This window comes from Camellia sinensis, chromosome 6 (assembly GCF_055761805.1).
Source record: "Camellia sinensis isolate YWXY chromosome 6, ASM5576180v1, whole genome shotgun sequence".
NCBI lineage: Eukaryota > Viridiplantae > Streptophyta > Magnoliopsida > Ericales > Theaceae > Camellia > Camellia sinensis.
Window position 1 is genome coordinate 131,101,457 of NC_138966.1, and position 72,089 is coordinate 131,173,545.

Below are 72,089 nucleotides of genomic sequence, written 5' to 3' on the forward strand. Positions count from 1 at the left end.
TCGTTGTGCCGATTTGTTATTAATTGTTTGATTGGGATTGTTATTCATGATTTAAAATTAAAACATAATCACAAATCCATATCTCAGGGTTTTTTTGTTTTTTCAATTTTTTTTTAATAATCTAGGTTTGGAAGCATTTTTGGGATGATTCTCTACAATTTTTCATATTTCTAATGATCTTTTTTTCATTCCAACCTGAAAATTTAGCATTGGTTCTTGTCTCGTAATTAGAGTTGCAAATGAATCAATCAGAGTTTTCAAGTGTTTGAACACTGTTTGTTAAATTATAGCGAAGCTTGATTTAAGCCAAACTCAATTCAAACTTAAAAAATTGAGTTCAAGCTTCGATTGCAAGTATTTGAGAAACTTATGAGCAGCTCCCGTTAATTCGATTATATAAATGAGCCGATTTCAAATTCAAACTTGAGACCGAAAAGAAAAATCAAACTGAAATAAAAATGAATATTAAGAGAGAAAAAAAAGAGTAAATTACTATAAAAGAATCATTATATTAATTGTTAATTATATTGTTTAATTTTGATGATGTCTAAAATATTATTTGAAAATTTGGATCTTTTAATACACATATTTGGATTTTTTAATACACATGTTTTGTATTATTTGACATAAAATTAAATCTGTTTAAACTATAGACTGTATTTTTTTTGTTATAAATATTATTTAAATGGAAATATTTTGAAAATATTACTATTCACGATTTTGAAAAGTTCGGCCGGTCGCTATTCACCCTTTGATGAAATTAATATTGATTAGTTGTATTAATTTGACAAATTTGATATTGATGGGTTATCTTCTTTTGACAAAATTTATATGGAGTGATAGGATATATTTAGTTTAAAATCTCTACAACATATACATTAATTTAAAGATGACATATATTTTCAGATCATTCATAAATATTATTTAAGGAGATTTTTTTGTGTATGCAAATATGTGATTTGAATATTATATATATATATATAATGCATTTAATACAAATAGCATACATCACAGGAGTAATTAGACTTTTTACACAAACATTAATTAATTGTACCATATATATTAGTATGTGGAAACATTATTAGTGGAAACATTATCATAGCATGTGAAAAGTCATCATTAATTTTTTTGCTTTATTGTACAATTTTGACTAATACCTAAAGATGTTCAAATTTGTAAGAGTACAAATTTTCTTCCATGTGATTCTCTTCTAAATTGATTCATTCAGCTGACGTCTTGAGGAGTGTTTGTCTCCTCCAACGGGTATATTTTTTAGAATAAATAGAAGTGTTGTGCATGGAGAAAAATCAAGAACTTGAAGAGAAAAATTTCTGTGTGGTCCAATATTCTGAGTATATTGTATTCTACTATTTCACTTTTCAGATTTAAGTGTAGCCTTTGTTCTTACACTTTCACATCTACTCTTTGTGAGAGAATTATTGTAAAAAAGGGTTTAAGTATCACTTATTTTTATTCATTATTTTTGTGAGAGATTTTGTAAGGGTAAGACATTTATTGTTGAGTGAGACTCAATAGATAAGAGTAAGTCCTATGCCAAATCCACAAGTTTGGTGGTGTATTTATTCAATTGATAGTAAATAAATTTTTAAGGAGGTTCCTTGGAGAGTGGACGTAGGCCTGACGTGCCGAACCACTATAAATCTCAGTGTTTGATTTACTCTTTCTATCTCTCTTACTTTTATATTGATAATTATTATTCTATTTTTTTTTATTTGTTAAAATTCTAAATATTGTGTTAATTTTAATATTGTAAAATTTTTAATAACTCAATTCACCCCCTTTTTGGGTTGCCTACCTGGGATAACAATTGGTGTCAGAGTCTAGACTCTAGTTTATGTGACTTAGCCGTCTTAGAGCAGATCTTGGCAACCCCTTGTTATTCCTTACCTGAGGGACAAGCATCTAATAGGCCACCACTATTTAGCGGCACAAATTTGAGCTATTAGAAAACTAGGATGATCATACATGTTCAATCTAATGATTATGAATACTGAAAAATTATTTGCAATGGTCTAAAAATTCCTACCAAAACCGTAGATGGACTTAGGGTACCAAAACCTGAAGATGAGTGGAATGAATCAGATACTAGAATGGCCCAAATTAATGTCAAAGCCACAAACATGTGGTACTGCACCTTAGATGCTAACGAGTTCAACAGAATTTCCACATGTAAAATCGCAAAAGAAATTTGGGACAAGCTTATAGTGACTCATAAGGGAACCGAACAAGTTAATTAGTCCATAATTATGAACTCTTTAAAATGAAACCTGATGAGACTATTCCTCAAATGTTTACTCGCTTTACTGAAATTATTAATGGTTTAACTTCTCTTGAAAAAATATACACTAATGCTGAAATTGTAAGAAAAGTGCTTAGGTCATTGCCAAAAAGTTGGGAGACAAAAGTCATTGCCATTACCGAAGCTAAGGATTTATCGAAGCTAAGTTTAGATGAGTTAATGAGATCTCTCTTAACTCATGAGCTCATAATGCGAGAATGAAAAGAAGAGGAGGACAACAAGAAGAATAAATGAATAGCCTTCAAATCCACCTCAAAACATTAAGAGGAAAATGATACAGATGATGATAAGGAAATAATATTCATCACTAGAAAGTTCAAAAAGTTTGTAAAAAAGAAACAAGGCGTATGAAATTTTTTTAGAAAAGATTTCAATAATAGGGATTTTCAAAGGGGAGAAAATCACAAAAAATCTGAAGTTACCTGCTACGAATGCAATAAACATGGACACTATAAATCAGAATGTCCAAAACTTAAGAAACAATTCAACGAAGACAAGAAAAAAAGCATGATTGCGGCATGGAGAGAAGATAGCGATGAAAGCGACTCAGAAACCAAAGTTTGCAAAAAATGAGGTTACTAACCTATGCTTAATGGCACTTGGAAACGAAGATGAGGTAAATGATGAATCTTTTACGTTTGATGAATTACAATCAGCTTTTGATGAATTACATGCTGAATTTAAGAAACTTAGCTTGAAAAGTAATTGTCAAAAGAAAGTGATTTCAAGTTTATCAAAAGAAAATGAATCTTTAATTTTCAAGATAAATACTTTAGAAAATGAAGCCATAAAATGAAAAAGGAAGATGAGATTTTAATTCGAAAAGAGTCTTTAACTTCTGAGAAAAGATTAGTTGTATTACACGAAGAAAATGAGTCTTTAAAAAAAAGAGCAAATTATTTTGAAAGAAAATATTGAAGACTTGAAAAATACTTTTTCAAAATTCACTTAAGGTAGAGAGACTTTAGATAAAATTCTTAAAAATCAAAATCGTACTTTTGGTAGAGCCGGAGTTAGATATAAACCTTTTTCAAAAGTAAAAATTGTCAAAAATTGTTTTGTACATGCTTCCTTTAGTCACTCTTATCTCACCTGCCATTTTTGTGGTACAAAATTTCATATGTTACCTTTCTGTCCTGTTAAAAGAAATCATTTTGTTAAAAATAAAAAAGATGTGGATTCCTAAAGACATTTCAAGAATGTCAAATTCTAACTTTTATGGACCCAAGAAAATATGGGTACCAATAGAAAAATCAAATTTTTGTAGGTATGTTTCAAGACAAAATCCAGTAACGATAGATAGTATCTCGACAGTGCATGTTCGAGATACATGACAGGAAATAAAATTATGTTCGCCACACTACAACCAAAGGATGTCGGATATGTGATTTTTGGCGACAATAGTAAGAGAAAAATCATTGGTGCAGGTAGTATTGGTAAAAATCATTTTTCTATTATTGAAAATGTTTTACTTGTTGAAGGTTTAAAACATAACTTGCTTAGCATTAGTCAACTATGTAATAAAGGCTATAGAGTTATTTTTGAGAAAACTCATTATACTATTGAGAACACTCTAGAAAACAAAAACTTATTTGTAGATTATAGACATGAGAATGTATATGTGTTTGATTTACATGATTTATCTTCTCCTGTTAACATTAAATGTTTATCTGCTATAAATGATAATGGTTGGCTTTGGCATAGAAGATTAGGACATACTCATTTTGATTTAATTTCTAAACTTTCAAAAAATGAGTTAGTCATAGGCTTACCAAAAATTGTTTTTGAAAATGACAAATTTTGTGATGCATGTCAATTTGAAAACAAACTAGAATTTTTTTTAAATCCAAAAATATCATTTCAACTACTAAACTGCTTCAACTCTTGTATATTGATTTATTCGGACCATCTAGAACATTAAGTTTAGGAGGAAAATCATATGCTCTTGTTTGTGTTGATGATTATATTAGATATACGTGGGTATTATTTTTAGCACACAAAAATGAAATTTTTCATAATTTCTCAAGACTTTATATAAGAATTCCAAATGAAAAAAATCTAATATTTGTAGTATTAGAAGTGATCATGGTAAAGAATTTAAAAATAATGATTTTATTATGTTTTGTGATGAATTTAGAATTAATCATAACTTTTCTGCCCCTAGAACTCCTCAACAAAATGATGTAGTTGAAAGAAAGAATAAAACTCTTGAAGAAATGGCCCGTACTATGCTTTGTGAAAATAATTTGCCTAAATATTTCTGGGCTAAAGCTGTTAACACTGTATGCTATGTTGTAAACCGAGCTATGATTAGACCTATTCTTAAGAAAACCCCTTATGAAATTTGGAAAGGTAGAAAACCTAATATTAGTCACTTGTGTGCATTTGGTTGTAAATGATTTGTATTGAATAACAATAAAGATAACTTAGGAAAATTTGATACTAAATCAGATGAAGCTATATTTCTTGGCTATTCTATTTCCAGTAAAGCCTATAGAGTATTCAATAAAATAACTCTACTTGTTGAAGAATTTGTGCATGTTGTTTTTGATGAATCTAACAACATTATTTCTAAGAATCTTGTAAGTAATGATATTGTAAAAAAACGACCAAGCATGGAGAACATTTATATAAAAGAAAATGAAGAAAATATATTACGCGAACATAAAGAAGAAATGATAATGAAAAAACTTCAAGAAATATATGCTCTTCTAGAAAATGACTTAAATTTACCAAAAGAATGGAAGTATGCTCGTGGCCATCCCAAAGACCTCATCATAGGTGATGCGGCGAAAGGTATAAAAACTCTTTCCTCTATTAGAAATGTTTGTGGTAACTTAGCGTTTGTTTCACAAATTGAACCAAAATCGTTTTTAGAAGCTGAAAATGATGAAAACTGGATTTTAGCAATGTAAGAAGAATTAAATCAATTTGAATGGAATGAAGTTTGATTTTTAACTCCTCGACCTAAGGATCATCCCGTTATTGGTACAAAATAGGTTTTTCGAAATAAAATGGATGAATCCGGAATTGTTATTAGAAATAAAGCTAGATTAGTAGCTCAATGTTATAATCAATAAGAGGGCATTGATTTTGACGAAACTTTTACACCAGTTGCTAGACTTGAAATTATTAGAATGTTACTTGCTTTTGTATGTTTTAAAGATTTTAAATTATATCAAATGGATGTTAAAAGTGCTTTTTTAAATTGGTACATTTTGGAGGAAGTTTATGTTGAACAACCTCTCGGTTTTGAAAATCATAAATACCCGGATTATGCTTTCAAACTTTCAAAAGCCTTATATGGCTTAAAACAAGCTCCTAGAGCTTGGTATGAAAGATTGAGTAATTTTCTACTTGACAAAGATTTTTGTAAAGTAAAAATTGATACAACACTTTTTATAAAAATAAAAAAGGAAGATATGCTAATTGTTCAAATTTATGTTGATGATATCATTTTTTGTGCTACTAATGAAAGTTTGTGCAAAGAGTTTGCTAAAGATATGCAAGGTGAATTTGAAATGAAGATGATATGGGAATTAAATTATTTTCATGGTTTACAAATTAAAAAAACTAATGATGGGATTCATTTAAATCAAACGAAATATATCAAGGATCTACTTAAAAAGTTTGAAATGGAATCATCAAAGCCTGCAGCAACTCCAATGAGCACATCAATAAAAATCGACAAAGATGAACAAGATAAACCTGTAGATGAAAAGAAATATCGAGGTATGATTGGTTCTCTACTCTATCTTACTGCAAGTAGACCCGATATAATGTTTAGTGTTTGTATGTGCACACGTTTTCAATCCACACTGAAAGAGTCATACATCACCGCAGTCAAACGTATTTTCAGATATCTTGTTGACACTCCAAATTTGGGATTATAGTACCCTAAGGAACCACTTTTGAACTTTTGGTTACTCAAATGCCGACTTTGCGGGATATAGACTTGACCGAAAAAGCACTAGTTGCACTTGTCATTTTCTTAGACACTTACTCACTTCTTGGTTTTGCAAAAAACAAAACTCAGTGGCTTTGTGAACTGCTGAAGCAGAATACATTGCCGTCGTTGGGTGTTGTGCACAATTGGTTTGGATGAAACGACAACTTCAAGATTTTGGATTTCACTATAATCATATTCCTATAAAATGTGACAACACAAGTGCTATTCAGCACTCATGCACTAAACACATTGAAACAAGATATCATTTTCTAAGAGATCATGTATTCAAAAGTGATATTGAACTCGAATTTGTGCCTGCAAATCTTCACAAATCGTCAATTAGCTGACATATTTACCAAGCCTCTAAATGAAGATCAATTTTGTTATATTAGAACTGAACTTAGTATGATGAATACTCCAATATAATGTTTATATTAAATTTTTTAAATAAATATAAAAAAATTAATAATAATAATAATAATAATAATAATAATAATAATAATAATAAATAAATTAATTAATTAATTAAATAAAATAACTATAGTAATAATAATTATTATTATAAAAAATAATAACAATAATAATACTAAAATTATACACACACACACATATATATATATATATATATAAATTCTCTCTCTCTCACCCGCTTCGTCTCTATCTCTCACCTACTCTCTCCCTTACTCTCTCTTTTTCTCTTTCTCTTGCTCTCTTGCTCTCCCCTTCTTCCTCTCATCCTCAGCCGACACCATCTTCATCTTCACCATCGTCTACAACCAGCTCTACCATTCACAAAATCATCCATCACTTTTATCACTACCATTATCCACCCAAATCCCTCACAAATCTAGCAAGCTCCATCACTTCTCTACCCAAAATCTGCATCACCATCTTTATCGATTCATCAAGTTCCATTACCGATCCATCAAGATCCGTGACTGATCCATCAAGAACCATTGTCAATCTACAAAAATTCGTCACCGATCTACATGATCTTCTCCATTTCTTCTGATCGTCAAGGTCATCACCGATCAACATGGTAAAATTCTTTTGCACTGTGTTATATTTTTTTACTTGTTATATGTGCTCCAATCTCTCTTGGATTTAATCATGGTTGCTTCTACCTTGTCTGTAGAAATTATTTTTATTTTTATTTTCTCCTTTTATGCTAGTGCACTTAGTATAGTTGTTTATGGCTGAATCTTAATGACCATTGGTATTATAGATTGGTAATTTGTTTCTTCAAATTTAAGTAAGTTTTAGTGCATTAATTTAAGGGGAGACTCATATATTTTGAGATTAACAATTATTATAAAAAAAATAATAATAAAAAAGGGCGTGTGTATATTCTATGTATAATTTTAAGGGGAGTATATATATAAATATATATATATATTTTCCTTATTTGCACCACCAATTTTTTTTTTTGCAAAGACATAATTTAAATTAAAAAGGGGAGGGGGGGAGGGGAAGGAGAAATGCTTGAAATTTTATTTCAGAATGGCAAAATATTACTCGATTACATGTTAGTTTTCAGAAGGCTTTGCAGATTTTTTCCGTTTCACTTCTCTCAACAATTTTTCATGAGCCTCTTTTATATGCCTCTCTCTATTTTCGACTTTTGTGAGTCTTGGCATCATAACTGTTGCATAATATTGCACCGCATTCTCTAACTGTGCATTTTTCCTTTTTATCTCTTTCTTCTCCTTACCCATATTAACCAATTCTTGTTTTAATAAGCATACCTTATTTCTCCATTACTGATTTTCTTGTACTCTTACTTGTAATCGTTGTGCCGTATTGGAAACTACAGTCATTGCCTATGTACTAGGAGTCATGGTGCTATTAATAGCATCGATATCATTTCAATTACCAATAACACTAGGATCCTCATTTACAGGAATAGCATGTGCCTAAACCACTGGTATCCTTTCATTTGCTTGCATTACAAGCACCTCATGCATGTCCAAACCATTGATTATTAAGGTAAGGAATGACATGTTTGCACGAGAAAGTAAAACAAAATTTTCTCTCCAACACTGACAATTTTGTATCTTAGCCTATCATCCTTGTCACTCTTTATACACTTTACTGATCCAATACTCGATGCATATCTGTTCAAATCTTTTGTTTGTCAACATTTCGGGCGCCAGAGATGCTCCAAAATCCTCGGAATGATCTCGACGAGACCTAAGGACCATTATTATATTTTGGCATCTCAGATATTTTATTTTGCTGATGTCAAAGGGGGAGAATATTTTGTGCATGCATGTGATTTAATATTGCAGAGTTATCAAATATTTTGTTGATTTTAGTTTTGTGTAAAAAACATACTTGTATTGCTATTATCAAAAAGAGGGAGATTGTTAATCATGTTGTTTAATTTTGATGATGTGTAAAATATTATTTAAAAATTTGGATCTTTTAATACACATATTTGGATTTTTTAATACATATGTTCTATATTATTTGACACAAAATTAAATCTGTTTAAACTATAGGTTGTATGTTATATTTGTTATGAATATTATTTAAATGGAAATATTTTGAAAATATTACTATTCACGATTTTGAAAAGTTCGGCCAATCACTATTCACCTTTTGACGAAATTAATATTGATTAGTTGTATTAATTTGACAAATTTGATATTGATGGGTTGTCTTTTTTTGAAAAAATTTATATGGAGTGATAGGATATATTTAGTTTAAAATCTCTACAACATATACATTAATTTAAAGAAGACATATATTTTGAGATCTATCATAAATATTATTTAAAGAGATTTTTTTGTGTATGCAAATATGTGATTTGAATATTATATATATATATATAAAATGCATTTAATACAAATAGCACACATCACGGGAGCAATTAGACTTTTTACACAAACAGTAATTGTATCATATATATTAGCATGTGGAAACATTATTAATGGAAACATTATCATAGCATGTGAAAAGTCATCATTAATTTTTTTGCTTTATTGTACAATTTTGACTAATACCTAAAGATGTTCAAATTTGCAAGAGTGCAAATTTTCTTCCACGTGATTCTCTTCCAAATTGATTCATTCAGTTGACGTCTTAAGGAGCGTCTGTCTCCTCCAACGGGTATATTTTTCAGTATAAATAGAAGTGTTGTGTATGGAGAAAAATCAAGAACTTGAAGAGAAAAATTTAAGTGTGCTCCAAAATTCTGAGTATATTGTATTCTGTTATTTCACTTTTCAGATTTAAGTGTAGCCTTTGTTCTTACACTTTCATATCTACTCTTTGTGAGAGAATTATTGTAAAAGAGGGTTTAAGTACCACTTATTTTTATTCATTATTTTTGTGAGATATTTTGTAAGGGTAAGACACTTATTGTTGAGTGAGACTCAATAGATAAGAGTAAGTCTTGTGCCAAATCCACAAGCTTGGTGGTGTATTTATTCAATTGATAGTAAAGAAATTTTTAAGGAGGTTGCTTGGGGAGTGGACGTAGGCCTGGCGTGCTGAACCACTATAAATCTCAGTGTTTAATTTACTCTCCCTATCTCTCTTACTTTTATATTGATAGTTATTATTCTGTTTTTTTATTTGTTAAAATTCTGAATATTGTGTTAATTTTAATATTGTAAAATTTTTAATAACTTAATTTACCCTCCTCTTGGGTTGCCTACCTGGGATAACATTAATAATAAATTTCATTGATAAAATATGTAAACTTACATAAATATATAAATAAATAAAAATATATGTGATATGTATTAAAAATTAATATTAATTTCTATTACTTGCATTCATGGGCTTTATCAAATTAAAATTAGGTTTGCTTGAACTTAACTCAATTAGCAAATAAATGAAAGGAATAAAGCTTTAGACCCCCAGTGGGGGTGCTGGGATCCCTTTCCATTGGTCAAAAAAATAATTTTTTTTTTGGCCAATCCCAAGCCGACACGTGACACTGGGGGGCCACTGGGGATCGGGGTATGTAGCATTACTGAAATGAAAGTGGGCAAAACTTTAAACAAGCCAAACACATTGTCTATTAACTATTCCAATCGTTTTGCATGCTTACTTTTCAATGTGATGTACCCAAAAAAAAACTACTTCAATTTCATTTCTGTATAAAAGAGCCTCAACCTCAATGGTCCAAAAGGACAATTAGATACATAAAACAAGATTTGATGTAACAAGTTAAGAATATGTATTAGTATTACATTAAGGCAACTAATGAAAATAAAAGGATAACAAAATAACATTTAAGGCGTGGGACAAGGTAGTTCTCAAGTTTTGGGGGGTTGTTCATTCATGTTTAGTTTAGTACTTATTTTAAAGTGCTGGGCAATTCTTAGGCTCCATTTGATAATCCTCTCAAAATATAATTCTATCCATTGATTTGAGTGTGTTATTTGTTTGAAGCTTTCAAATCATAATTTTACACCCATTTTTCAAAACTCAATTTAAAGCATAATCATTACTTTTCAAAACTCATAACCAAATACATAACTCAAAACTCTTTTCAAAACTCAATTCAAATCAATATTTTAATTTTTTAAATATTTTAATATTTAAATATGTTACGATTTTTTAAATTTTAAATTTTTTGAATATTTTTAAATATTTTAATTTCAAAATATTACGATTTTTAAAAATTTTAATTTTTTGAATATTTTTAAATATTTTAATTTCAAAATATTATGATTTTAATTTTTTAAATTTTAAAATATTTTATAAAAATAAATTCAAACTCTATTTTATAAAAATATTTTTAAATATTTTAATTTTTTTGTTATGTATTTGGTTACGATTTGAGTGTAGAATTGTGAAAGTAGTATAGAGTTTCGAATTATGTGTTTGGTTATGAGTTTTAAAAATAATTTCTTAATTGAGTTTTGTTTTATGTGTTTGGTTACGATTTGATTTGAGTGTAGAGTTTTTTTAAATTTAAAATATTAACATTTTAAATTTTTGAATATTTAAATTATTTAAATTTTTACGATTTAAATTTTTTGAATATTTATTTTAATTTTTTACTTATTAAATTTTTTAGATTATTTAAATTATTTAAATATTTATGATTTAAATTTTTTGAATATTTATTTTGAAAAAAAATTATTTCCTTTATAGTATTTTCAATTAAAAAATTGATTAATGTTATTTTCTGTTAATAATAATTTTTTTTAATTGAATTTTAAAAAGAATTTGATTATGAGTGTTGATCAAAATTTTCAATAGTGTGAAAGTAGTGTGTTTTGTTATGAGTTATAATAATTTGAATTAAGTTTTGAAAACTTTTTTCCAAAACTCATAACCAAACAAATTTTTTTACTTCACATGTCAAATTAAACTTTTAAAACTCAATTTCACACTTAATTCAACACTTTATTCAAAAACTATAACAAAATAAATTTTCTACACTCAAATCATAATTTCACAATTCAAAAATTCAAAATATAACTCATACTCTCAAATCACATTTATAAAACTCTACTAAATGCAACCTTAATGTTTTATGAATTTTTGGGAGAATTAGGCTTTGGTGGTTAGTTGGCAATGACAAGTGTCAGTCTGTCAGTCAACTTTCCCCAACTGAAGTTTTTCTCTTAAAATCAATCTTGCTACATACCTTTAATTAGAGGTCATTCCGTACAGCTCTAATGAGCTATTCGGGAATTAAAAAAAAAAAAAAAAAAATAGTGAAGTAAAAGACAAAAACAGGAGAAGAAAAAGACAAATTAGAAGTGCATTAGAAGTGTTTTTTTAGAGGTCCAAATCATTTTTCCTCTTAGAATATTCCTTCGATAATGTTGTCAATTTTTTTTAATTTTTTTTTTACATGTTAAAATACAAGGTTTTTTTTTTTTTTTTCTTCATAAGAGAGAAAAAACTGTACAGTGGTATAGTAAAAAAAAAAAAATACAAAATCATAAACAAATATAGCATTTTAATTATTAAAGTATATAAACTTTTTCACTGATTTATAATTTATTTTTTCTGAACTCACCGTCAAGTAATTCCTTACAAAAAAGAAAAAAAAAAAGAAAAGAAACATTGTTTGATGTATAAGTATATTTTAAAAATAAAAAATAAATATATTTAATGAGTAGGTTTAGTTAGTGGTGGAGGGGTGACAAGATAGAGTGACAATGTGCCGATTCTTCGAGTTGATAATTAAAGCGTTGCTAGAAGTTACAAAGTGGCCAGTGGCTCTGATGGGTGAGTAGATGATTATCAACGGCTAATAGCAATGGTGGCTAACAGTGAAAGGTAGCTGAAAATGTTACACTGCTGTTTAAGAACTTCATATTTTTTTGACAAACTCAAATTATGGCTTGTTTAGTACAAACTATTGCAAAATAAAAACAACAATACAAACTCATAGTTCAAAAATATTTTAGAGTAAATTACAAATATACTTTTTGAGATTTGTTTAAAATACGAATTATTTTTTGTGATTTGAAAAATTATAAATACCTCCCTGTTAGAATTTTTTATTTAACAGAATTAATTGAAAAAGTGAAAAGTGTTCACTTATACAATAATAATATTATTTGAATTATTAATTAAAATAAAGTTTTAACATTATTAAAAATTATTAATTAATTTGATTTATTAATAAAATGACCTATTTGTTATGAAATTAAAAACCATAGGAAGCATAATATAATTTCTAGAATCGCATGAGATAATTTGTAATTTAAGTAAATCTCATGAGGTATATTTATAATTTAGTCAATATTTTAATGCCATTTGGATATGGTATGACGGTTGTAGTAATAAGATAGGTTATAGTTGACAAATGTGATGATAACAGTAGTACAGTAATGACAACAAACAGTAGTAAAGTAACAAACATGATGATGGTGATAATGGTAATTACATTTTTGAAGGCCAAAATTAACTAAGAGATCTCTAAATTAAAATTTCAACTTATTTTTAAAAAAATATTTTCAATTTTATGTAATATGAGCTATAATTACCAAACTAATTTAATATATTTTCACAATTTTCTCTCTCATACGACCACTGGCTATAGCCGGTAAACAACTTACAACTGATATTTTTTTTTTTTACATTAGGGAAACCACATACTGGGGGACGGTCCTTTCCACTCTTTTTCTCTCTCTCTCACAAGGCCTCTCTCTCCCACTATATATACCAGCTCCCGCAGACATGCTCCTTTTTTCTCCTCCTCTTCTTATTTTCTCTCCTTTTTCCCTAGTCTTCTACCAGACCACTCTTCGGCGGCGTCGCGTCAGCTTCCGACCGTTCATCTCGCCGGAAAATCGCCATTCGAGCTCTCCAAGGTACTCCCTCTCTCACTCTCTCTCTACGCTTTGAATCTCGATTTCTCTTTTTATTTTTCTGCAATGAACCTGGGGATCTGCAACGAACTGGTTTATTTGATCGGTTTCTTCGTCAAAGCTCATGAATTTGTGGTTTTTTTTTTTATTTGAGATTTGATGCGTTTGTTTGACTTTATGCACAATACATGCATAGGTTAATGTCTTGAACTTTTCTTGACTGATGGATCTTGAGTTTACCTCATAATTTTCCCTGTTCTTATGATGAATTAACAATATAGTGCATATTCTATGTTAACCTGGCACATAATGAAGTGATTTTTTTTTAATTTTTTGTGACTAGATTATATAATGCTTATTTATTTATCTATTGTAACTAACTCCAAAATTTTTTGTATTTGGTAATTATTTGCTTTTAATATCTTTTGATGAATGTCCAAATTTTTTATTTTACCTTTTTAATTCTGTATACATTTATTAATTTGATTGGATAATAATATTTCAATTTGGTAGTCAACTGTAAATTAAGCACATTTAGTTGTTATGTTATTTATCTCATAAATTTGTATATTTTGTATGGATAAAGAAAAAAAGTACCTTTCTTTTTTGGTAGTTTTTAATTTGAATTTGGATAAGAATGTACTGTTGTAAAACTTCATTATTTTTCATGTTTTTTCTTGTTTGTATATTCTGTTGTTGACTGTTATATTTCTGTTTCTGTTCCATATTTATAGACTTTTTATTTTTGGGTGTTTTTATATATATGGTTTTTCTTTTATATCTTTTCACTCTAACAGTCCACTTGGATCATAAATGTACATCTCTTGTTGATGCAGAATATCTTTGACCTGAAGAGTTCAGAACTATGGATGGCACTAAGGAGTATGGACTTAGAAAGGTGAGTTCTCATTGTTCCATCTCTGAAATGGACGATTATGATCTCTCAAAGCTTCTTGACAAGCCAAGGATCAACATCGAGAGGCAGCGATCGTTCGATGAGAGGTCAGTTAGTGAGTTATCGATTGGCTTAGCAAGAGGCCTAGATAACTTTGAGAGCACATACTCGCCTATAGGACGGTCAACATGTGATACCCCAGCTTCATCGGCTAGGAACTCTTTTGATCCTCATCCAATGGTTGCTGATGCCTGGGAAGCTCTTCGCAGATCTTTGGTGTTCTTCCGGGGCCAACCGGTTGGCACAATTGCTGCTTATGACCATGCTTCAGAGGAGGTTCTTAATTATGATCAGGTAAAAGGTTTTAACTAAACACTTCAAATGCATTGAGCTTTGGAAGATGTTGGTCTTGAAAATTTCACAACTGATGAAATAAGACTGCCAATTGCAAGGGTGATTTTTTTGATGAAATGCGACTAAGGTGGAGTTTGGTAACATTGAAAATTAAAAATTGAAAATTAAGTATTCAAAATTGAATGTTGAATTTTTTTAATCTAAAAAGGTTTTTTGTAGTTACTGAAATTTAATTGCTGAATTTAATCAAATTGTTTGATATGTAAAAGAAGTTGGAATTTGAAATTTATTAATTTTTCTCTTACACTCTTTATGATTGTTGTGGTGGGCTGGTAACCACATGGTGGTGGTAGTGTGGTGGTGTTGGTGGCAGCAACAATGGTTGTATGGTGGTAAAATTATGGTGGTGATGACTGTGGTGGTGGTGGTAGTAATGACATTAGTGATTGTAATAGAGTAGCAATAGTGGACGTAGAGGGGTGGTGGTGGTGGTGGTGGACATAGAGGGGTAGGGGTGGTGTGGCGATGGTGGTGGTAGTGGAGTTATTAGTGGTGGCAGTATTGTGGAAGCAGTGGTGGCATAGCAGTGTTGTGTGGTGACAGTGGTGGTATACGTCAACAGTGTAATAATCATAAGAGGTTAAAAATTCATCTTTCAACATTAAGAATTAAGTAAGAAGCCTATAACTTAAAACTTTAGCCTATTTTTAAGAGATTAAGTGATAAAAATTGTAGTTATCAAATGGACTTTTATTTGCACATAATACAATTTAGCATGAAGTGTTGAATTGGGTGTTTTTTTGGGATAAATCAGTGTTGAATTGGGTTGTCAAACACCACCTAATTAATATTTGGAAGATTTTCTTAATGAAATTAACATAAAAGTAGAAATAGTATAATTGGCTCAAAGTTCAACCTTAGACTAACAGCTATTAAAAGTTAGGCTGATTTTGACAACGGAATTTTCATGAATTTGAATTTTTTTCCTTTACTGTGTAGGTTTTTGTTCGAGATTTTGTACCCAGTGCTCTGGCTTTTCTAATGAATGGTGAGCCTGATATAGTTAAGAACTTTCTACTGAGGACCCTACAGCTTCAGGGGTGGGAAAAGAGAATAGACAGATTCAAGCTTGGGGAAGGAGCAATGCCAGCTAGTTTCAAAGTTCTTCATGATCCAGTTCGTAAAACAGATACTATAGTAGCAGATTTTGGTGAGAGTGCAATTGGAAGAGTTGCTCCAGTTGACTCTGGATTCTGGTGGATTATTCTTCTGCGTGCATATACAAAGTCTACTGGAGATTTAACTCTGGCTGAAACTCCTGAGTGCCAAAAGGGAATGAGGCTTATACTGTCCCTGTGTCTGTCAGAGGGATTTGATACATTTCCAACTCTGCTGTGTGCTGATGGATGCTCAATGATTGATCGAAGAATGGTAAGATACCTTGTGATCTTGTTTTAATAATATTATTGAAGTTCTTATGAAAATGAATTATGCTGTTTGTGATGCTTAGCTCTTCCAAGACCCAAAGTTCTTATACACATTGTTGTCAAATCGTGAATCGAATCAAGAATCGTTTTTGTAAAATAGTGAATTGTGAATCGCAAGTTTCATTTGATTTAATATAATGTATGTTTTTTTATTTATTTATGTATTGACATAAAAAAATACATGCATTATTCAAAATAAAATAAATTATCAATATAGCTAAATTGTATATTGTATACACATATAAAATCAGATATATCAATACAACTAATTAATCTATTTATAAATATGAATTAAACTGTTTGTGATGCTTCTCTCTTCCAAAAAGTATTGTGGGTGAGTTGAATTTGTAATAAGGCAATAAGGTTGAATATTGAGAGATAATAGAGACAGAAAAGAGAAAAGAAAGAATACAAAATTTTAACGTGGTTCGGCCAATATTGGCCTACATCCATACACACAAAGCCGTAGGGGGCTACATCTTTCATTCCCACAACTTGTACTTTTGTTTACATGATACATCATGTATGTAGAGTGAAAAATACAATCAAATCTCTTAAGTTTATGAATTGAAATAAATCAAAGATACAAAAGAATCATAATGTGCACAAATCATGAGATTTTTATATGTTTTGATATCTTTCATATTTTCTGATATCTTTGATAATATAATCTTATTTTCAACAGTCCCCCTCAAGTTGGAACATGGATTGGTTGAAGTGAAGTGTCCAACTTGAACTCGAAAATAGGATAATCATTACAAACAACTACAATGCACGTGTCGAAAGAAAACAATAATTGTAATAACTCATTTCAATGACAACTTCAAAGAACATATGCAAAGAATCAACATTTTGCAACAGAGAAACGTGCATGGAATCAGTCATGATGGCTGCAAGAGAAACCAACCGAGAGAGAGAAAGAAACAAAGCCAAAGCAATGGCAAATCACCACAAACAGAAAGGCCGGAAAAACAGCATCTCACAAAGAATACTACCGAACACACCCGGTAGCCTCAAAACAAAAATAACCAAATATGTGCTTCCCACATTAGCATAGAGATGTTAAAAAGGTAGAGAAGTAGTTGGAAAACTTGGCATATCACAAAATAATGTTACCAAACACACCGTCAGTTCCCGAACAAGTAATCACAAAGTTTACTTAGTACATCAGCAAACTATTGGTCAACTCAAGAAAGAGGGAAAAACACCTTGATAACAAAAAAATGTGGAGTAAGAAAGCACTCTAGAGAGAAACAAGCCTAGGGTTTAGTGGGCTTTGATACCGAGTTGAATTTGTAATAAGGCAATAAGGTTGAATATGGAGAGATAATAGAGACAGAAAAGAGAAAAGAAAGAGTACAAAAGTTTAATGTGGCTCGGCCAATATTGGTCTACATCCACACACATACAAAGCCTTAGGGGGCTACGTCTTTCATTCGCACAACTTGATACTCTTGTTTACATGATACACCATATATATAAAGTGGGAGATACGATCAAATCTCTTATAAGTTGAGGAATTGAAATAAATCAAAGATATAAAAGAATCATAATATGCACAAATTATGGGATCCTCACATATTTTGATATCTTCCATATCTTCTGATATCTTTGACAATATAATCTTATTTTCAACAGATTTTGTAGTGGCTCTCTACGAATGTTTATTTACTTGTGATCTTGTTTTAATAATATCATCAAAGTTCTTGTACGCGTGAATTAAAATGTATGTTGTGCTTATTAGCTCTTCCAAGACCCAAGGTTCATATACAGACCCTCTTCCAAGACAATCTAAGTATTTCGGACAATTTTGGTATGGCTTTCTAGTTTTCTATAGATTACTTGTGATCTAGTTTTAATAATATCGTCAAATTTCTTATACACATGAATTGAAAAGTTTGTGGTGCTTTGCCCTTCCAAGACCCAAAATTCTTATACATATTAACTAAATCTTCTGTGATGCTTGGTGCTTTGCTCTTCCAAAACCAATCTATAGTATTGCAGGCAATTTTGTAGTGGCTTTCTACAGAATGTTTATTTACCTGTGATCTTATTTTAATGATATCACCAAAATTCTTATACACATGAATTAAAATGTTTGTGGTGCTTAGCTCTTCCAAGACCCAAATTTCTTATACATAAGAATTAAAATGTTTGTGATGCTTCGCTCTTCCAAGACCAATAAATGTTGCCATCAATTTTTAGTGGCATTCTATAGAATGTTTATGCTTGGATTTCATTCGGATGGAGAGGCCCTATATCCTATATAAAGGAGGTATAAAGGAAAAAGAAGAGGAAGACAAAAGGATCAGATAAGATGCGTCCACCAAAAAAAATGCTAATTTATTGTTCTTAAATCTATATTTATTGTCTGTGTCTGTGTCTAGTTGTTCTTACATCAATTTTGATTCTCAACTCCCTATACAATAGGGCTGAGAAGCTCGGACACTTCTATGGTAGTGTGTCTGAGTTGGCGTGTCCATTAATAAATAAATAAAACCACTCTATCTTCACTCTTTTTCTCATCTATAAACACTGAAGCTCTTTAAGAGCTTTGTCTTCTCATCCAGAAACTCTATAGTGGCATATCCTAATGGGTTGCTTTCATTTTTCAGGGTATTTATGGTTATCCTATTGAGATTCAAGCACTTTTCTTTATGTCATTGAGATGTGCTTTGGCAATGCTGAAACATGATGCAGAGGGGAAAGAGTTTGTCGAGAGAATAGTAAAGCGTTTGCATGCTTTGAGTTATCACATGCGAAGTTATTTCTGGCTTGACTTCCAACAATTAAATGACATATACCGCTATAAAACAGAGGAGTATTCTCACACTGCAGTAAATAAGTTTAATGTTATGCCTGATTCAATCCCAGAATGGGTGTTTGATTTTATGCCAACGCGCGGTGGGTACTTTGTTGGCAATGTCAGCCCTGCCAGGATGGATTTTCGATGGTTTGCTTTAGGTAACTGTATAGCTATATTAGCTTCTTTGGCAACTCCTGAACAATCTGCTGCCATTATGGATCTTATTGAAGAACGCTGGGAGGAGCTGGTTGGAGAAATGCCTTTGAAGATATGCTATCCTGCAATAGAAAGTCATGAATGGCGAATTGTAACTGGTTGTGATCCGAAGAATACCAGATGGAGTTATCACAATGGAGGATCTTGGCCAGGTTCTTCCACAGTTCTCCTGTCATTCTTTATGAATTTAATCCTTTTTATTGTGTATTAATTAGTATTAATTTTGGTGCTCAAGTTTGACAACAGAACGTAGCTAGGATGAAATTAAATTTAGCTGGTAGACTCTTTTTGTGATGACCAAAGTGCATATCATTATCACATTCTTAACCATCTGACCTAGTCAAAGCTACTTTAGGGAAGACCTACAGAACTTTCATTAATTAGTGTTACATGTAGGCAAGACTTGTATGTCCAATGGGAAGTCCATGAGAATAATTTATGAACTCTCTATGTTTACTGAATGGATCTGAGAAGCACTTATTATTTATTCAGATTGCCTTTGCCCTGAAGTCCACTGCAAGAAAATGCTTCAGTTTAACCTAGTTTTGTTAAGGCTCTAAGAGAATGTAGGATAATGTGATTAAGGTAATTAATTATGTTATTGTTTTTGCTTTTAGTTTTATTTATTCGTTTATTTTCTAGGAAAAGAAAGAACAGACTAGTACACCTGAACTGCTATGCCCAGGAACTGAGGGCGGGCAGACTTTCCTAAAGATAAGAAACAATTAGACTCACTAGACAAATTTGATTGAGCCGGAGTGTACTCCATCCTCTAGATATCAAAGCCCTTTTCCATTTCTCCAATCTTTTCCCAATCTTTTCTCTAGTTGGATTCCGAAGATATTCACATCTAGGATTTCTTCCCAAAGGTAACCTTAAATACTTAAAACGCAAGGACTCAATGTGACAAGCTGACAACCAGCCATCCTATTTAGCCTGGTGGAAAATTAATACCTACAATGGAACTTAATCATATTCACCCCTAGTCTGGAAAACAACTAAAAAAATCCTTGGGATAGACAACAAATTAACCATTTTATTCTTTTCTCCCAAAGAGAGAAATGGCATCATCTACTGACTATAAATGAGACACAAATACTACGTTTCCTAGTCAAAAAAAAAAAAAAAAAATCCTTAGCCATATCAACCATTCTAGCCAAAACACCCACCACTAAGGTAAACAAGAAGAGAGATAAAGAATCACTCTATCTAAGGCCTCTCTAGAGGCCTTGAAATGTAGCGCCCACCATTCAATTAACTATAATTGCAAGAGGGCAAACAATATTGAATTCACTTTCTCTACCTAATCCCAAAACATTTCTATTTATTTGGTCTCTCAATCATTTTTCAAGAACTAATAAGCCCCACTCTACATGATCATAGGCTTTCTCAAACAAACCAGCCTTAAAAATGACACCCTCCTTTATTTATCCAAAAAATAAATAAATAAATAAATAAAAAACAACCTCCTTACTACATCAACTATATTACTCCACCACCTCATTTGCAATGGAAAGCGCATCCAAAAGTCTAATGTCCTTCAACAAAGGAGCCTTGAGAAAGAAAGATGGTATCCCCTAAAACTGTTTTTAATCTCCTAGAAAGGTCTTTTTCCAAAATTCTGTAAAGTGACGCAACAAGACTGATTGGCCTAAAATTCCCAAGCCTCAAATAATTATCTTTCTTAGGTATCAAACAAATAAATGAAGCATTTGCAAGTGTCCACTACACTATTCTTCAAAAAATTAGAAAATACTTTCACCAAATTCCTCTTAATCACCACATCTTCACAAATCTTGAAAGACAGTCAGGGTGGAAGCACCAACCCGGGAAGCATTAAGCTTATCACACTTAAAAACTGCCAATCTATTCTCCTCATCAAAATGTCTTTCCAACTAATTTGATTACTGAGCTGGACTGGAGAGCACTCGTTCAAACACTCAATGCTTGCTCTATCCAATCCCACTTGAAGTATACAACATGCAGTAAATGGAAAAAATTTAATTAGTTGTATGATCTTCCCTCTCTTCAACCCTTTTAGAATCAATATTCAACCTCTTAATTAACTTTTTCCTCTTCTCATTTGTCTTCTTATGAAATAACATGGAAGGTGTTTCTCACTTGTAAAAGAGCTAGAGTTTCTTCGTAGGAGATGAGGGGAATGGTTTCCTGATTTGGCTTTGTTGCTGGAGTTTTATGCATTTCTGGGATCAAATAACTGCCGTGGTGTGCTTGCATAGATGCTCCATGAGAGAGAGAGAGAGAGAGAGACCTATAGTATTTATTGCCGTAGGGATGTTTTTGGATCTCTGAGAACATCATAAATTTATTTTATTTTCAGTAAATATTTCTAGAAATCCTGCAAGAAATCCCTCAAAAGTATTCACTGTGTTTGGTTTGAGTTTTCTGGATTAAGTTTTTTGAAAACTGACTTTTTTGGTTTTTGTGTTTTTTTGTTTTTAGTGAATATTTTTTAAATTTTAAACATTTTTTTTTTTAGATGCACCTCACTTAGATGTATCTAAAAAGTAAAAAATTTGTGAAAAAATATTTTAAAAAATTAATAAATACATAAAAATACAAAAAATGTACTGAATTCTTGTATTTTTTTTTTTTTGTATTTTTGGTATTTAATGAATTTTTAAAAGATTTTTTTTACAATTTTTTTACTTTTTAGGTGTATTTATGTTAGGTGTGTCTAAAAAGTAAAAAAATTACTTAAAATATTAAAAAAATTCAATAAAAACAAAAAAAACACGGAAAATAAGAGAGTAGAATTTTCTGAAAAGTGTTTTGGAAAACTCGAAACCAAGCAAGGTGATTATTATTTCTAAGTACTCTACACTGAATTTTTACCTCTTAACTTTTAGTTTCCTGCACACAAGGGCTTGTGTATGTTGACCTTGTACCCCAATTCATTATTCCTTCTGGGTTCTAGGTTGAGAGTTTAGAAAATAGAGTTACTTATTGTTTTTAATTCTGTGGTTGAAATTTCTCCCATTAATGTTGCTTATCAAAAATAAAAAAATAAAATTCTCCAGTCAATGTTAGTGAACTAACATGTTTTCCCATTACCACATTTATTTTTTGGTTTTTTCCCCCCCTATCTTGAATGCACAGTGCTTTTGTGGTTGCTAACGGCTGCCTGCATCAAAACGGGACGGCCCCAAATTGCAAGACGAGTAATTGATCTTGCTGAGAGCCGACTGCTGAAAGACAGCTGGCCAGAATATTATGACGGTAAACTCGGGAAATACATCGGTAAACAAGCAAGGAAATATCAGACATGGTCAATAGCCGGATATTTGGTGGCGAAGATGATGTTGGAGGATCCATCACAGTTGGGGATGATCTCCCTCGAAGAGGACAAGCAAATGAAGCCTGTGATTAAAAGATCCTTCTCCTGGACATGCTGAAAAAAGCTCGAGCTGAGCAGTAGAACATAGCACAAAAGCAAAAGAGTAGAGAGAGATAAACAAAAGGTGAGAGATCGTGTTATCATAACAGAGAAAAAAAAAACACCTATTCTTTGGAAATTTCTATTGTAGGTTTGATTTAAAGTTGTGTTTTGTGTACATCAGCACCTGCGAGACTATCATCTTTTGTTTGTCAAATAATAGATAGATTTTGATCTGTGCTTTGCTTTGTATGTTCAAAGGCATTTTGGAATTGAACTGTGGAATTTGTTTCCAAGCTATATATATATATATATATATGAACTTTCTGAGTTCAAAATTTTATTTTCTGAGTTTCCAATCACTATGTTTGCAGTCCACTTTGGAGATTGTGGATCCCATAGCTGTGTTTGGATATTAGATTTATGCAGAGATTTGGTGAAGAAAAAGAAAGTGTATGAATTTTTTTTTTCTTTTTTTCTTCTCTCCTCAAATCCAATGTCCAAAAATACCTGAGTTCCCATGTGTGGACGCCCAGACTCTCTTACCGCACTCGTGGCCAAACACTGAACAACCTGTTGCCACTCTCTGCACAAACCATTGTGAGGCTTGGCAAATGTGTTTTTAGTAATTTAAAAAAAAAAATTAAGAATAAATAATTGTTAAAAAAGTTGACTTGCTAAGATTTTTTTTTTACAAAATTTACTTTTTGTTAATGAAAAGATATTTATTGATTTTTTCTTTTATCAGCTACATAGCTATTGCCAAATGGGAAAATTTTTTTTAGCTGAAACTGCCAAGAAGTAGGTTACTTTTAGAGAGATTTTATAAATCTCTTTTAGTAGATTTGTGACCTAATAAACCCACAAAATTTTCTTGTGTTCCATTTTAATCCCTCGGTTTTGAAGAATTTCACCATATGTTTTTAGCTGACTCTTGAAATCGTTATGCTACGATGGTGGTCGAAATATATTGTGATTGGTGAAAATATAATAGTTCATCCTTCTATACTGGGAATTGAGGAGACAATAGAACGACATTTGACATGGTGTTTGTTTTTGCAGCATGAAGCACCAAATAATTTTTCCTTACAATTCTCACTTTTCATTTTGAGACTTGTGTACATATAGTAGGTAATTCGATCAAATTAATATTTCTCCAATGACCCCAAAGAAACACAACTCACTGCTATACAATAATTACCCATGCCATGTAGAACAATGGCATGTTCTTCTAATTTTCTTGAAATCTTGATTATTCATATCACGGAATCTTGATATCACGGAAAATAACACACCTCTATCAGCATTTTGGAATCTTGATTATTCATATCACGGAAAATACAGTTTTCATATTCAAATTTTCTTGAAAGAAGATTTTAAGTTGTCGATTCTTCTTTTCACTCAGCCATCAACAGACAGAATTAACTAATAATATGGGGAGAAGTAATAATGCTCAAAAACAAATCATTCATCCAATTCTGAAAATGGATCTAATTTCTGCGCATGAGAGACAAACTGAACTCTGAGAACCAGAGAACATTATTATGAATTAATGCAGTATTAAACAGCTAATCCCAGGTTGGAGCAGCAGAGAAAGCAAAAACATAACAGATCCAAAGCAATGACACAGAAAACCAATCAAATCCATACCTATAGTCTACTACCAAGGCATTCCAAAACAGTATCTATTATTGCAGCGAAGGTTTGATCCGATAGGGGCCATTATCCAGAAGCGGTTTTCCTTTGCTGGAAGATGACGGCATAAATGGGTACTGCAACGCCAATGCTGAAGGCAGTGAAGACACCAAGGGTCATCTTCAGCTTCTGATTCGTCATCCTGTCCAAGTTGTACATGTGCTTTGCATGAAGGTAGTAAGGTTCATCGTGGCCATGTCCTCCTCCCATCCTCTTCACTCCTGTTGAATGGAACCCTCTGTTGGCTGTTTCCAAAAACAAAAACACAAAGTTGCCATTGTTATAGCAAGTTACCAATTGAACAAGCTGCATAGAACAACGGTTCTTAAAATTGGGATCTTACATGGGATTGGCAAGAGGGTTTTGTGGATTGGATCGTAGGATCATAAGATTATATATATATATATATAAAGAAGCAAAACTACCAACAAAGATCCCAGCTGCAACCCTACCATGATGCTACATGATCCCACAAGATCTTACAGGATTCTACTTGTGATCTTGCTATAATATCGATTTTACAATGATTCGGATTATTTTGGCATTTTAGAAATGATTTCTTCAATTGCATAAATTAAAACTCGAAACTTGAGAAGAGCAACAACAAAAAAGTTGGAATTTTTTTTTCCCTCAAATAATAGATTAAGAACAAACCTGACAAATATCTTCACTATTTATATTGTGGCAACTATATGTCAGAACCGTTACAAGCAAAGAAAGCATATTACTGGTCCATGAAATATCATATGTAAGGAGGATTAACTACTTTAAAATGAAAAGTGTTTTCTAAAGTTAAAATTATAGTGATGAGTTGATAGATAAATAAAGAAAATTTTCGTCCCCTTCCAGGGGCTAATTCTTTTGCCTACTAATCCAAGAAAATTGCTCAAATGGCTGTATTTGAAATATAATTTATCGAGCAAAAAGGATCCTAATGCTATTTGCAATAGGAGACCAAGTTTGATATAAGCAAGAAATTCTTACAAAATATTAGTGAGGTGAATATGAGCAGAATATAAACAAAGTGGATGGATGGATTTTTTGGCAAGCTCAGAGGACACTACCAAATGTTAAACCCTTTCTGTTTTTCCCCGGTAAACAAAATTATATTAAGAGAAGGTTCAAAAGAGATGCCACCCAAATACAAAGGAAGAATGAGCAAAACTAAGGGGCTCTACAATGTATATATATAAACTGCTTTCATAACATGTATTCTGAAAAACATTAAAAACTAATTTGATAAAAAAAATAATAATAATAATCATGAAAAATTGAAAAAGCACTCGTCATTTTCATATGACTATCTTTTGGAGTAATTTTTAAAAAACTAGTTTCTAGTATTTTTCAGAAAACAGATTTTAAAAACAAAACCAAACACTAAACTAGGTTTTAGTCTTCTGAATAGATTCAAGTATACATTGTATTCAAGTATTAAATTCATGTATAAATTAAATAAAAATCTATTCTTCAACTTGAAACTCAGCTCCTCTATAACCTCAAAAGATCTACAATTCAGCTCACGATCCATGTAAATTCAAAAACACGCATTAGAGCACAATCAGCCTATGCCCAAATTCATCCAATGACTTCACATATCATACTACAATTCAAGAAAAAATCCAAAAGCGGACATAAAAACATGTACATATCTACAATTAAAAACGCAAACCCATTAAATAGATCTAACGAAATCAATCAGGATTTGCAGCACAGACTCAATCAGTAATAGAAAATCCACGATTAAGATAGGTTTTGCATTTTCCCAGTTGCCAAACAGAGCAGTAGTAGAAAAAAAAAAAAAAAAAAAAACCCTAGAGCGATACAACCGGAAGGAATCGGATTACTGACCTGATTTGGGAAGAAATGAATTGGAGGAAGATAGAAGCTTTGATGCGCACGATCTCAATCCGTAGTTCAACGCCATGATATTGGCTCTTGTTTTTGCGGAGAGATGTGTGATATAGCTCCTGTTAGATAATCAAGGGAATGTGTATTACTCGGTCTCGATTGTTTTGTTTCGTTTTGGGATAGAATTAGGGTTTATTATATCAATAATCCCTCATCAATAATCCCTCAACTATTGCCCAATCTCAATTTATTCATTTATTTTAGTTGACCCCTATAATGCATGAAAATTTATTTTAAAATAAAAAATTAATTTTGAATTTTAATATTTTATATATAGGAAATTTTAATAATTAAAAATTAAATACAAACAAATTTATCAATGGTTGATGAAAATTTTTGCCATTATACATGTGATTCTATCAAAAATCACATATATCAAAATTCTTCATTTATGTTAATCAAATTCATCAAAAATCATGAATTTCACTTATATCAAAATATTTTTCTAAAAAAAATAAAAATAAAGAAAATTCTATAATATATAAATTATGACTTGGTTATAATTTATGGTGTATTATTTTAGTTATTAATCGAAAAAGTCTTTACTAATTTCTTATATTTTTGGTTATGTCTAAACCAGTGCATGGAGTGTTTATTATATTTCAAGTGATGTTTGATTATGATTTACTTATAATACCTTTATATAACAATATTTAAGTATTTTATTATACAAAAAAGTATTTAAGGTCTATTGACTCAAAGATAGGATTTATACTTATATCAATAAAATTGTAAGAGTTATTCACATTGATGCATAAAAAATTACAAATTAAAATCATAAACAGTGTCTTTGAGGGGAATCAAGTACAAAATCTATAAACCTAATAATTTTAGTTCTCAAAAGAGTTATGATTAATTATGTGACACATTATAATAATCGCAAATTTTTTATTTCAGCCAAAATATTTTTGCATATCTTTTCTGGCAGAACTCATTAAAGTGCATTATCAGTAATACTATAAATTCAAAATTTTTATTTAAAAATTATTCAAGAATCATCAATAGGACCCTTAAATATACACAATTATTTTCAATGAATCATTATTCTTTAAAATAATACTCCATATTATTTAACATTTGACATTTTTCAATTTATCTTCTAAAAACTTAACAAAAAAGTATTGAGTTCTATTATTTTAATCAATTAATATCATATTGGACGCTGAACGTGTATGTAAATCACTTCTAGAAATATGATATCTGCCATAAAATCACAATGAAATTAACTTTAATTAATGTAATGATATCTTATGTTATGATATGTGTTGCAAAAGAATAATATTAATTTTAATTTAAAATAAAATTTTAATTTAAATTATATATTTTAATAATCTTAACTTTATCATTTTATAAAAATGTTATTTGAATGCTTATATATAATAAATTTAGTTAAATTATTTATTTATTTTGATAATTTTAGTTATATTGTGTTATAAAAGTGTAATTATTATATAGTGATTTTATATGATATATATTAAATTATAACATAATAAAATGAACACTCATTTTGATATTAAAAATAATAGTTAAATTAGAAAAAAGAATTAGTAATATAAAATTTAAAGTTATTCTAATCACTTAATTTTATTTTTATTTTTATAAAAATAAAAATATGTAGAAATAGAACTACACATAATTTATTTAAAATATTAAATATAAAAAAATTGTGATTGGATTAAGAAAAAAATACATAAATTAATTATATAGAGTATTGATTTTTTAATATTATTTTTAAATTATTCATACGTATTGTATATAGATATATAAAATTTAAATTAAATATAAATGTTATGTAATATATAATTTCATGTTAAATAAAAAATTAAATATAAATTAATATTAAGACATTAATAAGATAGACGAAAAATAAAAATATAAAAAAAATTAATTTGATCCGGACAATGCACGTAATTAAGCACATTCTGTTTTATTTATTTATATATCGAGATATTTTTTTTAAATATCATAATAATAAAATTATAATTATATATATGGAAAATAAGCAAATAGAATTCATATAAAATTAGTTATTATATTTGAAATTGAATTTGTAGAACTTTATATGTAAATGAAAAAGGCATATTGATGTGATTTTTTTTTTAAAAAAAAGTAAACATTTGGAATGTACCACATAAGAAAAAGAAAAATAATATATATATATATATATATATATAATTCTTATATTTTAACTCATTCAATTAGAGAATTCTATTATACACACTCCATACCTTATGCGCCTTTAATTACATTATTATTTTTTTTTGGTTATGAAATTATTTTGAGATTTTAGTTATGAAATTTTTTTTTATGACTTATTATTATTATTGTTTTTAGTTATGACTTAAAAACTATGAAATTAGCCATTTTTTCCCCCTGTATAAGATGCAATTTCTATCAGTCTTTCCCCCTTCAATTATAAAAAAACATACTGAACTCAATTTTCTGGTAATTGAGTTTTTGTTTTCTTTTGTTTTGTTTTTAATGATTTTTTTTAGTATTTTAAGAAGTTTTTATTTATTTATTTCATTTATTTTTTAGATGCACATAATTTAAATATACCTATAAAGTAAAATATTTGTAAAAAAATATTTTAAAAAATCAATAAATGCATAAGAATACAAAATGTATTGAATTTTTATTTTTTTTCTTCATATTTTTGGTATTTAGTGAATTTTTTTTTAAAAAAAATTTCACAAATATTACACTTTTTAATTGTATTTATATTAAGTGTATCTAAAAAATAATTTTTTAAAAAAATATTAAAAAAATTCACTAAAATCAAAAAAAAATTAAGAAAAATAAAAAACTCAATTTAAAAAAAAATTGAATTCATAAAATTGGAATCAAACAAAATTGACTATCTTCATAAAGGATACATTTGTATGATTTTTATAATTCAAGGACTAATATGTACAGATTAAAAAATGAAGAAAGTAAAATGATATTTGATAATAATTGAGAGGATCTTGATATAATTATACTATTTACGATTCACTTCACAATTCTTTTTGGGATTCATTTGTGATGTGATTCAAATTTATTTATTGCTATTTTAGTAAGATAAACATAATTTAAATTCAACATTATGAGTCAAGTTGGTTAAATACAATCAGTGTTTTTAGTTTCAGTTTTCTGAATTCAGATTTCTGAAAATTAAGTTTTTTGATTTTTGTATTCTTTTGTTTTTAGTGAATATTTTTGAAATTTTAAGTAATTTTTTTTTTACTTTTTTAAATGCACCTTACTTAGATGTATCTAAAATAGTAAAATATTTGTGAAAAAATATTTTAAAAAATTAATAAATTCACAAAAATACAAAAATGTACTGATTTTTATTTTTTTATTTTTTTGGTATTTAGTGTATTTTTAAAGATTTTTTTCCAGAAATATTATACTTTTTAAGTATATTTATGTTAGGTGTGTCTAAAAAAAAAGTGCTTAAAATATTTTAAAAATTCATTGAAAACATTAAAATACGAAAAATAAAAAAGTAAAATTTTTTGAAAAATATTTTCTAAAAACAGGAACCAAACAAGCTGATAGTTTTACATTTTTTTTTAAAACTTTCCTTGAACAATAAACATACAAAATCTTTATGGTAATACCAAGGATAAATTACCTTTTGCCCTCTTTTATGTTTGGCCACTTTTTTATTTTGGTCCTTAAAGTTTTTATTTATCTTTTTTTTTTAATTTTTTAATTTTGGCCTTTTATATTTCAAGTTTTTTCTAGTTTATTCCTATAGCTAATTTGTGTTCAAAATTAGACAGAAAATGTAATAATAACTGTCATATAAAATAAAAAGTGTATTAGTATTATATTAGATTTTAAGTGTATGTTAGAGATGTGAGTTGTATATAATAAAACATTTTTATACTACATGACTATTAATGTATCATTTTCTTTCTAATTTTCAATAGAAATTAACTTAGGAGTAAACTAGCAAAAATTTGAAACATGAAAGGTCAAAATAAAGTGAGAAAGTGGTCAAACATAAAATGGTAATGTATAATTTACTCGTAATACTAACCATTTGTGAGTTTGATTATCACAAATGACATAAGTAAATGTGTATCACAAATGTGTATCAGTTATACTATAAGAGTCATAACTAACAAAAATAAGTTATCATCAAATATCACATGAGTTATAACCAAACAACTCTTTTATCATAACTAAAAGAATGTCATAACTAATAAGACAAGAAGTTATAACTAAAGACATAAAAGTCATAATCAAAAGTGCATATGGTACAAACCCATAAAATTTTCCAAAATTTTAAAGTGTTTAAAATTTTAAAATAAAAAATTTATTTAATTTTTTATTCTTATCATATTCTATATATGGCTTTTAGAACTATTTTTTGAATGTCAAGTGAGATTATATATTGCTTTTTGAATAATTTTATGTTTGGTGGGATTTGGACTTGAATTTATATTATGCTTTTGAGTTAGATAGTACTGTGCCCTTAAATTTATTGGGTAAATTATATTTTCTATCTTTCAAATTATCATTCGAATTTTATTTTAGTCATTTATCTTTTACTTACTAATTAAGATTTTAAACTTCAACCATTAAGATTTTATTTTAGTCATTTATATTTTCTATCTTTCAAACTTCAACCATTAAGGGAAACAAATACGAAAAAAATTAGACATTAAATCTATAACTTTGACTCAAATTTCACCTCGGCTATTCATATTTCAATTTTTACTCAAATTTTAAATAATGAGATGACGGAATGACTTTGTTAAAACTCGGATTGAAATCTGAGAGTTTAATTGTTACAATTAAAAAGTTGATGAACCAAAATAAAATTAAGGTAAAAGTTGAAGGGTGGAAACAGTAAATTATCCAAGTTTTTATTTTATTTTTGGAACCTTATTAGTAAATACTTGAATATCAAACAAGCAAAGAAGGTTGATCTCCAAATTTCAATTTTGAACGACAATTTAACAATGACTAAAGAGTAAAATCTATATAGACATGCAATTTCAAGCAAAAGACATACAACAAAATGATAATTTTAAAGGGATACAGACAGTAATTCTAGTCATACAATCTTAGCTGGGGACATTTCAAATGAACACATTTTTATATAATGCAATCTAACCAAAGGAGAAAAAGTGACAGTTTTTTATTCAAGCAATAGATTAAAGATTGCTGATATGAAGATACTGAAGCCACCGCTTGTAGTCTTGTAGAGTAAACCATTATTGGAAGTAACCTGAGCAGCAAAAGGAAAAACATGCTTCGGTTCACTTACTCAAAAAAAAAGGGACAGGAAAAGTACTCTAGTAGAGTAACAGTGTATATAAACAAAAATTTTAGTAAATTTTCTTACCACTAGATACAAAGTCAATGGAGTCTACATTACTCTATGTATTTGTGTTTAGTAATAAAAAAACCATTATTGCATTATTGTATAGCATTTTCCATTTTGATATGCATATGCATAGCTCAAGCGGGTAAGATACACACCTTAAGGTTTTCATGTTGCAAAATCTCTTCCTACTTTCCAGTCTTGGTTCAACCCTTCATTCAAGTAAGTATTTTTGATGTTATGCAATTCACTAATAACACTTCCCATTCCCACTCGATCTCTTGGTGATTCCATTGAACATGCAACCCCAATTCTTAGAATGGAAACCATGCAGTCTTTAATCCACCTTGTTTTATGCTCCAATAGGATGTAGGGATCCACAATCTCCATCACTCGTTCCGGCAAAGCATTCTTAACGAATATATGTAGATTTAAATGATCCTTAAACATATCATCAGTTGGTTTCTTACCTGTAAACATCTCTAGTAAAAGAATCCCAAAGCTGTATACATCTCCTAGTGTGGAAGTCATGTCACCCATGCCATACTCTGCAAAATGTTTCTAATGTTAGTGTGAAAGTGAATCTAGTTAGTTGGCATAATTGTAATCCCAATAAAAAAAAATATTTATTAATTTTTTAAGACGGTTTTAATGTTGTATGATGGCCTTAATTTCAAGTTTTTTGGTTGGTGCGTGCGTGACTGAGTGAGATCATTGTTAAGAACAACATAGTTTAATTATATTTTTCATTGAAGCAAACGGATATTAGTCTTGCATTGGAGAGGTATATCAAAATCAACTATACAAGTTTCCAAGATTTGAGTAAGATTTTGCAAGATGCTTTGGTTGCAAAGTATTATAATAATTCTTTCCACTAGTAGATACCATGGACTATTTTGGTAAGACTAAACTTTCAAACTAGAATTACATAAAGAAGATTTTTTTTTTTTTCTATACAAAAAAAAAAGAGAAGCAGAGGAGGAGGCATAGAGGATTAACTCAAGCTTGCTAACAGTAAGGAGGTGGAAGTACACATTGGGAGCATCAAGAAATGACATAGAATATGTATAAAAAAATTGTTAAAAAATATGCAGGCGCACACTATTTTGTAGAAAGCCATGGTTTTTTGTATGGTTGTTTATGCTGAAATTATTCTACCATGCAATGTGCATATATATGTATGTGTGTGTATATATATAACTTTCCCTATTGCAAGTTTAGGTTTTCTACACCATGGAACTTGAAAAGATTTTGTACCTGGAGCAACATAGCCTATGGTTCCCCTTATTGCAACTGAATTGCTTTGACCTTGTGCCACATCACTTGAAACGGTAGAAATAATTTTTGCTAACCCGAAATCTCCAATATGGGCTGTCATCTCATCATCCAAAAGAACATTACTCGGCTTTAGATCACCATGAATAATTGTAGGCTCACAACCACAATGAAGATAGTCAAGTGCAGAAGCGACATCAATGGAAATGTCCAATCTTTGAATTAGTTTTAGATTTCTGTGTTTTTCTGGCTGCTCATGGTCTCCCATTCCAACTTGATGCAACCATTTATCCAAGTTTCCATTGGCCATAAATTCATATACTAAAGCTTTGAATTCATCACCATTGAAATCCACACTGGAACAAATGCTCAAAATTTTTAATAGATTTCGGTGCCTTATGGCTCTTAGTGCCTTGCATTCTAACATGAAGCTCTTAGAAGCTCCTGTGGTCTGAAGATTGAGCACTTTCACTGCCACAACCTTCTGAACTTGATCAAGAATCCCTCTGTAAACTGAAGCATAGCTCCCAACACCAATTAGATTAGCCTCTGAGAATCCATTGGTGGCTTTGAGAAGCTCTGCATAAGAAACCCTCAAAAATTGATGCATGATTTGGGACGTGCTAGAGGTCTTCTGTTTTGAAACATGACACCGTCGAAAAAATATAAAGAAGCTAACAAACAAAGATAAAAGTATCACAAGAACAACCACCACTAGGATCACTTTCATCCCGTGAGATAGCTTATTCTTGCTTGATTTGGAGGATGGACAAGGAGGAAGGTCTAATTCTTCAATGCCTCCACATAGATCATTATTTCCAACAATTGAAATTGCACTAGAATTTCCGAACACTCCTTGCATGGGAACTGGTCCATGTAACATATTAAAAGACAAATTCAACATATCTAATTGAAGCTCACCTAGATGACTTGGGATCATCCCCGACAAATTGTTGCGCGAAAGATCCAATACTCTTAAGCCCCTCAGCGTGCTCAAACTTTGAGGTATCTCTCCTTCAAATGAATTCGCCTTCAACAGCAGCCATTCCAGACTCAAACAACTGCTCAGAGTGTTTGGTATGAATCCTGATAATCTATTATAGGACAAATCCATGATTGCAAGATTTTTCAAAGACCCAACTTCTAATGGAAGAGAACCAGTCAGTGTATTGTGATATAACAAGAGGCGTATTGAAATGGAGGAGAGATTCATAATTTTAGGGGGTATTGAACCATTAAGATTATTTTTACAAAGGTCTAATTCCAACAAGCTATGACAATTGCCCAAACTCGGAGGTATGCTTCCACGGATGTTGTTTTCTCCCAAGTTTAGAGTAATCAACGAAGTCAAATTACCAAGCGAAGATGGAAGTTCTGTGAATTTGTTCTGGTCTAAGTACAGACCATGCAGCTTTTGAAGTCTTCCAATGGAGGACGGAATAGGGCCAGCAAGATTATTTGCTGACATAGATAAGACAGTGAGGTTGAGGAGGTTCCCGATGCCTGAAGGAATGATTCCGTGTATCTGATTTTTCTGCAAATCTATGCTGCTAAGATATGTGGAGAGATTAGCTATGGAGTCAGGCAATGAACCTCTAAAAAGATTGTGAGCCGCTTCAATAAATTGTAAACTGGTGCAATTTTTTAGAGACGAAATAAAAGTGAGGTCATCCTGCAACCGATTTTGAGAAACACTTATCCATCGAAGACTCAGAAGTTTTCCAAGATCTCTCGGCATTGTCCCGCTGAAATAATTTTCACCAAATTGTATCGATTCGAGCTTCGAAGCGTGTGACAATGAAGTAGGAATTGTTCCAGTAAATAAATTGCTGACAAGATTAAGAAACTTGAGATTACGAAGTGTGGAGCCTATATCAGGAGGAATATTTCCTTCAAGTTGGTTGAAAGCTACTGATAACGAAATGATGGTAGAGATATTGTAAAGGCCAGATGGAACCTTGCCGGATAAGTTATTCCCATATAACACGACAAATCTCAGGCGTCGAAGCCTAGTAATTTCCGCAGGAATCTCCCCATGCAAATTACATTCCGATAAATAGATTTGAAAAAGAGATGAGAGGTTTCCAATGAAAGAAGAGATGGTTCCTGAAAGCTTGTTTTTATTCAAGGCTAAAGTTCGAAGCCTTGACAAAGAGCCCAACTCAGCTGGGATGTTTCCGGTTAGATTGTTGTTGACCAAGTCCAGCCATTCAAGTTTTGAGCAACGAGAAAGGTTGTTTGGTATTCCACCTCGAAACGAATTGTTGCCGAATTCTATTATTTGAAGCCGAGACAAGCGACCCATCTCCTGTGGAATTGGGCCGTGGAAGCTATTGTTTGGAAGACGGATTCTTTCGAGGAAGGAGAGGTTTCCCACATGAGATGAGAGCGATCCAACCAGTCCTTGGGACCTTAGAGTTATCCCAATGACTCTATCAGGATGTCGGCGACTACACAAAATGCCGTTCCAGAGACAGAAGTGGAGTGAATTATTCCAGGAAGAGAGGGCACCGAATGGGTCTTGAACAATTGCAGCCTTGAAGGCCTCCAATGCTGCTCTATCTGTCTCATTATTTGCCATGATGCATTTTGCTGCAGGGATGCTGAACAAGTAGCACCACAACACAAGGGCAGTGTAGAGCACAATAACCAATTTTGCCATGTTTTTTTTTTTTTAATGATGAATCGATTATTTTATCAGGGTGGCTGGTATATATATAATATTCTAATCTGAAATTTCTTAGCTCTTTAAAGTGTGCACCATTAAAAATAAATAAATAAATTTTGTTGAGACAGAGTGAAGGTTGCAAGAGGGAATATGATTGAAGGTGATGGTGATGGTGGTGGACCAAGAAAGACCAGTGCATCCCTCTCTTTTAAAAAATTATAAATATCTTATTATCATAATTTTTTATATAACATAATTAACAGAAATAAGGTTAATTGTTATTCGATTAGAAATTTGAAAGCGTGAAATATAATTTGCAGAATCATAAAAGACAATCTGTATATTAGGAAAACTTCAAGGGATGTATTCATAATTTATCAAAAAAAAATAAAAATAAAAATTGCTAGGTACCATCATTGATTCAATATTCTAGGTGTTTGGCTCTTGATTTACAGTCCGTCTGTTTTTGCAAAATTTTTATTTTTAATATTTTATGGTATTTGGTACAATGAAAAACAAAAATTAGCAAAAAAATATGAGAAAAGTTAGGGGTCATGAAATTTTTTTCATGAAAATGATTACTGTGTGGTGCTTTATTCTAATCCAAGGGTCACAAAACTTTCATAATTATTTTCATGAAAGGTTTTTCATGATACCTAGCATTGTTGAAAAAATATTTTTCATAATTTGTGGAAAGCAAGCTTATTGGGTAGGAAAATATTTTCTACTTTTAAAAGATAAAAAAATATTTTTCATACTAAAATCTTACTAATGTTATCACTAGTAATCAAAATTGGACAGGTTTCTCTGGTTGGTTTTTCCAACTAGAGGGTGTTGTTGGTACTTTGTGGGCTTACCATAGAGCCCACACTGATTATTTGAATTTTTAATGTGTAGGGTTCGTCAAGTATTTTACCTCTGAAAAAAATCAAGTTTATCAAATATAGATTGTGATTGTATCGGATTACATTTGTGTTAATAATTTATTTTTAAAATCATATTGACCGTTGATACAAATGTGATTTGATCAAGTGACAATTGAAATCCAATAAACCTGATTTTTTACAGCGATGAAATACTCGATGATCCCAACACATTGATGGTTCGAATTATCGATATGAGCTCTATGGTAGGTCCATGCATAATCCGATTTAAGCTGAAGAGAAAAAAAATAGTTTTATTATTAACAAAGTCACTGATTATATTAGTTTTAAAGTCACAATAAAATATAAAAAAATATTTTGTTAAAAAAATTCGCCACTCCAATTTATTAGATTGAAGAGAAGAAAATATTCTCACTATTAACTAAGCCTCTAGTAATATTTGTTTCACAATAAAACATAAAATAATATTTAGTTAAAAAATAAATAAATTATGTAAATGTCTCTGTAGTTTACACAATATATTAATTTAGTCTCTATTATTTTAATTTGTTTAATTTTGCCCTTTAACTTAACCGATTGTGGCATATTATTTCAATAAATAACGACTGTTAGGTTTGGTGGACGAAAAGTTATCATGTGCTCAAATGATATGTCAATTTGGTTATTTTAGTTTACACAATGTATCAATTTAGTTTCTATCACATATTATTTAAAGGGACTAAATTGATACATCGTTTGAGTTTCCGTCAACCAAACCTAACGCCAATTATTTATTGGATCAATATGACACAATCCGTTAAATTAATAAACGGAATCGAACAAATTAAAATAACAAAAGTTTAATTGATATATCATGTAAATTACAACCACCATGTGCATAATTTACGCCAAAAAAATTCTGTCAAGACTAACAAAACGTGATTTCAACTTTCAAAGCAATCAATTCAACGGAACAGAACCTCCATGGAAAAGAAGTCAAGAAGGTGGAGTTATTCGGAAAAATTACCTCAAAGCGACAGACCATATTACGTAGAGGACTGGGTTCTTCTCTAATCAGTAAACAAAACGTGATTTCAACTTACACAGCAATCTATTCAACGGAACAGAACTTCCATGGAAAAGAAGTCAAGAAGGTGGAGTTATTCGGAAAAGATGGTCTTGTTAAAACAGATGTATAGAAAATTGTATTATTGAATAATGTATGCTTGTTGTATATCTGCATTACAAATGAGGGGTTCCTTATATAGATGTAGGTGTAGGGAGTAGGTGGTGGTAGGTGAGTGTAGTAGGTGAGTGTAGTAGGTGAGTGTGTGGTAGGTGATGGTAAGGGTGTGGTAGTTTACATTTTACAATTTACATTTTACATTAACAGCCCCCCTCAAACTCAAGGAGGATAGGTACTAGCCAACTTGAGTTTGGAGAGAGTAACAAAACAGAAAAATAGGCTGACAATTAAAAATGGGATAGGAGACACTGTATGGTCGTGTCGGACCGTTGTAGCAGACAGTTTACGGGGTCATGTCGGACCGTTGTAGCAGACACTGTGTGGTCGTGTCAGACCGATGTAGAAGACAGTTTATGGGGTCATGTCGGACCGTTGTAGCAGGACAGTTTACGGGGTCATGTCGGACCGTTGGAGAAGACAGTTTATGGGGTCATGTCGGACCGATGTAGAAGCTGACCGGAATCAATGTCAGGACAGTTTATGGGGTCATGTCGGACCGATGTAGAAGCTGACCGGAATCAATGTCGGGACAGTTTATGGGGTCATGTCGGACCGTTGTAGAAGACAGTTTACGGGGTCATGTCGGACCGATGTAGTAGGACAGTTTACGGGGTCATGTCGGACCGTTGAAGCAGGACAGTTTACGGGGTCATGTCGGACCGATGTAGAAACTGTGGTGGTGCACCGTGGAGGCGACTTAGGGAGTGCGCCATGAGCGACTTATACATGATACTGGTATAACCCCCCCTCAAACTCAAATAGGTGTGAAGATAGAAACCTATTTGAGGTTGAAACAAAGGGATTGATAAAGCTGACCGGTGTAGAAGACACTGTATGAGTGTGTATATAGGCTGCCCAAAAAATATACATGGATGTAGATATCGAGCCCTCAAAAGTCGTGCCCTCAAAAGGTGTGCCCGCATATCGAGCCCTCAAAAGTCGTGCCCTCAAAAGGTGTGCCATCAAAAGACGTGCCCGAATGCATCAAAAGGCGTGCCATGAAAAGGCGTGCCAGTTTGTCGGCGAGAAGAGGCGCGCGATGCGCGTGGCTGTCTCTGTGTCATGGTCTTTATAAACCGAAGCGGAGGAGGCAGAAACTGAGACAGAAAAACTGAGAGAAACCTCTGAAAAATTCTTCATTTTGCTGAGAAAGAGAGGTCGTTTTGCTGAGAGAGATAGTCTGTAACACTCTGTTGCTGTTGCCCAGAAAATGGCTTCGTCGTCCCGTGGGCTGCTTACCCTCTTTCCCGACCTCAATGAGTCCACAGGAGAGAGAACTGGTGCGGTGGCCAGTGAACCTCAACCAAACACTGCTGGGTTTGCTCCGCTGAACTTTCCGATGCGGACGGTGGAGCAAAAAATGGCTGTGCAGTCGGATGTGAAGGCCAATCAGTATACTCTGAAGGCATGTGTGGAAAGCATGACGGCGGTCACAAACTTGTCGAACCGGCTGCAGAGTAGGACAAATGAGGTGCAGCATTTAAACTCCCAGCTGGCTCTGCTCCAACGCATGTATAAGGATGCGCGAGCAGAGATAAGCGTGCTAAGGGCAGAAAACAAGGAGCTGAAGCGGAAGGCCACCGTGATGTTCCGATTTGGAGGGCCGCCATATGCTGCAGTGGAGGAGCAGGGAGTACTGATCATGCCCAGTGGAGTGGGAAACACGGAGGCAACACCGGCAAGGGTCGGCCAGGACGGAGGCAAAAAAAAGAGACCTGCAGCAGAGTAGAGAAGGGAAAAGAAAAATCCCACTGTGGGTGTGGTTGTTTTTTTTTTTTTTGTTTTTTTTTTTTTTTTTTTTTGTTTTTGTGTGTGTAAAATGGTGATCGGGGTGAGGCCCGATATGAATAAAATGAGTTTGCAGTTCGTCTTCGTCCTCTTTGTTTGTCTGTTTTTTTTTTGTTTTTTTTTTTTTTTTTTTTTTTTTATAAATAAAATAAATACATAAATAAATAAAAGAAAAGAAAAGAAAAGAAAAGAAAGAATGTGGAGCAACGGGTGAGGCGCAAAAGGTGATGATAATGTTTGGTGAGTGGAGAATAAAGAAAAGAAAAGAAAGGAGTTGTGTGGTGTGGGTTATGATGACAAAAGATTAGAATAAACATATATGTGCGTTGGGTGTGCCTGAGAGAGAGAGATTAAAGTGCATTGGGTCTGGGTGGTGCTGGTGGAGCTGTAAAAAAAAAAAAAAAAAAAAAAAAAAAAAAAAATAATAATAAAATGTTGGCATTAGAAATCCCGTGGGTGTGTGTGAGTGTGGGTCACAAGAAAAAAAGAGGGATAGAGAGAGAGAAGCATTCAAGAATGTCAGGAGTTGGTCCGAGCGCACAAGACTGGGAGCCGGTGGTGTACATTTTGGGTGGTGACTCGGTGGCGAGGAGGGTGTTGTGGTGGTGGCTCCGCCGGGTTTAGGGAGGAGAGAGAGCTTGCGGGCTCGAGCGACCTGGTCGAGGATGGATCGCCATGAGCCACGGGAAGCGAGGTCTTGGAGGGAGGAGAGCTCGTAGCAGAGGTCGTTGAGGGTGGCGAACTGGCGCGTCAGTGGGTCGTCGAAGCGGCGGACGACGGACCAGACGGTGGAGACGGGAGCGGCGATGTGGTGGAGCAGCACTGGTTGGGACCCACGGCGTGAGTGTGGTAGCGCGCGACGGAGTCCGGCACCGGAGTGGCGCACGTGAGAGGGGTAGAGAGAGAATAGCCAAACCAACTTCCATGAAGGGAGTCACAGGACGTGCTTGAAGCACAAGATCGATTTACTTGATGTGGAGAACTAGGAGTGCAAGTACACTTTGATTGAAGGTGAAGCATTGAGCGGCAAGCTTGAATCTCTCTCTGATGAGGTCAAGTGTGAGACTATTGATGGCGGAAGTAAGGTGACAAGCACAAGCTACTATCTCGCCAAAGGCGACATGGAACTCACCGAAGAGGAAATGGCAGGTTTGTGTAAGTGATATGTGGTGAAAAACTCCCGCGGGCAGCGAAGGCAAGGTTGCCGGCCGGCTGCCCGCCGGAAAAAAAAAAATATAGGCCTAAATCTTATAGCTCTGATACCATGTTAAAACAGATGTATAGAAAATTGTATTATTGAATAATGTATGCTTGTTGTATATCTGCATTACAAATGAGGGGTTCCTTATATAGATGTAGGTGTAGGGAGTAGGTGGTGGTAGGTGAGTGTAGTAGGTGAGTGTAGTAGGTGAGTGTGTGGTAGGTGATGGTAAGGGTGTGGTAGTTTACATTTTACAATTTACATTTTACATTAACAGGTCTATTTTAAAAAATACATTCGTTATTTATGTTTTAGTGACAAATTTAATAAATTGAATAAGTTACAGATATCGGATCCATTTAGTTTTTATTTTTATTTTTATTTTTTATGTATGACTTGACAAAATGAACAATTTACTAAGATCCGCCGAATATATTATTAATGAAATAAATTAGTTGGATGTAATTTGTTGACAATTCTGGGTGTGAAATCAAAGAATTTGAGAAAGCCGGGGGAGAAGGGTATTACAGGTGTCGCGGAGCTAAAAACAAAACAACTATACAGAGAGTCAAACGCCTTCCCACCTACGCCAACCCCCTCACTGTCAAAAATAAAAAATAATAAAAATAAAATAATTTCATTTGATTCCCTTAATTATCGCCATTTTTTTCTATTAGTTTTATTTTATTCTTATTGCAATTTTTAAGTTTTTAACTTCAACTAATATGAATTGAAAAAGATTATCTAAATCAATAACAGTTAAAATCTAATTTAATAATAAAAAAGGTCAAAATAAATCAACGGTTCTCTAAGTTTTATTTGTGGTATATTTTGTTTGATTTTTTGGGATATCATATAAATTTTTACAGTGTTTATTGTTATTTCTGATTTGTGTTTAGTATGATTTTTAGTGTACTGCAAACCAATATGTTATGCCACCAGATTTAATTTAAATTTTGATTACATTACCAATGATTTGAAAATCCTATCAGGAAAATAACCAAACACAAACCTGCATCCAAATCATTGGCAATATAATCAAATTAAATTAAATCTCATGTCTTAATTAAGTGAGATCGATGACATGAATAGAAAGAAAAAAAAAATTATAAAAAATTATAGAAAAAATTCAGAGTTTGATAATTCAAACAAAATAAATCTTGAATTTCTAATTTTATCAATTCAAACCCTAATTTTTTGATTTGTTTTTAATCTAAAATATTTGCATATTTATGTTGAGTAAAATAAAAAAATAGAATTTTAGCCATTAAATTCAATGTAAGTTGTACATATAATATGTTTTACTATTTTTGTTTTTAGTTTCAATTAGCCAAGTTTTAAGTATTTGGAATTAATCAAAAACTAATTCATAAAATGATTATTATACAAGCATTAAACCAAGATTAGAGCTATAAACAAACCAGACTTCTTGCGTTCAACTCATTAAAAGCTCGTTTGAAATTGTCTCATTACGTAAGCAAGCCAAGTTCAAATATATTTTAAAACTCATTAAGATTTTAAGTCAAACTTAAACCACCTATTACTTAATTTAATTTGGTTATATGAATTATAAAGACTGGTGCTACATTCTCTAATTTTGTCTCTCCAATTTCACCTCTAATGCCGTGACCCACTCCCATGTGAAGTGGTTCCACATTCCTCTCCCTCTCATCTTTAGTTTCTCTAATTCTTCATCATTAGAGGTGGACTTGAGAGAGTAAAATTAGGGAGATGAATCATTATTCTTATATAAACCAAATTACCCATGATTAGCTTGATTAAAACTCGCTTAAGATAAATTCAAATGCTATGTAAGTCACACTAAAATTCATCAAAATTTTAAATCAAACCTAAATAACCTATTAATTGGCTTGACTCAATTTATTTAACCAATTCAGTTTTTCTTCTTATTTGGGCAGGTCTGAGGATTTGAAAGTCACATGTTTCTTAAAAATCTCAAGAATCCATCTTCCTTCATTTTCTAATACTATGGAAACTTTTTCAACAGTAAGAATGTTGCTTTATTTTACTTTTTATTTATTTATTTGTATATGGATAAATTATTGTTGTAAACTTATTCATTATGTTCAAAAATTGCTTTCAAGGCTCTTAAAACAACACTTTAAGAAAGCTTCTACTGATTTGAACTGTTACATATTTGTTGTTAGTTTATGTAAAAATCAACCATTTAGAACCCAAATAATATTTTAGTAACTTTACTCATTTTGGGGCTCTTTTTCCACTAACGTGATTATGGGTTAAATGTCAACAAAGAAAAAGCTTTTTCTTAAGACTTTTTTGGACCCATAATCACGTTAGTGGAAAAAGAGCCCCAAAGACTTTTTTTTATTTTATTTTTTGGGACCCATAATCACGTTAGTGGAAAGAGAGTCCCAAAAACTTTTTATTTTTTATTTATTTATTTTTTAAATCAGCAAAGAAAAAAATTTTATTAGAGAAAAGGAGATCAATACAAAGAAGGAAAGGGCCGCAGGACAAACTGCATTTTTACCAAGAATGAAGTTGGCATCAGGCCAATCACGTGCACTCAGCAGCGAAGGAACAGCAACACCAAAAAAACAGAGGAAAAAAACAAGTTGGATTGGAGAGATTCCAATACAACACACCCAGCATCCTTTTGTTAGACTAAATTTAATTATTTAGTTATTTTGGTGATCCATATAATATGGTAATATGAATTATAGATTTAATAAGATTATAATTTCATATATTAAACCATAAGTTATTATCTAATTGGTCAATAAATGGAGTAATTTCCAAGTCTCCCACCTACTTTGATAGACAAGTGGAGTTACAGTTATATTAGGAAACTGGTTATCTGCCTATGTATAAAAGTACATTTAGATCACCCATCAATTATTCTCAATATAACATAGTCTAAAGAGGGTCAAGAGAGAGAAACTTTTTTCTACCAATGTTGTTATTATGTTTATGTTCAATCAATTTTAGATCAGTCGAAAGTATCGTATAACTGATCCGAGTATGTTATTTCTTTTCCGCATTATATTATTATTTGTGTAAATCATGATAGTTCACAATTTTGGATTATAAAGGTTGTTATATGCATAACACCATAAAATTATTTATATGTGATATCAGAACACTGGTTAGAGAATATCATGATTTTTCATTAAATAAAATTAATGATTTTTAATTTATGTCCGTCGTTGATTGTTTGTATATTATTATTAGTTGTGAGACATGATTTGAACGGATTACGATTTAGGAATTGTGCTCAAGTTTGATTATGCTTTTATTGTGTGTGTATATATATCTTTTATGAATAATATTTATGAATCTACAATGTACACTTTATGATTACACCTATTATTTCGATGAAGTTATATTCTCCATTGGTTTGTGGAATACTTTTGATTGATGACTCATCCATGATCATCTATATTGGTGGTAAAGATTATGTTGAATTATTATTTTCAAATAAATCAAATAATGTGACGATCGGGTCTTTGTTTCCCCCTCTCTTTTCCTTTTTCTCCTTCACTCTGTTATTTTGCTCTCGTTAAGTTTGAAAATGTCAAAAAATTTGTTTCAAATGAAGTTCTTATTCTTGTTTTTGTTCGGTGATTGAATTTCACCCGTTTCAGAGAGGGCGCGGTCGAGTCCGGGGTGCCCGGGGGCCGAACCAAAGAATTTTGGTCTACTGGGCTAGGGCTGCACGTGCGGTGCCCTTGGCCGCACGTCCAGGATGGGAGCCGTACGTGCGGGAGGCCAAGCCGCACGTGCAGGGAGAGGGTATTTTCAGTGGGTTGCATACTGCTAGAAATGCACGTGCGTGAGGAAGTGCGGGGAGGTGCCGCACGTGCGGGAGGCACATGCCGCACGTGCGGGAATGGGCTCCTCACGTGCGGGAAAGGCCCAGGTCCGATGCTCTATTTTTATTTCTCTTTTTGGCCGAATTGAATCTCATTTTTGGGTCTCTCTCTCTCTCTAACTAAGCCCTATTTTCTCCTCATTCTATCTAGAAATCCTCACCAAAACACCAAAACTCCTTGATTCTTGCAATCTTTGGGCCAAGATCCTCATCATCTTCCTCTAAATGTTGAAGATCAAGAACTAGGGCTTCACTTGGTGTGGTGGTAGTCCAAGATCCTCTCATCCTTTGACTCTAGGGTTTCATCCTCCTCTTCATCAAACTTTGAGGTAGGGTTTCTTTTGAGTTATATATATGTTTATGTAAGTTTTAAATTGATTTTGTGAGTTTCTTTTGCAATTTCAAAAATGGGTTTGGTGTTTCAAAAGAAAAGTTGATGGTTTTTATGAAATAAACACTACCTTGTGTTCTTTTAAAGATTTTCTTGAGTTATTGGACAATATGAGTGAGGATTCAAGAGTAAGGTGAGACTTTATGAAAGAGATGATCAATGTTAGGGTTTTTTTTTTTTTTGTTGTTGTTGTTGTTGTTGTTGTTGTTAAAACCTAGAATATTGGGGCTTTTTGAAAACATGGGGAAATCCATAGAATAAATTTCTTTTCTTGAGTAAATATGGGTGAGGGAGTGTGGAGTTCACATTTTTGGAAAGAAATGTGGAAATCTCCTTGACATAAGAAAATGGAGGAGTTACTTTTAAATTGTTATTAGATGCATGAAAAATATTAAATTGAGAGATGATAATTGTTAAAGTCGTAGATTGTTTGTCCAAAATTGTATTACAACCTTGAGATGATGAAATGATGGAAGTGAATGAAATTGGAAACATGTCATTATGTTATTGATAGATTGTAGTCAGTTTTGGTTAATTGTGGAATGACATTGAAAGAAAGATGGAAGTTTTATTTATTTTATAATATTGGATGAAGCCTTGCTGAAAGTGGAGAAATATGTCAACTATGATAATTGTTGCATCGATCCTTTCTAAAACCTTGCATATCATGAACATTGGTTTGAGAATTTGGCTCTCTTTGAGAATGTAATATTGTGAATGAAACCATGGAGGAATGCTATGAGATATCATGTATTGCATCATATTCTCATTTAATTTATCATCTTTATTGCACTTCTTGAAATGAATTGGAAAACGTTTACTTGAGAAAGATCCTGTTGTGATGAGAACTATGGAATTGGTTATGGGGTAAATACGTTGGTAAGCCCGGCTAGGTGGTGTAGATGAATTTGATAAGTTGGCCTGAGTGTCCATGGTGGAAGACCGGAAACCCACGCGGATAGGTATCGAGCCTTCCAGCTAATACAGGTAAAAATGACAGTTTGGTAGTACTTGTAGAGTCTACTTGCAGACACCAGTCTAGGGATTACTAGAGTCGTATTTACCGCCCCTTATGATTAAAACTGGATGTTTGGAAATTGATGAGATTGAAATTATGTTAATGAAACATGGTGATCTTCAAGAAAAGCATGGTATGTGATAATTTTGAAATGGTATTGCACGATATTGCATTTGCATTTAACATTGGTTATATTACATAAATATATATACTTTGTTAAGAAATTCTCTACTGGGTTTTATACTTACCCCTATGGGACTTTGGTGTAGGTAAAGATGTGGTGATCCCGCCGAACTGAGGGCGTGGATATTTTTGTGAAGAGTAAATGTAACGCCCTCAAACAAAACACCCATTAATTATATATATATCATCAGCATGCAATGAAAGAGAGGAAACATTTCATTATAATATTCATCAGAGTCTTACTAAATAAAAGCATTACATGTAACTTCAAATTAAATGCTCTACAGGCTTACATCTTTCCAAGCCAACACTTGGACAACAAAAGTATGAGTTCTAACTCAAGTCCAAATAAAGCCCTAGGCTTGAGTGTTTACATGTACTAACAAATAAAAACAAACAACTGAAAATAGTCTTCAAAATTCAAGTTCCTTCCAAGCTAAGTCCTTGGAGGTAGCTTATCACCTGAACCTGAAAATGATGTTCCCATATAGGGTGAGCCACAGCCCAGTAGAAATATACTAAACCAAATATAAGCATTGATTAAAGCAATGACATTCAATAGATGGTTAACCAAGATAATCAGTTACATCATTATACAATTTCATGACATTAATGTCTAAGACACGTTTTACTTTCCAACATTATCAATATGACTCAGAACCTGGCCAAACTTACAACAGTGAACTATATATATCAAATTCACATTCTTCCAATATCAACAAACAAATGAGACTCAAGCTCAAATCAAAACACTTCATACTTCCAGTTTGATACACATTTTAGTGCTGTATCAATAAAAACACTTCAATATAAATAAGCACACATAAAAGTGATGCTAATGGAGTCCATCCCCTATCTCCTCCCAAACAAAATCCGGTTTAGAGGTCCATCCCCTATCTTCCCCTAAACCGTGGAGTACATCCCCCATCTCCTCCCACACTAAACAATGTATGTAAACACATAACATATAACACACAATTAATACACATAATGTCTGTATTAATTCAGCAGTCAAAATGAACGACTCAACCAATGTGATTAGTTTCAGTTATCCCTAATCCACATGCAATGTCTACAACAATCACGACTATCCTCCACCGATAGCCCAAAACAGTTATTTCTAGATTTGGAAATAAATATATCAACAATTCAATAGGCGAGTGATTTAAATTATCCAACTCCACCATTTAATCAATGAATTCCTCAATTCTCTTAAATTAATTATACAAATTAATTAATTAATACAACTAGGGTTTTTCCCAACATTATCAAAGTAACCCCAACATATCAATATACCAAAACTTAGAACAAAACCTATAAAATGGAGTAGGAAATCCCTACCTCGAAGAAAACAACCCAAATGGAGAAGACAGAGATGAATACCCAAATACCAATGTGCTCCAAATCGCCAAATGTTCAGATTAAATGAAAGCCCTCGACTCCCTCTATCTTTTTAATAAAGCAACTAGGGTAGAAACCCACTCTAAATAGATCAAACCTAAGAGAGAAGGTGAGTAGGGAGAGAGAGAGGTCGGACCTAGGGTTTGGAATCAAAAAGAAGATGAAAAAGACTGATCAAAACCCGCTGCTGCGTATATAAACTGGACAGGCTCGCTCGAGCGAATACATGGTCGCTCGAGCGACCAGACACAAGAAAACCTCGCTCGAGCGAAGAAAAGCTCGCTCGAGCCAAGAATGCAATGCTACAGGTCTATACTAAACGCAAAATCTCGCTCGAGCGACCAAACTCCGGCTCGAGCGAAGAACCAAAAACAACTGCTCGCTCGAGCGACTAACTCCTCGCTCGAGCGAAGATCCAAAATTCTGGACAGCAACACTTGGTTTCTAAACCCAACCAACCTGAAACAAACCTGCCCAACACATCCTAACTCCAAAAGAGAAAATAAGGGACAACAACAACAATTATACAATGACAGACTCTACGGAACCTAAGTCCGGATACTATAATCAAATGGGAAAAGACCGGGGTCGCTATAACCTCCCCCCCTTAAAAGAATTTCGTCCCCGAAATTAAGCATAAGTTTATAAAAAAAAAACAAGTTTTTCTCCATTCCCAAAGATATTATATAACAATAATAAACAGCTTGACCCAATACTGGTCACTTCATCTCTTTATCAAGAGGCATCTCACAATATATATATAAAACAACATATATCTCAACCTGTATCATTATTATGCATTATTCCTTTCAATGTTAGCAATCCCCATATCATATTCAATTGCATGATATATACAACACATTCAGCAATGTAATCAACATATGCAATGCTACACTAAACTTCTATAATGAAGCAAGTTTCAAGATACACCCATTTACTAAAACATACTCAACGTTTTACAACTTAAGACATATGTAAGGCTCTTAAGTTCAACAATAATACAAAATCTAAATACAAGATTACAAATCGATAAACATGTCCGGGTATTTTTCGCGGACTTCCAACTCACGTTCCCAAGTGGCTTCCTCCACGCCGTGATGTTTCCACAAAACTTTGACCAAAGGGATGGTTTTGCCTCGCAAAACTTGATCCCGCCTATCCAAGACCCGAACCGGTCTCTTCTCATACGAGACATCCTTATCAACCACTAAATCGGTCCAATCCAACACATGTGATGGATCCGGCTCATATTTCCGAAGCATACTCACATGAAACACGTCATGTACTCCGGACAGCTGCGGCAGTAAAGCTAAACGATAAGCAGCCTCGCCAATCCTCTCAAGGATCTCAAACGGACCAATGAACCGAGGGGACAACTTTCCGCTCTTCCCAAACCTCATCAAACCCCGTCTAGGTGATATCTTCAAAAAGACATGATCACCCACCTCAAACACCAAAGGTCTCCTCCTACGGTCGGCATAAGATTTCTGACGACTCTGTGCTGTAACAAGCCTCTTACGGATAAGCTCAACTTTCTCCGTCGTTTCCCTCACCAACTTCGGACCCAACAGAGGTGCATCACCCACCTCGGCCCAACAAACAGGAGATCTACACGGTCGGCCATACAAGGCCTCAAATGGTGCCATACCGATACTAGACTGGAAACTGTTGTTGTAGGCAAACTCCACCAACGGCAAGTGCCTCTCCCACGACCCACTAAAGTCTAGAACACAACCCCGAAGCATATCCTCAAGGATCTGAATAGTACGCTCGGACTGTCCGTCAGTCTGAGAATGATAAGCCGTGCTAAAGGTCAACTTAGTGCCTAAGGCACTCTGCAAACTCTGCCACAACCTGGCAGTAAAACGAGGATCTCTATCTGAGATGATCGTCACTGGAACCCTGTGTAACCTCACTATGTCCCGAATGTACAAGTCGGCAAGATGATCTACCGAATCTCTCACGCGGATAGGAATGAAGTGCGCCGACTTAGTCAACCGGTCTACAACCACCCAAATAGCATCACTACCCCGCTGAGTCCTCGGAAGACCCACAACGAAGTCCATAGTGACACGTTCCCACTTCCACTCGGCAATAGGCAAGGGTTGCAACAAACCCGCTGGCCTCTGATGTTCGGCCTTCACTTGCTGACAAGTAAGGCACTTAGATACGAAAGCTGCCACATCTCTCTTCATACCCCGCCACCAGAACTGGCGACCCAAATCCCGATACATCTTAGTGCCTCCCGGATGCACCGCAAGGCGTGAATGATGAAAATCTCGGAGTACCTCCTCTCGACAAGACTCTGGCACAAACAGACGGTCTCGGTATCTCACACTCAGGTCGGGATACACCGTCAAACCCTTCTCAACCTTCCCACCGGAAATCTTCTCACGGAGGGTTTCTACCTCAAGGTCACCCCTCTGAGCCTCTAACATTCGAGTCACGAGTGTCGGCTGTACAACAACAGAAAACAAGGCCGCAGCCTCAATGGATTCGCCCAGAAGTAAATTAAACTCCCCAAGTGCACACAACATCTCCCATTCTCGGATGGCTATACTAGCTATGTCACCAACAGGTTTCCTGCTAAGGGCATCGGCCACCACATTGGCCTTTCCCAGATGATAATGCAACTCAAAATCATAATCCTCTATAAACTCCATCCACCTCCTCTGCCTCAAGTTCAAGTCTTTCTGTGTAAACAAATATTTCAGACTCTTATGATCCGAGAATACCTCGAATCTCTCACCATAAAGATAATGCCTCCAAATCTTCAAGGCAAAAATCACAGCTGCTAACTCTAGATCATGCGTAGGGTAATTCTGCTCGTGAATTTTCAACTGACATGAGCCATAGGCAACTACTTTCCCTTCTTGCATTAACACACAACCCAGACCCTCTCGTGAGGCGTCACAGTAGACTGTATAACCCAACCCTCTCTCTGGAATAATCAATACTGGAGCGGTAGTCAGTCTAACTTTCAACTCCTGGAACGACTTTTCACAAGTCTCACTCCATACAAATTTGACTCCCTTCCGAGTCAATCTAGTCAAAGGCGAAGCTAATCTGGAGAAATCTTTCACAAACCGACGATAATACCCAGCTAATCCCAGAAAACTGCGGATCTCAAACACACTCTTAGGCTGTGCCCAATCTTGCACCGCCTCAGTCTTGGATGTATCAACAGACACTCCTTCTCCAGAAACGACATGGCCTAAGAATTTGACCTCTTCTAGCCAGAACTCACACTTCCCAAACTTAGCATAAAGCTTATGGGCTCTAAGTAACTCAAGCACCACTCTCAAGTGTTCCTTGTGCTTCTTCTCAGAAGGTGAATAGATAAGGATGTCGTCCACAAAGACGACTATAAAACGATCTAAAAATTCCCGGAATATTCGGTTCATCAAATCCATAAAAACTGCCGGTGCATTGGTGAGCCCAAATGGCATCACCAGAAACTCATAGTGGCCATACCGTGTACGGAATGCCGTCTTCAGAATATCCTCCTCCCTGACTCTCAACTGATGATAACCCGATCTCAAGTCTATCTTCGAGAAACAACGGGAACCCTTCAACTGATCGAACAGATCATCTATACGAGGCATAGGGTACTTATTCTTAACTGTAGCCCGATTCAATTTCCGGTAATCTATACAAAGTCTCAAAGCACCACCTTTCTTTTTAACAAAGAGGGCCGGTGCTCCCCACGGCGAAACACTAGGTCGTATAAAACCCTTATCTAGCAACTCCTGGAGTTGGATCTTCAACTCAACTAACTCGGCTGGGGCAAAACGATAAGGTGCCATAGAAATTGGCGCCGTGCCGGGCACTAGGTCAATAGAGAACTCAATCTCCCGATGCGGTGGTAAACCAACAAGATCCCCAGGAAAAACGTCCGAGTACTCACAAACCACCCTTGGCAACACAATCTGAGACTCATCATCCTCACTAATCGAAAGGTTAGCAAGTAGACCACTAAGCTCACTCCGTCCTCGCGGAACATACCCCGGTGGCAACACATTACCAACCCGGTCCCCCAGAAAATGAAAATACTCTCCGCTCATGGTACAACAAGTGACCCTCTGGCGGTAGCAATCAATAACTGCCCGGTATGGCGATAACCAGTCCATATCCAAAATAACATCGAAACCCCTCATAGGCATAACGACAAAGGAAAATGGGATTCTATGGTAATCAACTTCTATATCACAACCCCTAACACCTTGTTTCAAAATCAATTCACCCCCAAGAGGTGACACTACACAAATAGGAGATGCTAACTGTGCTAACTCCAACTCCAAAACAGATGCAAATGCAGCAGACACAAAGGAATGAGATGCACCCGTATCAATCAAAACATTAGCAACCGAGTTGCAAAACAAGAAGGTACCTCTCACAACTGATGGTGCCGGCACAAGATCCTGCGCGGTAACAGCATACACGCGCCCAGACAACCCCTGATCAACCTGCTCACCCCTAGAAGCATAAGATTGCTGCACCGACTGGGACGATGAAGCCCCCTGATTGGCCCTCGAGGCCTGACCCGACTGAGCTGGCTGCTGACCCTGAATCGGCCTCAAACCAGATGCACCAGATGTGCCACCCAACTGCAGGCAATACCTCTTCATATGCCCTGGCTGACCACACTGATAACACGAGAGTGGCTGGCCTCTACCCTGGCTCTGAGATCGAGCCGAAGATGATGCTGCTCTCTGCACTCCTCCCCTCTGAGGACAAACTGGAGACTTGTGGCCCAGCTGGCCACACTTGAAGCAGGTAATGTCTCCCTGACTGCCTTTCCCCGAACTAGCACTCGGCACAGGAAAAGTCGATCTAGAAAAGCTACCCTCAGACTGCTGAGGATTAAAACCCTTCTGTCTCCTACCATCACTCTGACCATCCTGACTCCTCTTGGAGCCCTTCTGTCCTTCCTCCTCCTCCTGCATCATGATTTCCATGTGGGCTGCAGCATCAACCATACGCCCGTAATCCCGAATCATAGTTCCCCCAACTCTCAGCTTGAGGCCACGCCTCAACTTCTTCTCAAACTCAATACAACGGCGTTCCTCAGACGCCACCAACTCAGGTGCAAACCTGGACAAACTAGTAAATGCAGCCTCAAACTCGGCCACTGAAGAACTCGCCTGCTTAAGCTGACAAAACTGGTCTCGCAGCTTCTCCCTGACTGCTGGAGATAAGAACTTCTCCTGGAAAGCATTCACAAAAGCCTCCCACGTACCTCCTATACGACCCTTAGTAAACTTCCACCACTGACCCGCATCCCCCTTCAACTGGAAAGATGCCAAGGTCACTTTCAACCCCTCGTCTTCGATGCCAAGCATCTCAAACGTCTTCGTTGTCTGTTCGAGCCATTCATCTGCCTTAAGCGGCTCTTTAGGATCACCCACAAATTCATCCGGATTAGACCGGAAGAACTCCCTTTTTAGAAAGGAAGGTCCTGCATCTGCAACAACATCCCGAGCTTGATTCTCAGCTCTGAGAATGCCTACTGACTCCCTGAATGCCCCTGCTATCTCTCGAGCTAAAGCGCCCATAGCCTGCTGGCCTACTGGCTCGGCCACATTGGCCTGGCCAATTCCCTCATGAACTGCTGGAATCTCCTCTGGCACAGGCACCTCCTGCCTACCCGGCCTACCACGCCTACCGTGTCCTCGTCCTCGTCCTGACATCCTAATAAAGGAAACAAAGACGTTAGCACATTAATAAATGTGCCGAAGCTAAACACTCGCGTCCTAATGCATGGGACAACAATAATTCATTCCACGTAAGCACATAATCACATAAGCACCTACGAATTTCATTCCCGGATAATGATAGTCCCAATGCGTTACTATAGTTCCGGTTGGAAGCAGCAGTGATCAAGTGCCTTTCCAACAAGACTACTAGAAACTCAAGAGTCCAATCAACATCCTAGAAACTACATTCCATACCCACATAATCACATAAACATGTTATCACATAAGCATATAACATTACACTAAGTCTCTATCAAACGAGGTGAACCCAATGTGATACTAATCACTTCCCACGTACCCAAAGTATTCCAACCCGGTACGCTCTGATACCAAGTTGTAACGCCCTCAAACAAAACACCCATTAATTATATATATGTCATCAGCATGCAATGAAAGAGAGGAAACATTTCATTATAATATTCATCAGAGTCTTACTAAATAAAAGCATTACATGTAACTTCAAATTAAATGCCCTACAGGCTTACATCTTTCCAAGCCAACACTTGGACAACAAAAGTATGAGTTCTAACTCAAGTCCAAATAAAGTCCTAGGCTTGAGTGTTTACATGTACTAACAAATAAAAACAAACAACTGAAACTAGTCTTCAAAATTCAAGTTCCTTCCAAGCTAAGTCCTTGGAGGTAGCTTATCACCTGAACCTGAAAATGATGTTCCCATATAGGGTGAGCCACAGCCTAGTAGAAATATACTAAACCAAATATAAGCATTGATTAAAGCAATGACATTCAATAGATGGTTAACCAAGATAATCAGTTACATCATTATACAGTTTCATGACATTAATGTCTAAGACACGTTTTACTTTCCAACATTATCAATATGACTCAGAACCTGGCCAAACTTACAACAGTGAACTATATATATCAAATTCACATTCTTCCAATATCAACAAACAAATGAGACTCAAGCTCAAATCAAAACACTTCATACTTCCAGTTTGATACACATTTTAGTGCTGTATCAATAAAAACACTTCAATATAAATAAGCACACATAAAAGTGATGCTAATGGAGTCCATCCCCTATCTCCTCCCAAACAAAATCCGGTTTAGAGGTCCATCTCCTATCTTCCCCTAAACCGTGGAGTACATCCCCTATCTCCTCCCACACAAAACAATGTATGTAAACACATAACATATAACACACAATTAATACACATAATGTCTGTATTAATTCAGCAGTCAAAATGAACGACTCAACCAATGTGATTAGTTTTAGTTATCCCTAATCCACATGCAATGTCTACAACAATCACGACTATCCTCCACCGATAGCCCAAAACAGTTATTTCTAGATTTGGAAATAAATATATCAACAATTCAATAGGCGAGTGATTTAAATTATCCAACTACACCATTTAATCAATGAATTCCTCAATTCCCTTAAATTAATTATACAAATTAATTAATTAATACAACTAGGGTTTTTCCCAACATTATCAAAGTAACCCCAACATATCAATATACCAAAACTTAGAACAAAACCTATAAAATGGAGTAGGAAATCCCTACCTCGAAGAAAACAACCCAAATGGAGAAGACAGAGATGAATACCCAAATACCAATGTGCTCCAAATCGCCAAATGTTCAGATTAAATGAAAGCCCTCGACTCCCTCTATCTTTTTAATAAAGCAACTAGGGTAGAAACCCACTCTAAATAGATCAAACCTAAGAGAGAAGGTGAGTAGGGAGAGAGAGAGGTCGGACCTAGGGTTTGGAATCAAAAAGAAGATGAAAAAGACTGATCAAAACCCGCTGCTGCGTATATAAACTGGACAGGCTCGCTCGAGCGAATACATGGTCGCTCGAGCGACCAGACACAAGAAAACCTCGCTCGAGCGAAGAAAAGCTCGCTCGAGCCAAGAATGCAATGCTACAGGTCTATACTAAACGCAAAATCTCGCTCGAGCGACCAAACTCCGGCTCGAGCGAAGAACCAAAAACAACTGCTCGCTCGAGCGACTAACTCCTCGCTCGAGCGAAGATCCAAAATTCTGGACAGCAACACTTGGTTTCTAAACCCAACCAACCTGAAACAAACCTGCCCAACACATCCTAACTCCAAAAGAGAAAATAAGGGACAACAACAACAATTATACAATGACAGACTCTACGGAACCTAAGTCCGGATACTATAATCAAATGGGAAAAGACCGGGGTCGCTATAGTAAATGGCTCTCGTATTTTGTTGTAAATTTTGTAAAGACAAAGGGCTAACATGTATGGGTCCGAGAGACTATTTTGTGTAACTGGGCTATTGCCTTGGAACTTGCAAGCCCTTGAGGGCCATATTCATTTTGATTCAATGATTTTTACATGCTATGGATTCATGTACTAGTTTGTCAATGAAGGAATAATCATATGTGAGATTACTTTTGTAAAACATTTGGAATTATGTAAATGAACATGGTTAATATCTTATTTTGGAAATGGGTTGATGTAATAGTTATGTGGGATTATTTTCGGGGCGTTACAAATAAATTAATATCTGAATAATTGAATACTTTGCATGAATTAATTATCTTTATTATGAGAATTTTTTTTTTGTTAGTATTAATCATTGTATTGTTTGATTTAGTAATGCCTAAAGATATTCATATTACATAATGAATCATTATTTATGTTTTGCTAAATTTTATATTATTAAATTTTATTGTGAGACACATTAAAATGTTATTGTGATCTTTATAGTACTAAGCATATTGCTATCTATGGATCTAACTATAGCCTCTAAAAATTATTTTAGTTTGATGTTATTACCACTATATGGTTTTTATAGGTGGTTTGATGAGGTGCAAGAGTATATATTCTTATGTGACATAAAATATGAATTGTGTTAATATTTGTTGTCTTAATATTATTCTTATGATTTAGTAATATGCATTATGATTATAATGATGAATAATTGTGAATAAATTATTATTTATTCAATAATGTCCATGCAAAGTTTTTATTTTGATTTGAAACCTAAATTATGATACGATTGGTGCTTGCCAAAGTGACCCAATCGGAATGACACATAGATATCAAATCAAATAATTAAAATTTATTACCCTTCCCAGTTATTACAAAGATATTAGGTTGTCCTCAAGGTGCACCACTTTTTAAATAATTATTGAATTGGAATAAGATGATGGGTATTCATAATTAATATTGAAATGAATACCCAAAGGTAACGGACCTACTTGATTATGAATATTTTATCAACTACTTTTATTGGTGAAGGAGAATCACCATAATTGTTAACTAGTATGTCATTAGATTATCCCAAAGGTAGATCACGGTGATACTATTTGTGATTGTTTAAACATGTGTTTATCTTGACTAATTGTCAATTATTGATTACTCTTAGCATTAATGTAGTGAGCATGCATTATTGATTAAAGTTTTATTTCCCTTTATTTTTATACTTTGTTTGCTTCAATTTTAAATGAAAAATGAATAGAACAAGCTTAGTTTCATCTCGATATTTTGAATTTTGACTTAGTGTTACTATTTGAGAAATTTACTGCTAAGGATTGAACAAATAAAGTTTTATGTTTTATGTGAATGATTATAGCAAACATTAAGTTTTAATTTCCTTAAACTAATAATGCTAAATAATGTGAATGAACGTTTTTGAACTACTAATAAGTTTTTTTGCTGGGACGCTTATGGTTACATTTACCATCATACAATTCGATGGTATGCATTAGATGTATGAGTATGTCGTTGAATTGTCTAACTTGATTGCTGAATTAAAGAACTTTTATGAATGAATTTATTTTCATGCAATTTATTTTGAACAATTTTTTTCTTCAGTATGGGTTATTCATATTAACTATAATTCTATGAATAGGAAGTACAAAGTTAATAAATTGATTAGTATATTTACTTAAGAAGAGACAAAACTTAAGTAATTGAGATATCATTTATTGATCTCGTAATTTAAGGAGCCGAAAAGAAATGAAGAAAGCTTAGAAAATGGCATAAAGAAATACCTACCTAAAGAAAATGAGTCTGTTCAAAATTTTCAATCCCATAAGAAAAAAAATGGCTATTCATGTTTTTTAATTCGTTACAAGATTATTTTGAAACCAATTAGGTTAAAACTTCAATTAAAATTACTGGGATTTATTGTTTATTTTTTGGGTATTGATCATTATTTAGACTTTGTTTCAAAATTTTATGTTCACTCTAATTTTAAAAATTATCTATTGATTTGTCTAAACTTATAACCTTGATGGTTATTTTCAAAATTTAGAATAAAAGTTTAATTTATTGTAAATACCTCTTTTGTTAATTTTGGTATTATTTATGATGGTTTGTATAAATTAAAATTAATGATGTCTCAAAAATTTAATTTATCTTGTATCATTATATATGTTGGTCCTAAATATAGCTTAATAAATGAAACTCGTCAATCTTGTGGCGTAAAAAATTGTACTTTTTTTTTTTTTTTTTGCAAAAAGTTATAAAAACTAGTAAAAATGAGATTAAGTGTGGGTTGCATTAAAGAAAAACAATTTTATCACATTAAGTAAAACATCACAAGATATAAATGGCTTCTTCATATTACCTAAATAGACATTTATGTGCCCTTTTGACACTTTATGTTTGGTAAATAACATTATTTTATCACTTTTATAAATGAATTTCACTTTATGGTTTTGTATATTTATTACGTAAAAGATCTCTAGTAAATGGACACCATTGAGGTGTATATTATTAAGGAAGAAAGACAATTAAACAAAAATGTGAAAATCATAAAGATAGTGCAAAGCACAAGTCTGTTTGCTAAACTCTATGAAAGACATAATATTTGTGAATGCCTCAGTAAAATGATGTAACTGAGAAGCATTATTGTACTCTAATAAATATGACTAAGAGTATGTTAAATAATTTCTAAATACCCATACCATTGTGGATGTATGTCGTTATGATCTATTTGGATTCCTAGTAAGGCAGTTCCAAACACTCATTCTAAACTGTGAACAGGAAGGAACCGAACTTAAGACACCTGCATGTTTGAGGTTGTTTACAAAAATTAGAATTATTGATCCACATGAAAAGAAATTGGATTTTAGAATAATCAGTGGTTATTTTGTTGATCATCTTGAAAATTCAAAGGGTAGTAGTTTTACTATCTTGGCCATAGTACAAGAATTGTAGAAACCGATAATATCAAATTTAATAAGAGTAGTAAAATCAGTGGGAGTGATAAATCATGAAATGTGATTATTCAATAAGTTTGGGTACAAGTATCATTACCCATAATTTTGAAAGAAATAGTTGTTCCTATAGTTGTTGAACAACTTAATGCTATGGAACAACAAATGAATAATCAATTACTCCATAATGTAATTATCACCAATGAAAAGTTGTAGAAGAACCACAAGAAATAATATTAAGCAAATCTCATAAAGTAAAGGGATTTGTCATTTAGGATGATTACGTGATTATTGGCACCATAAATCTGTAATTATTATTATTATTTATTATTTATATAATTGCAGGACATGTGGCATCCTCCTACTCGTTTGGAGGTTATGAGAAGTTATGAAATGTGAAAAGATGATGGAGAATAAAGTGGAGAACATGGAGCATGAAGTGGAGGTTGAAGAAAGTTATGGAAGATCATGTAGTATGAAATGGAGGTGGTGGAAGAGTGGGTAGTTTTAGGTAGTTTTTTCCTACAAATGTTTGCCTATAAATAGCTATTCATGGCTACATAGTAAAGGAGTCAGAACTCAAATCAAAGACAATTGATTTATATTTTTCTTATCATTTATATTTCCTGCATTTTATTTTACGCACTTTCTTTTCGAAACATTTATTTTCAACATTTCCTTTTCGAAGCATTTTATGCACTTCCTTTTCAAAGCATAGCAGTAGAGGTAAGTAATTGTTACTTTGATTGTTCATTTAATCATCTTTCTCTGTCTCTCTCATTCGTCTTTGATTTTTTCTTTTCTTTAACACTTGGCAATTTTGAAGTCCTCTTCATTGAGGCAAAAGAACCTTTAACGCAATCGCTCGGTAATTGGGTTGAATTTAATCTGTAAGGATTTTTCAATCCTTGCTGGCACGCTCACATTTATGATATTTTCCTTCGTAAGAAAAATAAGCCAATAGTGGTATATCTATAATAATTTTATTATGATAAGTAAAAACTCGGTTTTGCTGTCACAAGCCATAGAAAGTGTTGATTCTACCAAATGAATTGATGTCATGAATGATAAGTTAAAATCAATGGATTAGAATGAAATTTAGGATCTCATTGAATTATCTAAAGATACAAAAATATTTATTATTCTAAGGGCAATATAAAATGATGTAATGCTAGATATGTGGCCAAAGATTTTACTCAGAAAGTAGACATTGATAACAAAGAGATTTTTTTTACTTCAAATAGCTAATTTAGAATCATTATGACATTAGTAGCTCATTATGATAATGAGTTGCATGAAATGTATGTGAAAAATATTTTTTCTAAAAGAGAGTTAGATGAAGAATTTTGTATAGATCAACCTAAAAGTTTCTCTATTGAGAAAAATGAAAATGTGACTTGCAAACTTAAGAAATCAATTTATGGACTTAAACAAGTTTTCTAAAAATTGTATCTTAAGTGTAGACTCGACTTTCTTCGCGCGCCCCCCTTTCGGAGAGGCGCGAATTGGTCACTACAGTTCGGACTCCTGTCACGGTTCTGAATCTAATCTCACAAAGTGCAATGTAAGACTGAAAAACACCAAAGAGTCCAATCCGACAAATCATTTTGGAAAATCAGATTTTAAATTAAATAATGCCAAAATTAGACTGCTTTTCCAGATTACAAAGTCACCACCTAAATATTTTATTTTTGGGAAATTTAGGAAACCCTGACTCGTGCCAAAGGCCATGTGTCCGTCATCACCAAAGTTGCCTCGGCTCGGGAACTTGGGTACGAGAGGGGAAGGTCATGACATGAGCACCCCCGCTCGCCTTATCAAAGGATCGGTCTCTACTAAGCATGATATGTTGTTTGATAAACACATATGGTCTTATTCTGATTATTAGCTAACTTTACCATGTGACGCACACACAAGTATAGACTAAATCGCAAGAATTAGAACAAATCAACTCATGTTTGTTTTAGAAAATGGTTTGAAAGTGCCACCTTCAAGTTTAGCGCGGATTTGCCACCTCATGTGGGCTTAAAACATGATGATTTGCCACTTCGCAAAGTGGGCTTAAAACTCACAATCGATGAATTGTTCCAATTCAAGTAATCAAGCCTTCATCCACAGGCATTCATGCAGTTTATCACTTAAGCAAATAGCCTCATGGCAAGCATGCGATCATGGCAACGCTCACACTCATGCAAGTATGTGTAGACGCGCCCTTGGGCCTCATGCTACAGTTCAGACTCAAATGTCATGGTTCTGAATCTAATCCCGCAAAGTGCAATGCGAGACCGATAAATCACCAAAGAGTCCAAATCCGGCAAATTGTTTTGGAAAACTGATTTTTAAGAAAGAAGTGCCAAACATGGACTGTTTTGCTAGATACAGAGTCGCCACCTAAATATTTTATTTTGGGGGAATTTAGGAAACCCTGACTCGTTGCCTAAGGCCACGCGTCTGTCATCACCAAAGTTGCCTCGGCTCGGGAACTTGGGTACGAGAGGGGAAGGTCATGCAATGAGCACCACCCCTCGCCCAATCGAAGATCGGCTTGTACTAAGCATGATATTTTGTTTTGAAAACATATGCGTTCTTATTCCGGTTATTAGCCTAAAATTATTATGTGATGTGTACAACACACAAGTATAGACTAGATCGCCTAAGTTAGAACAAAACATTTCATGTTTGTTTGAAAATGGTTTGAAGGTGCTACTCGCAAGTAGGCTAAAATGTGGATTTTCCACCCTCAAGTGGGCTTAGAAAACATGATTTTGCCACAATCAAGTGGGCTTAAAACTCGCATTTCAATGAATTGTTCAAATTCAAGTAATCTAACCTTCACCCACAGGCATTCAGGCAGTTATATCACATAAGCAAATAGCCTCATGGCAAGCATGCTGTCATGGTAACACTTACACACATGCGGTACGCTAAAGCGTAGACGCTTACCTAGTACTTCGAGCCAAAACAATAGCTAGTTAGTAATCAAATGCATGATCATAATTCATGTTAAAATGGCTAATGCAACACATGCAAAAATGCAACTAGAATAGGCTCGGTCAATCTAAGAATGGCATGTGAAATGTGACAACTCGATACACGTATTCAAGTTGGAATTGAAATATTATGCAGCTAGTATGATGTGTCAAGCCCGGTGCATGCAATACAGATGAATGATGCCAACATGTGAGCATTAGGATGCTAATTGAAACATGACCTAAAACTAACCATTGAAAGCAGGTAAGTAAAAGGGAGAAAGACGTGCGGTTGGAAGACATTCACACACTCATGCACACTTATTACAAAAATTCGCCCTCTCGACGGAGGGTCCGAATAAATAATACAAATCAACTAATTAATCAACTATCCTAGCTAATTAAATATTACAAAACCCTTAACTGATTTAAACAAATTAACTAAGCTATGAAACTAAAGAGGCCGCCGCAGCTCCACCTCGAAATGATTGAATGATGCATGCTCGATTGCCTCGCTCGGAAACCCGTTGCCATGCCACATGTTGCCTTTGTTTGCACTATTTTACACCTTTGAAAACTGCACAAGTCCCAAGGATGCTTCCGAACCACTCCCTAAGCACTATGGGATGTCACCGGCCAAGATATAGGAACATCGGCCATGTGGAATTGGTCATCGACCATTTGTGAGGATACTGGCCAAAAATGTTTGGTCGATTGGTATTGAAGATGGCCGGCCGGTCATATCTTCCTGCAGAATGCTGTTTTGCTGCAGCAGAGGACAAACAGAGCATGGCAATGCATTTTCAAGGCAATGTATGCATAACCACCCTTCCTATCATGTCATGAACTCAAGGGAGTATGGTTCTTGACCCTCGGACCATCAATCGCACATTTCAATGCGTGATGGCCAAAGGAGCCAAGTGTGCAAATTAATGTAAAATGAATGCACAAAAACGCATGAATGCCTCACACTCTATCATGTTGGATCAAGAGTGTCGGCGACCGAGGATTGAGGCACGTTTCGTTACTTTAAGTACGAAACGTCCCTCATTCCTCATGTTTGGTTTGACACCCCAAACCAAACACAATGCAATGCAGGTATGCCAAATACAATGCAACATGGAAATGCAATGCAATGCAACATGAGCATGCCAAATGCAAATGTAACTCAAACATATACATATGATGCAATACAACCTAAACATGTAAGCAAAGCTAATGCAACATGAGTATGCCAACAACAATGTCCTGCAATGCAACTAGCATACAACAACATGCAAAGACAAGCATATGGGCTTACACTGAAAATGGATAGGCCTCAGCCATACCAAAACAGTGGCCAAAATGACAAAACCAAGGCACCAAAAGGCAAGATAAGCATGCACACATATTGGTCCATAAGCTAGGCATAAAGAGGATAACTCTCAACAGCACTTAAAGAGTGAAAAACATGCAAGTGTGATAATACTACATGCTCTGAAATAAGGCATGAAATGATGCCAAATTGTTCAAGCAACACAAGCATAGCATGCATGAGGCTCAAAGCTCAAGGCCAACCAAAGAGCTTCTACCAAGGCCATACAAACCAAGCCCCAAAGGGCCAAGGGCAACCAAAACAGTCCTAAAACATGCCAAAATGAGTCTAAAACAAGTGAGGAATGAGGCCAAAACATGCTAGAAAGGTGAGCACAAGACATGACGCATACAAGGCCAAAAAGGACGATTGCACTACACCTATTAAAACCAAGCATGGCATGACTTAACCAATAAAAATCAGAGTTATGGCATGTCAAAATAAGCCCAAACACCCATTGAGATGGCATCCCAAAAAGCTTAAGCATAAAGGCATGCACAATGACCCATTCTTGAAGCACTAAACAACAACTCTTCAAAGCATTGAAAGGATGACAAAGGTAAGTGTATGGCTACACTACATGGACTAAAATAGTATAACAAGTGATGCCAAATCACTGAAATGGCCCAAGTAAAGCATGCTAGTGACTTGGACACTCAAAGCTAACAAGCTAGGTTGAACCAAAGCTATGCAAAACAATGCATGCATGACCAAAACAATGCAAATCAGAGCTAGAGCATGGTGAAACATGACTAAAAGCTCCTTTGAGTTAAGCCAAAATATGCAAGAATGATAGTCTAAACACATAATGCATGTTAAGGCAAATGAGAGGATTGCAAGGCAAGTGCATGATGCATGCAAGATGCTATTAAACCAACTTTGGACAGAGGTATAACATGGAAAAATAAGGCCTAATACATGCTGAAATGAAGCCAAAACTTGATAAGCAAACATGTTACCATTATGAGCCATTAAAGTAAGCATATGAGACACAAGGAGAGAGGGGTGTCCCTCTCTTATACAAGACTCTAAAACCACGTTTCCACCATTGAATATCCTTTGGATTTCAGTGGTAGAAAGGTCAAGCCAAAGCAAGAACAAAGGCCAAAGAGGATGACCCAAAATAAGGACAAACAAGGCCTAAGAGGGGGTAGACAACCCCCAACCAAAAAGAGACCTTAAACAATCATCTTAAGCATATAAAAATAGAACTTTTTTCAGTTTATAGTTAAGCTTGAAACAATATGCAAATAGGTCTAAAGGCTTAAGTCAAAATGGGAAAACAAAAGGTAGTTTGCTCACCCTTGAAGAACACCTTCAAGAACACAACTCTAGCCGCTCCCTTAGATCAAAACCAGCCCAAGAACTCTGAAACCAACTTCCTAATGCCTCAGCAACCAAAGGTAGGTATTCTACTAGGTGCGCTAGTGCAAAAGTATGAACAAAAACACACTTTAGGTCACAAACACACACACAAATACAGAGAGAAAGTGATATATATCTTCTATATCAGTTTTCCTCAACCCTTGAGAAGGGAGGAGGGCCTCCACTCTTATACAAATCCAATTCCAAGCTTCTTAGAGAAGCTAAGTTAAGGGTGCAAATCCCTCCATACACATGTATGGAGGGAGAGAATTGTGGATGCCAGCTAAGCCAGCTGGCACAAAATATCTGCATAAAGCAGATGAACAGGGTTCGGCCAGAAAATATGGCCGATCGACCAACACAAGGGCCGGCCGACCAAATAATGTGCCGATCGGCCAACACTATTGGCCGATGGAAAGAAAACAAGGCTGATGGCCTCAAGCCTTGGCCAATGGGTTGAGGAGATGGCAAAAAAAACCACCCTCTTCCCTCAAAAGCAGAAACACAAGTGTTTGGTTCATAACCAAGCACAAAACAAAAAAGTTGAGAGATCCTGAGGCAAGGTGCGCGGTCGAGACCTTCAGGAACTCAAAACAAACACAAACATGGATGATCATCGAGTGTTCAAACGATGACATCCAAGTCTTGAGGACGGTCAAAAATGGGGTTTCTACAGGCATTCATGCAGCTTAACGATGACGTCCATGATCGATGAATTGTTCCAATTCAAGTAATGAAGCCTCCATCCACAGGCATTCATGCAGTTTATCATTTAAGCAAATAGCCTCATGGCAAGCATGCGATCATGGCAACACTCACACTCATGCAAGTATGCTAAAGCGTAAAACTTACAGTGTACTCCGAGCCAAAACAAAAGCTAGTTAGAAATCATGCATGATCCTAGCTATGCAAGATGCCTAATGCAACACATGCAATAATGCAACTAAATAGGCTCGGCTATCTAAGATGGCATATGAATACAGCAATTGATAACATGCTTTGAAACACGTATTCAAAGAAGTATTGAAATACAATGCAGTTTGAATGATGCGCCGAGCCTCGGTGCATGCAAGACAAATGTATGATGCAAACATGCAAGCATAAGGTATGCTAATCGAAATATGCCCTAATCTAACCATCGAAAGCGGTTAAATAAAAGGGAAAAAGACGTGGGGTTGGAAGACATGCACACACATGCGCGCACTTATTACAACATTACGCCCTCTCGAAGGAGGGTCCGAATAAATAAGCTATGCTAATCTAAGCTAAGCTAATTATTACAAACCAACTAATTAACTATTCTAGCTAATTAATTATTACAAACCAAATTGAATTTACCAATTAGCTACACTAGCTAATTAAAACAATAAAATGGCCTTGCGGGCGAGGGAGGCATGAATGCTCGGTTGGCGTCATTCCGGAAATCCATTGCCTTACTGTCGGTTGTCTCAGTTTGCACTTGCCTCTGTTTTCTGAACATTGTGCCAATTCCAGACTGCCTCTGCTCCAGCACAGGAACACCTTTGAACAACTTTTCTTTTTTGGCCGGTCGACCACAGGAAGTGGCTGTCGACCACCATTGCTAGTCGGCCGGCTATCACCACTGGTCGGTCGGCTACCTCAGGTGGTCGGTCGGCCAGTCCTTTTTTCAGACTTTAGTTTTTGCTGCAACAGAGAACAACAGAGGCAAAACAAGGCATTTTACAGAAAATATATGTACTGCCACTCTCCTTATCATTTCTCAAGCTCAAAGGCGTGTGGCGCTTGGCACTCAAGCCACCAATCAAGCATCTCAATGCATGATGGCCAAAGGACCAAGCTTGTACAAGCTTAATGAATGGCCACATAAGACTCAAATGGCCACCACCCTATCATGCATGATCAAGGGTGTTGGCGACCAAGAAACGTGACACGTTTCATCACTTTGAGTATGAAACGTCCCACATTTCTTGTCTTTGGATTAACGTTCGATCCAAACACATGCAATGCAACACAAATGCTTATCTTGCACAAGTTTTACATGGTTCAATTCTTGTTTACACATTTTACGTTACTGATTAATCCTGTAACCGATTAAGTCCAATGTAAAAGTCCTCTAATGGGAGAGGGTCAACCAAAGGATGATTTAAGACATGAGAGAGATCATGCATTTGGCTAGGAAGAACCCTCAAAAGAGAGTTAAAGCCATTGGGCACAAGCTCTATCTCAAGCTTAAACACAACCTTAGGGCCAACCAACCCTCAAAGCAAATTAAAAGTGAAGAAATGAGGGAGGTTGTTGTAGACGCGCCTCGAGGGGCCTCATGCTACAGTTCGGACTCATTTGTCACGGTTTTGAATCTAATCCCGCAAAGTGCAATGCGAGACCGAGAAATCACCAAAGAGTCTAAATCCGGCAAATCATTTTGGAAAACTGATTTTTAAAAAAGAAGTGCCAAACATGAATTGTTTTGCTAGATACAGAGTCGCCACCTAACTATTTATTTTGGGAAATTTACAAAACCTTGACTCGTTGCCTAAGGCCACATGTCCATCATCACCAAAGTTGCCTCGGTTCGGAAACTTGGGTACGATTGGGGAAGGTCATCTATGAGCACCCTCGCTCGCCTGATCAAAGATCAGCCTGTACTAAACATGATATTTTGTTTTGAAAACATATGTGTTCTTATTCCGGTGTATTAGCCTAGAATTACTATGTGATGCGCACAGCATACAAGTATAAACTGGATCGCCTAAGTTGGAACAAAATCATCTCATGTTTGTTCGTTTGAAAATGGTTTGAAGGTGCTACTCATAAGTAGGCTAAGACGTGGATTTGCCACCCTCAAGTGGGCTTAGAAAACATGATTTTGCCACTCTCAAGTGGGCTTAAAACTCGCATTCGATGAATTGTTCCAATTCAAGTAATCTAACCTTCACCCACAGGCATTCAGGCAGTTATACACATAAGCAGTTAGCCTCATGGCAACCATGCTTTCATGGCAACACTCACATTCATGCAAGGTGCTAAAGCATAAAAGTTTACCTAGTACTCCGAGCCAAAACAAGAAGCTAGTTAGTAATCAATGCATGATCCTAGTTCATGCTAAGATGGCTAATGTAACACATGCAAAATGCAACTAGAATAGGCTCGGCTAATCTAAGAATGACATGTGAAATGCGACAACTTGATACACGTATTCAAGTTGGAATTGAAATACTATGAAATTAGTATGATGCGTCGAGCCCGGTGCGTGCAATACGAATGAATGTATGCAAACATGCTGACATAAGTATGCTAATTGAAACATGACCTAAAACTAACCATCAAAAGCAGGTAAGTAAAAGAGTGAAAGACGTGGGGTTGGAAGACATTCATACACGCACACACGCTTATTACAAATTCTCCCTCTCGACGGAGGGTTCGAATAAATAATACAAACCAAATGATTAATCAACTATCGTAGCTAATTAATTCTTACAAACCCCTAATTAATTAACAAATTAATTACAAAAGGGAGGCCACCGCAGCTCCACCTCAGAATGATTGAATGATGCATGCTCGATCGCCTCGCTCGGAAACCCGTTGCCATGCCACATGTTGCCTCTGTTTGCACTGTTTTGCTCCTCTGAAAACTGCACAAGTCCCAAGGATGTTTCTGAACCACTCACTGAGCACTGTGGGAGGTCACTGGCCAAGAGATGAAGTCACCGGCCATGGGAAAATGGTCATCGACCAAAAGTGGAGCTCTCGGCCAGATTAAGTTAGCCGGCCGGCACTGAAGAAGGCCGACCGGCCATCCCTTCCTGCAGAATGCTGTTTTTGCTATAGCAGAGGACAGACAGTGCATGGCAGGGCGTTTATAAGACAATGTGTGCACGACCACCCTCCCTATCATACTATGAACTCAAGGGAGTATGGCTCTCGACCCTCGGACCACCAATCACACATTGCAATGCATGATGGCCAAAGGTGCCAAGTGTGCAATTCACTATGGAATGAATGCACAAAACACATGAATGCCTCACACTCTATCATGTTGGATCAAGAGTGTTGGTGACTAAGGATTGAGGGACGTTTCGTCACTTCAAGTATGAACGTTCCTCGCTCCTCGTGTTTGGTTTGACACCCCAAACCAAACACAATGCAATGTATGTATGCCAAATACAATGCAACATGGAAAAGCAATGTTGTGCAACCTAAGCATGCCAAATGCAATAGGACCCAAGTATGCACACAAGACTAAGGTAGCAAGCATGCCAAATGCAATGCAACCTACGCATGCAAGTTAAGCTAATGTAACATGGGCACGCCAAGTATGCAATAATGCTATGTAATGCAATTAGCTAAATATCATGTGATATACCAAACATGCAAACATGATACAATACAAGCATGCAAATATCATGAAAGCAAACATGCTCAATGGACTTAAACTGAAATGGGCAAACCTCAGCCGTGCCAAAACAGTGGCCAAAATGCCAAGAAATGATGGACAAAATGCACCCAAACATGCACATGTAAGGGTCCAACACTTAGGCATAAAAAAGGTCGACTCTTAAGCACATTTAAAAGAGACAAATATGGACAAATAACAAGCATGATAAGCTCTGAAAATGTGCAAGGGATGATGCCAAATCAACCAAGCCATGCAAGTAAAGCATACAAAGGAGCCCAAAACTTGAGACTAGCTAAGGGGCTCAAGCCATGGCCATATCAACCAAGCCCCAAAGGGGCAAAGTGACCTAAGACAGTCCTAGGGCAGGCCAAAACAAAGCTAGTACATGTATGGAACAAGGCCAAAACATGCTAAAAGATAGGCACAAAACAAAGGGCATGCAAGGCTACAAAGGATGCATTGCACTACACCTATCACAACCGAACATGGCATGAATTATGCAATGAAAAATAGAGTTATAGTATGTCAAAATAAGCCCCAAAACCCAATGAGATGGCATCTCAAAGACCTAATCATGGAGACATACACAATGACCCAATCATGAGGCACAACATACCAACTCTTTAAAACAATAAAAAAGTCACAAGTGCAAGCATAGGAGTATACTATATGGACTGAAATAACATGACAAGTGATGCCAAATCACTGAAATGGTCGAAATAGAGCATGCTAATGAGTTGAACACTCAATGCTAACAAGCTAGATTGCATGGTGGCTATACAAAGCATGGCGTATGTGACCCAAGAAACCAAAATCAGACCTCAAGCATGGTAAAACAAAGCTAAAAGCTTCTCAAAGTTAAGCCAAAACATGTAAGCATGGTAGTCTAAATACAAGGTGCATGTTAAGGCAAATGAGGGGATTGCAAAGCAAGTATATGAAACATGTAAGAGCCGACTAAACCCACCTAAAATAGAGTCATGGCATGCTAAAACAACACCAAAAACCCACTGAAATGAGGTCAACATAGGCTAAGCAAACATGCTATTATGGTGAGCCAACAATGCAAGCAAATGAGACACAAAAGGAGGGGGGGTGTCCCTCTCCTATTCAAGACTTCAAAACTACTTCTCCACCACTGAAAATCCTTTGGATTTCAGTGGTGAGAAGGTCAAAACAAAAAAGGTTCAAAGCTCAAAAAGAAGGTCACAAAATAAGGCCAAACAAGGCCTAAGAGGGGGTAGACAAACCCCAACCCAAAAGTAACCTTAAACAAACATCTCAAGCATGAAAATACAGAACTTTTTTCAATTGGACACTAAGCTTAAAACAGTATGCAAGTATTGCTAAAAGGTTAAGCAAAAATGGGAAATAAAAGAGTAGTTTCTCACCCTTGAAGAACACTTCAAGAACACCAACTCCAGCACCTCCTTTTGATGAAAACCAACTCAAAAACTCTGAAATCAACTCCTTAGCACCTCAGTAACTAAAGGAAAGTGTAACACTAGGTGCCTTAGTACAAAAATATGAACAAAAACACCCTTTAGAACACTATTACACACACAACTATATAGAGAGAGGAGATATAGAGAGAGAGTGATATTTATGCTCTATATCAGATTGCTGAACCTCTAGAAAAGGAGGGGAGGCCATCCTCTTATAGAAAATCCAATTCCAAGCTTCCAAGGGAAGCTAAGTGTAAGGATGAAATCCCTCCATACACGTGTATAGAGGGCAGAGTTTGCGCTCACCAGCTGGCATAGCTGGCATGCACAATGCCTAAAAAAGGCAAAGAAAATGCCTCGGCCAGGAAAAGTGGCCGATCGACCAAGAAAATGGTCGACCGACCAAAAACAGTGCCGATTGACCAATACATTTGGCCGGTGGCAAGAAAACAAGGCCAGTGGCCTCAGGCCATGGCCGGTGGGTTGAGGGGATGGCTAATAGGCCACTTCCTACCCTCAGAAGCCAAAAACACAAGTGTTTGGTCCACAACCAAGCACAAAACAAACAAGTTGAGAGATCTTGAGGCAAGGCGCGCAACCGAGACTTCCAAGAACTCAAAATGAACACAAACATGGATGATCATCGAGTGTTCAAACGATGACGTCCAAGTCTTAAGGATGGTCAAAAATGGGGTGTCTACAGTTTTAGAATTTTCAGTGCTGAAATGGCATACTATAGACACAAAATCGTGCAAGCAATGCATGCGTGACATGTTTAAAGCCAAAAGCATTTAAGCTAGTAAATAGCACTACACTAGAGGCATGCAATACTAAGCTTAGATAACCAAACCAGCTCTGGACAGAGCTTAAACATGCCAAATCAGTAGCCAAAACATGCTGAAATTTAGGCACAAAAGGCAAGAAAATCATGCGCACATGTTGGCTCACAAGCAAGACACAAAGCACAACTCTAAAAAGCAATGAAAGAGTGGAATATGTGGGAGTGTGACAGTGATATGTGCTCTGAAATCACATGCTAAATGATGCTATGGCATGCAAACAACCCAAGCAAAGCATGTTAGAAGCCTTAAATCACAAAGCTAGTAAAAGCCATTTGCACTACAACCATGCAAAGCAAGCCTCATGCGACCAAGACCACTCAAAACAGAGTTAAAGCATGACAAAACATGAGCAAAAACATGCTGATATGGAGCTTACACAAACTAGAATGATAAGTTAACTCATTATGCATATTAAGCTAGTAAGCATGATTACACTACAAGTGTAAGAAGCAAGTAACAAGTGACCCAACTAGCCAAAAATAGAGCTAAAATAGGTCAAAAAAGTAACAAAAACATGTTGAGATCAAGCCATGAGATGGTAGAAAAACATGCTCACATGTTGGGCCATCAACACTTGCAAAGAGGACACAAGGAGGGGAGGCCACCCCCTCCTATTTTGGACCTCAAAACATGGTTTTTGTCCCTAAAATTCCCTTGGAATTCAGTGGTTCAAGGGCCAAAAAAGAGTTTGCTTGAAAAGCTTTAAAAAATGGCACAATACTTAGCAAACAAGCTACAAAAGATGGTGAACCACCCCTAACTCCAAAAAGGCCTTAAACCACCATTTTTAAACCTTAAAAATAGAGGGTTTTGTAGTTGAAACTAGGCCAAAAACAGTATGCAAAGGTGGCCAACTAGCAACTAAAACAAAGCTTAAAAGGTAAAGTATTATACCTTTAAAGCACAACACTAAACAGGTGCAAATCTGAGCTCAAACCAACCTTAGGAGCTCCAAATAAGCCTCAAAGAACCTCAGCTCCAAGATGAGGATGTTTGGTTAAGGGTCTCTTTGCAAAAGTGTAGAGAATTCCACTACAAAAAAAATTGTTTTTTGCGACGGCGTTTTGCCGTCGCAAATACTCCAAACGCCGTCGCTAATAGTTTTTTGCGACGGGGATCAGTTTTTTGCGACGGCAGGTGGGGGGTCGCAAGAGAGGGGGTTGCAAAAGGGCTTTAGCGACGGCAAGAGCCATCGCAATTGTTTTTGCGACGGTAAAAACATTTTTTTGCGACGGCATAATTCTGTCGCCAAAAAACTACGAAAATCTGTTTTTTTTGCGAC

The 72,089-nt window shown here is 34.6% G+C and overlaps 3 protein-coding genes across 3 annotated transcripts; 1 reads left to right on the forward strand and 2 right to left on the reverse strand.

Moving 5' to 3' along the window:
* Window positions 1-13,326: 13,326 nt before the first annotated feature.
* LOC114319420 (putative alkaline/neutral invertase D) lies at window positions 13,327-23,056 on the forward strand. The gene is made up of 5 exons (XM_028266430.2): window positions 13,327-13,561; window positions 14,395-14,807; window positions 15,807-16,238; window positions 18,910-19,468; window positions 22,437-23,056. Exons 2-5 carry the CDS (start codon window positions 14,424-14,426, stop codon window positions 22,730-22,732), a joined length of 1,671 nt encoding a protein of 556 aa, XP_028122231.2. The 5' UTR covers window positions 13,327-13,561; window positions 14,395-14,423; the 3' UTR covers window positions 22,733-23,056.
* A 1,142-nt stretch (window positions 23,057-24,198) lies between these two features.
* LOC114319421 (TonB-dependent heme receptor A) lies at window positions 24,199-26,556 on the reverse strand. Its single transcript, XM_028266431.2, has 2 exons — window positions 26,257-26,556; window positions 24,199-24,653 (listed from the first exon to the last, which is right to left on the reverse strand). Exons 1-2 carry the CDS (start codon window positions 26,330-26,332, stop codon window positions 24,436-24,438), a joined length of 294 nt encoding a protein of 97 aa, XP_028122232.1. The 5' UTR covers window positions 26,333-26,556; the 3' UTR covers window positions 24,199-24,435.
* A 4,729-nt stretch (window positions 26,557-31,285) lies between these two features.
* Window positions 31,286-36,973, reverse strand: LOC114319391 (putative receptor-like protein kinase At3g47110). Its single transcript, XM_082874770.1, has 3 exons — window positions 32,897-36,973; window positions 31,798-32,187; window positions 31,286-31,543 (listed from the first exon to the last, which is right to left on the reverse strand). The coding sequence occupies exons 1-2, from the start codon at window positions 35,574-35,576 to the stop codon at window positions 31,808-31,810; spliced, it is 3,060 nt and encodes a 1,019-aa protein (XP_082730896.1). The 5' UTR covers window positions 35,577-36,973; the 3' UTR covers window positions 31,286-31,543; window positions 31,798-31,807.
* Between the last annotated feature and the right edge of the window lie 35,116 nt (window positions 36,974-72,089).

What these genes read in the sequence shown, in the direction of transcription:
- LOC114319420 (XM_028266430.2), top strand. Translation starts at nt 14,424, where the DNA reads ATGGATGGCACTAAGGAGTATGGACTTAGAAAGGTGAGTTCTCATTGT. An exon ending in AGGTTCTTAATTATGATCAG is followed by an intron (nt 14,808 to 15,806) that starts GTAAAAGGTTTT and finishes TTTACTGTGTAG; the next exon opens with GTTTTTGTTCGAGATTTTGT. An exon ending in CAATGGAGGATCTTGGCCAG is followed by an intron (nt 19,469 to 22,436) that starts GTTCTTCCACAG and finishes TTGAATGCACAG; the next exon opens with TGCTTTTGTGGTTGCTAACG.
- LOC114319421 (XM_028266431.2), bottom strand. Translation starts at nt 26,332, where the DNA reads ATGGCGTTGAACTACGGATTGAGATCGTGCGCATCAAAGCTTCTATCT. An exon ending in TTCATTTCTTCCCAAATCAG is followed by an intron (nt 24,654 to 26,256) that starts GTCAGTAATCCG and finishes TTTTGGAAACAG; the next exon opens with CCAACAGAGGGTTCCATTCA.
- LOC114319391 (XM_082874770.1), bottom strand. Translation starts at nt 35,576, where the DNA reads ATGGCAAAATTGGTTATTGTGCTCTACACTGCCCTTGTGTTGTGGTGC. An exon ending in CATAGGCTATGTTGCTCCAG is followed by an intron (nt 32,188 to 32,896) that starts GTACAAAATCTT and finishes AACATTTTGCAG; the next exon opens with AGTATGGCATGGGTGACATG.